Source organism: Achroia grisella, unplaced genomic scaffold (assembly GCF_030625045.1).
Source record: "Achroia grisella isolate CSIRO2021 unplaced genomic scaffold, CSIRO_AGI_Agris_v1 utg905, whole genome shotgun sequence".
Lineage (NCBI taxonomy): Eukaryota > Metazoa > Arthropoda > Insecta > Lepidoptera > Pyralidae > Achroia > Achroia grisella.
This window is the reverse complement of record NW_026713063.1, coordinates 143,486-215,574: the sequence shown is the minus strand read 5'-3', so window position 1 is coordinate 215,574 and position 72,089 is coordinate 143,486. Positions and strand designations below refer to the sequence as shown.

At 32.3% G+C, this 72,089-nt stretch overlaps 5 protein-coding genes across 7 annotated transcripts; 3 read left to right on the top strand and 2 right to left on the bottom strand.

The window, feature by feature from the left end:
- Window positions 1-3,957: 3,957 nt before the first annotated feature.
- LOC131853704 (28S rRNA (cytosine-C(5))-methyltransferase) lies at window positions 3,958-8,024 on the bottom strand. Its single transcript, XM_059204710.1, has 6 exons — window positions 7,777-8,024; window positions 7,406-7,661; window positions 6,007-6,269; window positions 5,771-5,884; window positions 5,204-5,378; window positions 3,958-4,891 (listed from the first exon to the last, which is right to left on the bottom strand). Exons 1-6 carry the CDS (start codon window positions 7,897-7,899, stop codon window positions 4,011-4,013), a joined length of 1,812 nt encoding a protein of 603 aa, XP_059060693.1. The 5' UTR covers window positions 7,900-8,024; the 3' UTR covers window positions 3,958-4,010.
- Window positions 8,025-8,733: 709 nt separating this feature from the next.
- LOC131853695 (phosphatidylinositol 4,5-bisphosphate 3-kinase catalytic subunit delta isoform) lies at window positions 8,734-25,099 on the top strand. Its single transcript, XM_059204699.1, has 18 exons — window positions 8,734-9,292; window positions 9,631-9,859; window positions 10,188-10,414; window positions 15,472-15,724; window positions 16,058-16,224; window positions 17,323-17,547; window positions 17,651-17,856; window positions 18,532-18,723; window positions 19,144-19,353; window positions 19,950-20,093; window positions 20,603-20,727; window positions 21,186-21,330; window positions 21,819-22,007; window positions 22,560-22,702; window positions 23,327-23,496; window positions 23,802-23,981; window positions 24,618-24,737; window positions 24,977-25,099. Exons 1-18 carry the CDS (start codon window positions 9,146-9,148, stop codon window positions 25,097-25,099), a joined length of 3,195 nt encoding a protein of 1,064 aa, XP_059060682.1. The 5' UTR covers window positions 8,734-9,145.
- On the bottom strand, window positions 9,719-15,094 carry LOC131853696 (leucine-rich repeat-containing protein 23-like). 3 transcript variants are annotated; one of them, XM_059204701.1, is made up of 5 exons: window positions 14,776-15,094; window positions 13,869-14,466; window positions 13,248-13,423; window positions 10,932-11,058; window positions 9,719-9,802 (listed from the first exon to the last, which is right to left on the bottom strand). In XM_059204701.1, exons 1-4 carry the CDS (start codon window positions 14,955-14,957, stop codon window positions 10,956-10,958), a joined length of 1,059 nt encoding a protein of 352 aa, XP_059060684.1. In that variant the 5' UTR covers window positions 14,958-15,094; the 3' UTR covers window positions 9,719-9,802; window positions 10,932-10,955. The 3 variants fall into 3 exon arrangements, with proteins under 3 accessions (XP_059060684.1, XP_059060683.1, XP_059060685.1); XM_059204700.1 differs by lacking the exon at window positions 9,719-9,802 and having other exon boundaries at window positions 10,759-11,058; XM_059204702.1 differs by lacking the exon at window positions 9,719-9,802 and having other exon boundaries at window positions 10,759-11,058; window positions 14,025-14,466.
- Window positions 25,100-35,147: 10,048 nt separating the features above from the next.
- Window positions 35,148-47,793, top strand: LOC131853717 (protein white). The gene is made up of 13 exons (XM_059204726.1): window positions 35,148-35,411; window positions 39,360-39,579; window positions 40,101-40,339; window positions 40,783-40,854; window positions 41,260-41,439; window positions 41,824-41,981; window positions 43,450-43,630; window positions 43,891-44,067; window positions 44,720-44,851; window positions 45,346-45,574; window positions 46,485-46,590; window positions 46,695-46,866; window positions 47,411-47,793. Exons 1-13 carry the CDS (start codon window positions 35,328-35,330, stop codon window positions 47,510-47,512), a joined length of 2,052 nt encoding a protein of 683 aa, XP_059060709.1. The 5' UTR covers window positions 35,148-35,327; the 3' UTR covers window positions 47,513-47,793.
- Window positions 47,794-52,101: 4,308 nt separating this feature from the next.
- On the top strand, window positions 52,102-64,343 carry LOC131853718 (protein scarlet-like). Its single transcript, XM_059204727.1, has 14 exons — window positions 52,102-52,302; window positions 52,703-52,895; window positions 54,123-54,171; window positions 55,221-55,270; window positions 55,623-55,759; window positions 56,592-56,762; window positions 57,202-57,440; window positions 58,802-58,997; window positions 59,317-59,451; window positions 59,746-59,973; window positions 60,584-60,719; window positions 61,879-61,984; window positions 62,518-62,618; window positions 64,141-64,343. Exons 1-14 carry the CDS (start codon window positions 52,210-52,212, stop codon window positions 64,314-64,316), a joined length of 2,010 nt encoding a protein of 669 aa, XP_059060710.1. The 5' UTR covers window positions 52,102-52,209; the 3' UTR covers window positions 64,317-64,343.
- The last annotated feature ends 7,746 nt before the right edge of the window (window positions 64,344-72,089 follow it).

The following is a 72,089-nucleotide window of genomic DNA, read 5'->3' as shown; positions in this document are numbered from 1 at the left end:
CGTCCTCCAGTTTCTTGAAGAACGTGCTCTACTCTTGACCATGAATAATCTTATCGCAATGGAAATATTGCCCGACTTAGACCCAGGACAGATTGTCATGGCACCGCAAAATTTGGAGAGCCCATCCCACATAAAGTAGGACAATGCAAAGAAGATACATTGAAAGGTATTTATCAAACAAACAGTATCACAATATCACATATTTATTATTAGTATGAATGGATGTAATTACCTACTCGTTATGTATGCTAAACTAATAAGCTCAAGGCTAATAAAAATCTGTTACCTAGAAAAATACTTTGACTGACCCAGAATCCGTTCGCCATTTACGAGTGTTTGTGTCGAGTTTAAAAAACAACTTAGGTATGTGATATCAAATCTAGTTATTTATGCCTGTAACCTGTAGGCTAACTGTATAGGTAAGTGAAATTATTGAAACCTAACTGGGTTAGGCACTAAAACCTAGCACGAGCGTGCTTAAAGTTAGTTTGAATAAAGATAATTTTTTTTAATAAATATCAAAATATGTTTATTCTTTTAGGTCTATTACAGACTTATGATATGTCAAATATACCGTCAGTTCGGAGTGCTATTGCAATTTGTTCTAATATGAAATTATTATTCAGATAGAGTGATTGTAACTAAATTGTAACCGTCATCTATATGCAGGAACAGTGGGCTAATTATGTAACTTCGTTCGCAACGATTTTCGTATGTAACGTAGTGAAAATGACGTCATCTGTCAATAATGCGATCATATTGACGCCATTTGACGCTGTCAACTAGCATTGCAACGTAAACGCAACTTTACATATCGATAAAAATTATTTCTATCGAATGTCGATTTAGTAACCTCGTTGCAACGTCACGTAATCGCTATTTTGCCGAAATGACAGCGTGGAATTGAAACGGTTTATACATTATGAGAAACAATTTAGAAGGTGTTTCTTTTGGTTACAATCTTTAAAATATCAGCATTAGCAGCATTATTTATCTTGTTTTGGTAATTTTCAGTATTACATATCTTTTTATTATATTAAATATTACGTAGAAAGTCGTGAAAAGGTTTTAAATTTATTAAAATGGGAAAATTGTCACGACTCACAACACGACATCAGTGTTGCCAATTCGATATTTTATTTTCGTCCCAAATCACATAGAATGTTGTATTAACTAGAGTAAATGTTTAATATAAAATTAGGGTTGATTATGATATTAATATAATTAAAAAACTATTTCAATGAATACGGTACTCTGTGAACGGAATACAACGTTTATGATGCTCTGTGATTTGTTTAAAGTAAATAAATTTATTTGTTTAAAGTTTTTACAATTATGTACAAATTTAAAAAGATGTGCCCATATCATTTTAAATTTATATGGATACCTACGTACTTACCTAGGTATCTATAGCAGAAAAGAAAATTTAATTTGTAGGTTAGATTAATATTATTAATGATTATAGTTTGTATAAAATATGCTTTTATATTCAAAATTATTAACCTTATTTTTTCATTAGAATAGAATAGACTTTCTTTATTTTATTTTATTAAATGTCTATTAATAAAATTAAAATAAAAGAACAAGTGAACGCTGCAGTATATTTTGTAATTTTTGAACGCACAACAACCCAATAAATTAAAATGTATCCCTCTAAAGGTATAGGCTATCTAATGTACTGACTTTTTAAATTGGTCGGATTAACAATATTCCGCTGCAACTTCATAGTAGTGTTTTATCGATAGAAATGATTTATGTTGCGGTCATTCGACCTTACTTGATCGCATTTTTTAAATTGAAATGATTTCATATTGCATCACAACTTCAACAGAAACAATTTCATATCGTGTTACATAATTAGCCCACAGGTCTACGGAAATACCAAGTTATCACGTGACATTCGTAATATCTCATCTTAAGTGTTACCGTTCCTGAGGATAAAGATGCGATATTTTATACTGTAATATCACTGCCTTATGTCACTCGTCAACCGAAACTCATCAACCAAATCTTGTCACTGCAATAGGTTAGACTTCTGTCAGAATTTTGTTATTGAACACAACGGTAGGCCTACTAAGCCTACAAAATTATGTTGCCAGTATATAAAGACATAGTACGTGTAGTAGGTACAGAATAAAATTATAATAACTGTGGACAATTCACACAACGCCATCTAGCCCCAAGGTAAGCAGAGCTTGTGTTATGGGTACTTGACTATTGATAGAAATACTTAAATATATTTTTGAAAATTTATACAGAATATACATATAAAAATATAGATAAATAGAAACAATCATGTTCATAAATACAAATGTATGCCACTAGGCACGTCATCTTTATACTTAGTGATCAATTTTGCTGTATCTTTCTTTATGGAATAATAATAATAACTACCCACTTGTAGCACTAATTCAAACTATACCGTTTATAATATTAATGGTATTGCATTCTTAATAGTGGTTTCATATGAATTTTAATCAACTACTTTCTCTCTTGAAACAGTGATATAGCTAATGCAATAAAATCTTTGAATAAAATAAAACACAAAAGAACATAAAACAAGATGACATTTTCTACTTTGTCACCTATTACATCCACTCGCAATAATAAAAATAAGGACACACGACAATTCGTGACAAAGTGGCGTGCGGACGGCTATAAGAACGATCTATCTGTTATCTGAAACTTGTACAGTGGGAATAGAGTTGAAATTGAATTAGCACCTAGTTATTACGTTAGCTCATGTGTTTAGCTGGTTCGTAGAAACAATGGCTAGACGACTTGTAATGGCGTTTATAATATTCGCCCTACTTAATGACAAGGATTTATAGGTAAAAGGGACTGTTTAATTAGGAACAATCGTCTAGACACAGAAAATGGTACTTAACTAAATGCGAAGGGAAGGACATTCTATGTAAGGACTTAAGCGGCCTCATTACTAACAATGTATTATGTCAGGTCGACCAGTTTAATTAAATAATAATAATAAAAATAACATAAGAAATTTTACACAGCACCATATAGTTCCAATATAAGCAGATTATAAGATAATACAGTTATCGGTATTAAAGAATTGGTACAGAGAAAACATCTACATCAATACAAATGATCATACATAGTATGCGAGAAATCGAATCCTCAACCATTGGAAGCTTAGCGCTGTACCAAACCGCTAGACCAACTGGTACATTCGCCACTACCTTCTTATTTATCTTTCACTGGTGCCTTGCTAGCGTATAGCTAGTAATATTGCAGGCACCATTCCACATGCATCCATTAAAAACAGTAAACGTAAACAAAATAGACGAGGGGAATTGTTAGGGACTCCATTGTTTGGAGTGCACTTTACCAGATCAATCTTCACGCGGCGACCTCTAGAAACTGTCATAGTCAATTTTATAATAAATTTGCCGTGATAGGCTAATTGGCCTATCTTTATTCTCTCATTAGCCACCAGTCCCGGCATATTACTAATAAGTACTGTTAAGTCACGAAATAGCATAATTATCTATTTATCTATTTAAAAAAAAGACATGTAAGATGTTTTAATGTAGCTAGAATAGTTATATATCTACACTGAAGAAATATAGGTTCAGTACAGTTACACAGTTATAGTTCAGGTACAGTAGTGTTACTGTAAATGAATAAATAAGTTTTGTATTAATATTATAAACATGAAAGGATTTTCAGTATGTATAAATGAATAAACTCAAATAATATTTATGCCATTTAAAAAATTATTTTGCCTATAGATAATATAATTAGCGAGAATCATAGCCTATTACAAATTAGACTAGTATCTTATAAGAAACGGTTCTAAAGATTAGAATGAAAAGTATACTTTATATAGCTATTTCGTTTTGATATTAAAGTTCATCCAACTTGATTACAAATTTCAATTTTGACTGAGTTAACCAACATGGGACATGGTATAGAAACAAATAAATATTTCTGATTATGAATTTATTAACGCATATCAAGTAGTTAAAGTAGTAAAAAAATAATTAACTTTATTCATCATGATCAACGCGTTTTTTCTTCTTTTTCTTTCGAAATAAATCATCTCCTTCGACTTGAACATTATTAGTTTCACTAAGTTGATGTTCTCGATCTTTCGATTTCTTTTTCTTCATTTTAAGAAGTGGTTGACCATCTGATACAGATTGCTCTTCTGGTTTTACTGCATTATCGTCATTTAATTTACGTTTTTTCTTCTTTTTCAATCGACTTTCATTCCAATTTTCCAGCGTGTTTTCAGCATCATCTGACAAAAGTTTATTTTCACTAAAATCATTATTTTCATTTAAAGATGTCTCTTCATAACTAAATTGTTGTTCTAGATTTTCATTATTCTTTTTCTTCTTTTTCTTTTTAGTCACAATGTCTTGTGTCGTTGTGTCTCCTGCTATTTCTTGAAGTTCATTCTCTTGACTATTCTTTTTCTTCTTTTTCCCTATTTTATTTAACAGATCATCGTCTCCAAATGTCGCGTTATTTTGACCACTATCCGTGGATTCAGATTTCTGCCCTTTTTCCAAATCTTTTTCGTCCCTATCTAATACAGCTAAAAAGAAACCAATGGTCAAATCCGAATCAGGTCTAGCATATAAACATCTATTTCCCATGCTACCATACATTCCAGATCCAATATTGTTCCAATTGCCTTTTAGGAGTTCTTTAACATCCTGAACCCGCCACTTGGCTCGTGAAGTTTTAACCACATTGGTGATAACTCTCTCGTTCTCTTCAGGAAACAATGAACAAGTGCTGTAAACTATTCTTTTAGCTTTTGGGAACGCATTCATAGCATGCTTTAGAAACTTTTCTTGTAATGACGTCAATTTAGACAATCTGGTGGCATCGATATAACTGTGAACGCAAAGTTCCATGCCTGAAATAAAATGAACAAATTAAAAAAAACTGGAAAAACTTATCGTTGCGAAATTTTACGACACTTTTTACACAGTGCCTTTCATTTAAGATTATAATTCAAGTAAGAAATATATATTCAAGTAAGAAATACAATATTGGTATCATACTACAGAATTGTGTAAGGCAATGTAAAGTACAAATTAGTATACTAGTATGTAAAGTGTTATTTTTGTACTAACACAGAGCTATACGACCAGGATTACAGTAATATTATTTTCTTTAGATGTGTAAGAAAAATCAGTAAAAGAAAACATATTTTAGAAATATTTACCAGAGCCAGAACAGCTTGGATCCAGCAGGATATATTCTACATCATCTAGATCCCCTCGTTTTATTTCCAACGAATCTTTGTGCAATGTTTCGACACATGTCGAGGCGGTTTTCTCAACAAAGTCACATAACGTCTTATATCTTTTCTCATTTCTTTCGACTGCATAAATTTTACCCTGAAATATAAACATATCGTTAATTTTATAATGTATTCTGATTTTATCATAATTCTCAGATTTTGCTCATAAATTGTACTAATAAGTTTATTTATTTTGGCGTCTTAATGTGTCGTTATAACATACAAGTAGAATACATGTTGCATTTGAGATGGGAAAATAAATACCGTAATTTTTTATTCTGGTCACATGAACAGACAAACAAAAATTTGTTTTCCTTCTAATCAAATGCGGTTATCCGTAGCTGGCCTAAAGGCCAAGCTATAATCAGCTCACTACTACTACAATCACCGGACGAAAGAGTGAATGCAGAGGGCATTGCAAACTAGCATAAAGGGGTTGGATCTGACAGGTCACGTGATAAAAATCATAGATAAACAAAGCAGTCTAACCTCATTCCTCATATAAGCGGCAAGCTGCGTGGTCTTCATGCCGGGTGCGGCACACATGTCCAGTACCACGCTCCCATTTGGCGGTGCCAACAAATGGACCGCGAGCGTTGTAGCCTATAAACAATATGAAACATTTGATTTTAATGCTGAAAATATATATATAAATTTTTGAATTGGTTATCTATATAATATACTAATGTGACTGTTATCATTACACTACCCTACTTTGAACCAACCTTATCTTGAAGAATAATTTTATTTTCCAAATATAGATCATGCTCATGCAACTTGGTGCCTGATGAAAATACAAATACTGTCTTCACATGGTAGTCTTGAGTGAAGTTGTATTCGGTCAGGCTCTGTATCTGCTTGAGGTAATCATCATAGGAACCGGATGTGCATCTGATGTATCGGTAACCATCGTCTTGAAACGCTCGGATTGCATCCGAGGTTGTTAATAAGTTTGTATTGATACGTACATATCTTGGCCTGCGGACAACTATTTTTTTTATTTAATTCCAGATGACATGAAAACGTAATCAGCAGATAACATATTAGGTGGATGAACAAATTGTTAGATAACTTTGGTCACTAATTGGTTGTGGATTACTTTAATAATAACTGAAGAGTACATACAAATATATGTGAATGAGGGGAATGAGATTGGTGGTAATCCCAAATAGAACTTGGTATATTTGTAGTAAAGGGGTCATTGATTGTAATGTCCAGACCAGGTCCACCTCCATGGTACCCTATGCAGACCATTGTGATTAATTCAATAATAATCCTTAATAAAAACTATATGTGAATATTATATATGTATTCATAAAAAGGTATTTTAGTCGCCAATCTTACCTGACCAAAATAGTGTTAAACAAATAAGATGAGTCAGGTACAGATGTTTTTTGTGCATCTGAGGCTGCCAAAGGATCATTTCACAGAGACAACATAGTAAAAAATTGCTTGCTTGGGTATCTCATTCTCACCAATTTCAATTGTCAAACATCTTAATTTGTAAGCAATTTGTACAAATGATGAGATAAATCAAACCTACATTCACAGTGTAAATATATTGTATTCTGGTACACAGATAGAACTAGAAATAAAACAATACAAATTTCAAATTTTGATTTTATTTCTCTATCTATAACTTACACAGAAGGTTTATATAATTCTAAAGAATTAAGTAATTTCAAAATTAGTCCCAAAAATGGAATGATAAACAAAGAGTTAGTCTTGTTTTAAATTTAGACTGCTTTTTTCTTTTTCTGATGTAGGGAGTGGTGTATAAGAATGTTGGTCGATCTCATTCCCATGTTCATCATACTCTTTTTCATGATAAGCTTTATATGCATACACACAAATTATTAAATTAACAACAGCAACTGCAGCCACAACCGACCAAACAGTCACTATATATGCGTTAACTGGATAATATTCACTTAAAATTTGTCGAACACCAAAAAATGCTGCAAAAGGCAATGTAAACATAGCAACACTGTAGAGAAACAGGTTCGCTAATACAAATACCGCCCGCTGCGTATGCTGAGGTATCAATGGACCCTCATTATTTTCAGCCATTATGGATGATTAAATGTGTAGAATTTATATCTGAAAAAGAAATAACATAATTACCTTCAGTCTTCAAGTCATCTTGGTGATCAGTAGCATATTTTTCAAATTGATCTTTGTAAGATAATATTGTTTGCTCAGGTTTGCTTTTTCCTGGGAGTGCCTTTTTGCCGAATAATAATTCTGCAGTGAGAACTTTCGCCAACCACGGATCTAAACGAGATTCTTTTTCTAGTATGCTACAGCTATTAAATATTTTATCTATGTCGGCTGCATGTTTTATACTTTCTGTTATTAGAGCATAGAGCACGTTGGTCCTCTGTAAATATTACGATTTACTTATACAAAGAAGGCCGCAAAGAAAAATTACACGCAGCAGTAAAAGTATAGTAAAATTGCAACGCATAATTTCCAGGGCATGAAAAACTACTTACAAAATGACGGAGTTTATCGTCGTACAATAAGGTTTTCACGCTGCCGCCTTCAGTAGATACCTTTTTAAAAATATTAGCTGCAACTTTGTAATGTCTGGGTACTTTTACTGAGTGTTCAAACATTATATATATAATATTTCATTTCTCTTTTACATACATATAATTAGAAAAATAATTGAATATGTTTCAAAAAGATTTCAGTCAGAAATATACAAATTAAATCACGAGACAAAATGACACAGACAAAGTAATTCGATTGTCTAATCTGTATTGAGCCTAGGAATAAGGAATCAATGTCTTTGTCAATGTATTGAATATTTTATGTCACATAGAAATATTACGTGATTGGAAGACAAATGCGATACACAGCATAGAAAGGGAATTTAATCCTTTCTGATAAACCTTGAAGTTCATTCTTTACTGTTAGTTCTATTTTTCAAGTTACGGCAAGAAATTCTATTATGAAACTGAAGACCAAAACATTCTATCTCTTCCATATGTTTTTTCAAATGTTCAAAAAATATTACAAAATTTTATATTTTAAGCATGAGAATTAATTGTATATACATATATACGATTAACTGAATTTATTTTATCAGAAACATATTAGTAAAAAAATATATACCTATACCTACATTTAGTACAATTAAAAATAAAAAATATAATGCATGATGCATTGATTATAATGTGGACTTAGTTAATAAATAATAATTAATAAGATTTAAGTACATTTAAGAGTTCAGTCCTAAACAATTGTTAAATTTAAAACTAAATAAATACAGTTATTTATATTTTCTAATTTATTAATTTAAAAATTGATATATTTTCTTAACAATGTTTGTTAAGCACAACAATCGGTACAATTGAAATAATAAATCACAGAGCCCTAGAGATGGTCAAACACAGAGTACGTTCCTGTACTAAAAAACTAGTTTGTGATCTGTGCTGGAAAACCAACTCAAAAGATATCGATATTCCCCAAATTTTTCAAAAATATATAAATTCATCTTATCTAATTTCATATTATATTAAATTCTTGTAATATTTGTATTTAAACTTTCTGTATTTCAACAAATTATGTAAAACATACAAGAAGATACGAGGACATACCAATGTGTTTCGATTGTGTTGTTTGTGTATAACGTTGACAGTTTTCGAATGGCGATTTGTTCCTCGTAAATACCAGGAAATGCTATGATTCAACATTGCGGCGTTTTCAATTACAGCGTATTGTGATTGGCGTACATTGTTTTCAGTTTGATATTGAGGCTTTGTCGTTAATTCAGTATGAACTTGGGTTATCAGTGAAAGGTCATCTTGAAATGTTTTGAGGGTACATTCAAGTGATCCGAGACAGTAAACCGAAAAGATGGTGCCTGCACCTAGCTGCCCGTCCACATGGGACTACTGGACAACATCGCCGTCCGACTTTGTGGAGCTCACATGCCTCCTGCCGAATAGTATTTACATTCCTCTGAGAGTGAGCTGGGATGCCACCCTTCAGGATGTCAAAGAGGTTAGTGATCTAGCCCATCAGATAGTATGAGTCATGCACGTCGGCGACGCATTGTTACCATGGCTTCTGCTAAGTAGGTCAAATTGTCTAGTGAGTTTGCAAGTAGAGATTCAAATTTTAGAAAGTAGGCATTATGTTGTACATTTTTGAAACCAATATATTGTATTAGTGTTCAATGTATCTATGACCTTAGACTAAAAAAATGGACTGTTCTATTACTGTTTGAAGAACATAAATTATCTATCATATGTTAGTTAAAAAAGATATAAGTAGTTGTATAATTTTAAAAATAATTATTACTTATGTCAAAATAAATTATTACTATTTTCATACAATAGGAGTTGTGGGAGAAAGCAGCACATTATCCTCTTTTTGGGGTCTTGCATGAGATGTCAGGATATGTTTTCCAATTTGTCAACTCACTGGCTGTTCTTGAGGAAGTGGATGATGAGAACAAGAGGCTTCGAGACATTAAACCCGTTTGTGGAGTGCTTGTGATAATAAAGAGGTCTGTGAAACCAGGAGAAAATTTGCTGAACACACAAATAAGCAATTTGATTGGAAAAGGTAGTTTTATTATAATTGCTTAAAGATTAAGTTTTAGTTAATTAGTTTTTTAATTATGTGGCTAAACAACAGCAGATTTTATAAAAATGAAGAGGACTTGTTTTGTGCAGAAATGAAGAGGAGCTGTTGTGCTTTCAAATTCCTTACCATATTTTGAAAAGATGCATTTTTCAACCCTTTTTTTAATTTTTTCATTCCATTTTTTCAGTACATCATTATTCGCATATTTGTGGACTTATTTTTATATATTGCTCCAATTATGATTATGGTTTAAATTAAAATTTTATTGGACTATATGTTAATTAAGATTATTGTTATTTTTTAATAGGTTTAAATGAATTCGATAGTCTAAGGAGTATGGAAGTGAATGATTTCCGGACACAAATACGCAATTTAGCTGAAGAGAGTTTTGTTAAACGGATCAAAAGTGATTGGCAAGAAAAACTGAGTTATCAGTGTCCGCCAAGATTGGCAGATCCGGAGTTACCTAAAACACTAAAGAGTCAACTGAATAGGAATAGTTTCATGCTTGTCACGAAATTTGCAAATTCAGAGGTGAGTACTGTATTATCTATTAATTTTTAATGGTTAAATAAAAACATATTTCCTATTATTGTTCTTTATTAATTATAAAATAGCTAGTTTAATTATTTATATTAATTCACTGCCTTTGTGTACTGTTTACAAGGACAATTGGACATATTAATATATATTTATTATATATTTATAATATGCCTACTATCTTGACTTTAGAAATAACATTGCTTCTGCGAGAAATATTATTATAGAAAATTGCGAACTATATTTTATTTAATTTTACAATTATTGAACAAGTTTATTTAAAACAGTATTTTGTAATTTTTTAATATTAAGGCAATATGTAGTTTGAAAGTGGTTAATTCATGTTAAAAGTAAAATATATTTTAATAAACAATATTGATTAAAAGATATGGCTCTAATAGTGAGAGAACTAATATAAACAATGTGCCATAGGACAGTAAATTAGACCATATATTTTAGAGATTATCTTTTATACTTTTTATGTGGCATTATTAAATTTTATCTTATTTACTTAAGGATTTATGAAATTCAATCATCAATCAGCATTAGACTCTTGTTCATTGATCTCTTCATCAATCTCTTCTTCATCTTTGTCTCCTTCTTCTAGCCATTGCATCATCAAGTCTTTAGCTTCGGCTCTAAAAGAACGAATTTATTAATGAGGTTTTAGTTTAAAAACTAAGTTATTATTAACTAATTATTAATAATAAGTTGGAATATGTTTCAAATATTATATACTAGCTTTTGCCTTCTCTCGCATTGAATCCATTAAATAAAAAATATTTGTATTTAAATAAGAAGTGTCCTATATTCATTCTAATACCTCCAAGAACATGTGTACAAAATTTCAGGATGGTTCAGTAGTTTTTCTGTGAAAGCGTAAGAAACATCCCTACTTTCACATTTATAATTTTAGTAAGGATAGTATCATTTTTATTATAGATGTTGCTTTAAAAACTTTTCCTAACATCTAAGTAGGAATGAATATTTTCTTTATTTTCACAGGAGTCTTACTATATAATAACTTATAATAATGAAACAAAAATAGCTTGTGTTGATAATAAGTTTGCATTTGTCAGTATGTCTAATTAGTCTTAATATTTCAATTCTCTATTATGAAATTACGAACTGAAGATGCAGATCTATCTGCTAAGTATAAAACCTCTATTAGTTTTTTTTTTGCCATTATTATGATCAGTTTACAAATTATTGATTCTATATACAAACTTTCCTCCCCTGTTTCACCCTCTTATAGATTATTATTATTACAGAATGCTAATATGTTTACATGCATTGTTATTTCCAGAAGAGTAATATTTTTAATACTGAACAATTAGAATAGTACTTTAATTGCGGTTTACACAATTACTATACACAGTTGTTGTTGTTATTGAATGTTAATGTGACGTCATTACAATGAATAGGCAAAACCTTATTCGAGATTTTGCCATGTTGATATGACTTGTTTTTCGTATAGCCACAATAATAGTAGGTAAATATTTGTGTAGTTTGTTACGATAATTTTATAGGCATGGAACTTACTATTGTCCTTAAATAATTTTCTATTTTACATAGAACAATTGAATACAACATACTATATATATTACAATGTACCTACTTATCACATACTTGTAACATATGTAATATGGTTTAGACTTTAGAACAATAGTGGCAAAATATCCTATTATCTTATTTAGTTTACACTCCATATTAAAAAAAAAAAGACTTCCTAGCAGATAATTTACATGGTAGACAGTGAGTGAGTGATACATTGCGTGTGGTATTTTAATTTTTTTGTTTCGCACATTTAGTCATTTCTGACATGCAACAGACAATTGTCAATTGAAATATCGTTATTAAAATTTCCTTTATTCGTCTTATGCATGACTGCCGTTTTCAAAGACTCTTGACTCATCCCCACTAATAACACACAAGTTATCCAATCATGATGGGGGTAGTCTCAGTCTCCTAGAGTGTGTACATGCTTTATTTTTGCATTGTATGTTTCAGTGTTTCATCCGACATCCTTTCCTCATATACGCTAAGCCGCTTAATTTGTAAGCGATGTTTCTATTTTAGGTATGAGATATGGCAGTAAAATTACAGAGTACAAAGGTACCTAATGCCTCCAATATGACTGCGTGGGATATACCACGAGTGACATATGATGGAAAAATTAAAGAAATGGGTTAAAACATTTAAAGATCCTATAAAAAAATCTTGAAAAAATAACATATTCTCGTTTGTTGTTGCAGTTAGGTGTCTTAATTGTTTCATGTTGTAGTTGAATTGATTCAATAATAATTCTGCATGCGATGTCGCGACAGGCGGCTAGTTTATTAATTAGTAGGATAACATTGTGTTTATTGGTTTTGTAGTAATTTGTAGTATTCTATTATAAGTTCACATGTTTCATAATTCGTTTTGTCGTTGCATGTTTGTCCCTAATCAGTTTATGTGTTGGAAACTCCCGCGTGTTGCATCCTTTACTTGTTTTTCTAATATCATTGCCATGATTCACTATTTGCATTATTAATATACTTTAAGATTATATCCTACATAACATATTGTCATGTACTATATACCGTCATTTATAAATGCTATCAATCGATTACAAAAAGAATTATCAAAATCAGTTTATCAGTTCAACAGTGAATATATCATGTCATTTCAAAGCGTACGATTATAAATCTTCTAATTAAAATCTGCAGAAAGTAAACAGTCTTGGTACACTAAAAAATGCTGTTGATGTGCGTAAGGCTGTCGTTTAAAGTTCACTAAATTAAGAAGTCTGTGCTGTGGGGTGACTATAACATTGCCTATTTACCTCTCCTCTGGTGTAACTACGCCTTTGTTAATCCTTTTGAGCCTGGGTAACGCAGCGAGTACTTCAATTCTCACTTCTGTGTCTTCTTCCTCGTTTCCTAAGTCTGCATTTTCTTCCCCGCTACCTCCCATGTAAGGACAACCTTTCATCACCAGTGTGTCCAAAGCTGTTAACACCTGAAATCATTTCCACATGTGCTCGAGTCCTCGTCTATTAGTCGACACCAAACAACCAATATTTAAATGGTAGCCAATGTATTTTTCATATGTATAGTCAGAGTTTACTATATCGACTTTTTCTTGATCTTGGCGAAATTCTTGGCGAATCTTAAAAATTGGAAATTTTATATTTCGTAAATTTTTTTAACGATCTGTATGAAGAAAGCGGTAACCACTTTATTTTGTAAAAAAAATATTTAGCGTAAAGTTTAGCTTACACAGCTTTTATTCAAATAGATCGGTAATTATTTACAATATCCTTAGACGATTGACACTACCAATGCATTTATAAATGGTATATGATACAGAAAAATAAAGTTGCTAACATACTAGCTGAATACATTACTAAAATTACGGTATATTATGTGCTGAACTAAATAACAATTGTACCTGTTCTACCTACCTTCAACTTCTTAACCTGTTTCAATGATGCAATCTTACAATTTCTCAGATTTATGTATTGCAATTTTGCTAGGCATGCATCAAAACCATTCAGTGACTTAATAGGATTGTATCTAATATGTAATATTCTCAAATTAACTAATCGTTCTATACCAACCAAACTAGTTATTTTATTGCCAGCCAAATATAGACTGTCTAATTTAGGAAAATCTAAATTAGATATGTCTTCAATTGTATTGTACCGAAAATCAAGGCATTTTATATTAGGCATACGATTGTCAAAGGATACTCTTTCTATCTTATTATATCCGACCTCTAATGTGGATAATTCTGGCTGGTAGATGTCGTGAACTGAAGTTATTAAGTTGTAGTTCATAATTATCACTTGGAGATATTTCATCTTCTTCAGTGCAGCCGAGTGTAGGATATTTTTGTCAGCGTGTATCAGTACTAGGAATTGTAAATCGGTAAGTACTTGTAGGGCATCCAGATCCAAATGGTTATCAGAAACATCGACGAATTGCAAGTGTTTGTAATATTTTAATCCCGATATGTCTGTCAAACTCATTCCCGTACATTTTGCTTTTAAATAAGTGTAACTGTAACAATGTATTATGTCAATATATAATGACAGAGACTTAATTTAGAGATACTTTGCTAACTAATAATTTTTGTAACAACTTTACATGATCACGTATAATTGATCCATAATACAGATATTTGTATATTTCATATTACAATTAAAAATACTAGCAATTTCAGAGTATAATATTGAAATATTATTTATTATATCAGGCCTTAAATAATAATGTTGAAATCCAACACCATTGGTTATGTTCGGGTAATGTAGTACATACAATTTATATGTAACTAGGTCTATGTAGATAAATAGATAAATAAGGACTTACCCATCTCCCTCAGCAGTCTTGCCCAGCAGACTAAGTCTTCCACAAACTTCGAACCGGTTCAATTTTCTTACTGGATGTACAACTTTTTCTTCCTCAGCCGCTTCGCTCGCTTGCTCTTCTTCCACGGTCTCTTCTTGCTCTCCCGAATCATCGGGCCGAAGATTGAAATGTGACTTCAACATTCTTTACTAATTATTCCGTACTTCAAACTAAAACTTCTTTGTCTTTCGTAGATTAATACACGTTCAGAATAAGATTTGAGGGCCTTAATTATTTGCTCAACAGTCAAGATTAATCATTTGTGTCAATAGAAATTCAGTGTTTGTTTATTGTCAAAATGGCGTTAGGATTTTTGTATAGGCATTTATAATCATTAATCAATAAGGAGGTTCTTAATTCGACTTTACTTTTATATTACATCTTATACTATGGTCTACGTCAATTCTCATTTAATAATGAAGAATCATATTGCAATTATGAAAGTTTACACTTTAATTTATACTTTGTTTAATATAAAATTTATATATACATAAAAATACGTTTAGTAAAAGACTCATAAAAAACAACCCTAGTGTTTCAGGCGCTCATTGGCTACGGTAACTGTTTACCATCAGATGGGCCGTACGCTTGTTTGCTACCATCGTAGTATAAAAAAGTAACTTTATAGTTTTTATAAAATACTGTATTTTTTTTCAGTTTTCATTTTCACTATGCGTGCCTTTCAACCAAACACCGCAGCAGCACATCGAAATCATACTGAGAAAGCAAGCGAAATCTCTCAACATCCGCGGAGAGCATCCACACAATTACGTATTAAAAGTTTGCGGCCGCGAGGAGTACCTGTTTGGAGATTACCCTCTCATACGGTTTAAATACGTACAAGAGATGTTGTTACGTGAATCCGTGCCTCAAGTCATGACCGTCAGCGTGGACAAGTTGAGATTTTTCAGTAAGTGTGATTTGAAACTATTTTTAGGAAGCGGTCTTATCTTATGAATGCAAATGTTTGTACCGTGCGAGGAATCGAACACGCAATCATCGGTAGTAAAGCGGTGTGCTAAACCCCTAAACCACCGAGGCCGTCAAATGTCAAAAAACAAATCAAATTTATTTGTTTTAAACACACATTATGTTTTGCCTCTTTAGACATGCAAAGTTGAAACTATTTAAAAATTATTTAATTATTCAAAACATTTGTCGTCAGAGTAATTTTAAATTAAATGAAATTTGCATTAAATACATAATTATCGAGGTAATAACAGATAAATGTGATTTTTAACAGATGCCAATCCCGACCAGTACTACATAAGAGAACACAGACGACAGACTGCTGATTCGAACACAATGAAGAGACGGAAGAATGAACTCTCATGGGACATAGATAAGCTTTACTCTTGTACGGTACTGAGTGTTGGAGGGTTGAATGTGGACCCTAATCGTGTTGTTGAGGTAAGTATCTTATTGTGAACTGAAGAAACTAAATAGAAACCTGTTTTTATTATTTTCAAGTACCTCACTTGTTGACCTTAGATCGTTTACAATATTTGCTGTATGTATAGGAACAGTTGTAAAGGGTAAAATGTATATCAACATATAATATTATTAGTATAATGTGTGCATACAAAGTACCAGGGATAGTATTAATGATATTCAAACCGTTTCTTCAGCAAGTAAAGCTAGTGGTATTTTCTCTGTATAAATAACTAGCTACTCACCCTAGCTTTGCACGGGAGTTCATGTATTATACATATAAATCTCTCTATCTATTAAAAAAAGCGCTTGAAAAATCTGTTGCGTATTTTTAAAGATTTAAGCATACATAGAAACGGACAGACAGCGATAGAGACTTTGTTTTATACTATGTAATGATAATATTAATTAAATCTAAAACCGTCATACATGTTGGGCACCTTACCTGTTTTTTAGTATTTATTGTATAATCGAAGAAAGTATTTATCTTTTAAGTTTAGTTTTTTGTTTTCATATCACTTAAAGAAATCTCTTATAAAATTATATAAGATTTATTATTTATTTAAGGGCCGTCTTTTGTTAAGCATTTTTATGCAAAGTATTCGTACTTATTTTTCAGTGCGTCATAACGACATTTATTATTACTAGGGGTCGCTTAGTGGTCGAAATTCGACCATAATTAATTTTACTTATAAGTTTGAACATTATTAAAGTTATTTTATCAAAGACTATACTTCTATAATCACAAGCACTGGCAGTCGCACAGGCAATAAACAAATTATATGTGTATGCGTGTGTATGTCAAATATATTATTAAAAAAATATAAGCACTCACATATAGAAAAAGGTATATATTATAGTGTTTCTTAAGGGTCGGCAACGCGCACGTGACACCACTGGTGTTTCAGGCGTCCATAGGCTACGGTAACCATTTACCATCAGATGGGGCGTATGCCTGTTTGCCACCATAGTAGTATAAAAAAATGTAAATTTTCTTCCTCCTCCGTCCGCGCCATTTTCGTAAAAAGGGCTACAAAGTTTTTGCTTCACATATTAATATATGTATTATTTCATTAGGTCATTTGTCAAGCGGGTGTATTTCACGGTGGTAAACCTCTATGCGAGGCGCAGAAGACCCGAGCGTCTCCGGTGTCCTCCGAGGGAGTCGCGAAGTGGCAACAAGAGCTCAAATTCCCACTCAAAGTGTACAACATACCGAGAATGGCTAGACTGTGCTTCGGCATATATGAAATTGAAATTAACAAAACTAAGAATAAGAAGAAAGGAAAAGATGCAGGCAAGGTGGGTATATGTCATCGAGAGTTCATACTGTATCTTATAGTATAATTACATATGTTGTCTTGTAAATTCCTTTTCGCCCCATTTATTACACTAAATATTTCAGGACTCGATAAATCGATTGGCGTGGGCAAACACAATGATATTTGACTACAAAGATCAGCTGAGGACAGACAAAGTGACATTCTTCATGTCCACGCACGTGGCGGATGAGACGCAGGGCGACGATCAGCTGCTGCATCCCCTAGGGACGGTTTTCTCCAATTCGAATACAGACTCATCGAGCGCAGTACTACAAGTGCAGTTCTCAAAGTATGTTATAGTTATAATAACACTTTGCTTAGCGTGTTTAAGGGCCATTAACCACATGATAGTGTCCTCTCCCCCTCAAATTCACGTATATTTTTTTAGTACCTAAAAAGAATAAGATTATTAAAATATTACTAGCTGTTCCGACAAACGTTGTTTTGCCATATAAATTAATATTCCAATAAATAACAAGGGATGATGGTAAAAGGGTGATGATGAAGTTGTATGTATTTTTCAATGCTAAATCCCCTCCATTTCCTTTTTTTTTTTTGTATGTGATAATGGAATGGTGCATCCGCCTGCGCTAACGGTTTACGCTGGCGGGGCACCAGTGGAGGGTGATAATATGAGCATGAGGTCAGGTCAGCTAGCCCATCGTGACAAATTCATCAGGAATTTAACACGATGGTTTCCAGGGGGAACCGCGTGGAGGTCAACCTGATATGGTACATTGCTAGTAATGGGTTCATTAGTCCACATTACTAACAATCCCATTTCCCCCCTCCATTTCCTTTTAAGCGTTACGTTATTCACGGGTATTCACTTTTTTAATAGATGATAATGAATGGAAGGGAATGCACCATTATATTCATTTGCTGAGTTTTCAATGTCATTTATTTTATATTTAAGTTGAACTATGTGTTTGGTATTATTTTAATTAGATATTGTAATTTTTAGCTACGACTGCCAATATCCGATTGTATTTCCAAAACTAGAAACAGTGAAAGCGTATGCGGAGCATATTGAGAATGGTTCTCCAGAAGTAATGTCGCGGCTTAAGAGAGATTTTGAGAAACTTCGAGCAACTGCCGAAAAAGATCCAATGTATGAAATGCACGAGCAGGACAAGAAGAATATATGGGCATTAAGGTCAGTACTAAGACATGCATTAGTAAATTAATGTAATATTCGTATATTTTCGACTTTAGCATGGCAGACATGCCTTTCCTTTATCTCTCTCGTTTGATATGCGCAGTAAGTTATCCTTTTCATTGATATCTATCAGCCGTTATATGTTCATGTTAATTGTATGTCTATTGGTATATTGTGAATTATTATTAAAATTAGAAATAATATTTGCAAACTGCAATTGAAACTGCAGTTGGGCAGGTGTAACAATTACATATAAAGTTAGCTAAAAATAAAACTAAGATATACACAATATTTACACTCAACCTAACTTAAGAACTAATGCCATATTTGTAGATTTTTTTTTAAATCTTCAAGTATGGCACTTATGCTGCACCTTAAGCTACTTGGTTCCCTGGTATAGATATGTTTTGCGCACAGGAATGACTTCCGATCCCTGGCGCCGTGGTTGCTGCCGCGGCTGCTGTGCTGCGTGGAGTGGGGCGAGCGCGCGGAGGCGGCGACCGTGGCCCGGCTGCTGGACGACTGGCCCATTTCTCTGCCGGTTGAGTCCGCGCTCGAGTTACTCGACTACGCATACGCGGACGCCACCGTGAGGAGCTTCGCTGTTAAATGTCTGCAAAAGATCAGGTAATATTTATTTTTAATGGATGATAATGGTATGGTTCAGTTTACGCTGGTGCCCCACCAGTGGAGGATAATAGGATTAGCATGAGATCAGGTCAATTAGCCCATCTTGGTAACCTGACATGGTATATTGCTAGCAATGAGGTTCTTAGTTCACATAACTAACAATCCCCTTCTCCCCGATGTCACATATTTTACAATTCACTAGTAAACTATAAGTAGATGAACTGAAAAATCACATTAATTTTTTTTATTAATAATGCAAATAACATTATACTTACATGTATTAGATTTTGAAACGTCATTAATTTATAACTATTTTTATTTGTCATTAAACTTTATTTATCCGAAACAATATAAATTGTTTACGATAACCTACAGTCAAAACATAATAGTAACTTAAAAAGTATTTTTGTGTCAGCATGCTTTATGCAATAGGTCTTTAAGTCGTTGTTGTACTAATAATTTTATCTCGACTTCTAAAGACTTGACCACTCACTCAGATAGTATACTATGTATTTGTCCATAATAGGTCTGTCTAGGTACAGGCTAGGCCACAGATAATAATGTGTTTATTAATATATTACAATCATTTCCAGTGATGAAGACCTCTTGTTATATCTGCTGCAACTGGTCCAGGCGTTGAAACACGAGCCCTACCTCATGTGCGATCTGTCTGTGTTCTTGTTAAAACGCGCGTTTAAGAATATGATCATTGGACATTATCTCTTTTGGCATTTAAGGTCAGTTTTAATTATCATTTGTATGGATCATTATTTAAACATCATCCAGAACAAATGTTAAAAAAGGTTATGTTAACAATAGTAATTAAAATTTTAGTAGTATTAATTGGAAATTAAAAAAATAAAAGAGAAGTCGTAGAAAATGTCGAGATTGAAGATGAAAGTTTAAAAGTACACACCCGAAAAATACATCAGTATTTTCTCTTTATAATTAATTATTTTAAATAATCCTGAACGATTCCCGCAGCGCCATCTCTATTAGTCCCAAATTGAATATATCTTGTACTATCGTTAATAAACAACTGACGATTATTTAAAAAAAAACCATCCATTAGCTACTAGCACTACATGCATGTATTATACATATAAACCTTCGTTTTGAATCACTCCCATTTATTGCTGATAATTGCGTTAAAATCCGTTGCGTAATTTAAACAATATAAGTAAACACTATGTAAAGATAAATGTTCAAAACTGCGGATTTTAATTTGCAAATTACTAATGTTCAGGTCGGAGATGCATATGCCGTCGGTGTCGGTGCGATTTGGTCTACTGCTGGAGGCGTATTGTCGGGGTTGCCAAGATCACATTAATATCTTACTTCGCCAGATCGCCTGTCTAGACAAACTTAAATGTACGTACACTGCATGATACTGATATGATATACTGTTTGTGCTCATATAATAAATTGATTGTCTTTTGACTAATATAGATACTTTCTGAATAAACACACTGTTAAGTAACAAATACTATAGTAGAATGGTTACCGAAGTTAAGAAAAATATATAGATGTGACCAAATTAATGAAATTATATTAAAAAAAGTTCTTATATTACGTTTAATGTTACTTATCATTAAAAAATATGCTTATAGCATACAATTGAATAAATTTAGGATATGGCTTTAAATTTCAGTATTTCCACAACTAGTTGTGTAAGACTTTTTAATTGGTTACTAACAACTGTACACTAACATTTCATAAGGGTCGTAATCATAACTTCATAAGGGTATTTGTTTTACTATGGAAAGTTGAGGATTTTTATTTTATATGGACAGTTTATATGCTTACTTATTTGATATATTTTACGCTAGGGGTAAGCCAGAATGTCCGTAAGAAGAAAGAAATATCAAAGGCGAGAGCGGCGTTACAGCAGAATTTGCAGCAACAACATTGCATTGAGACACTTTCGGAGTTTGTGTCTCCACTCAACCCGAGCTACATCTGCAAACGGATACAGTGAGTAAAGTAGCGCATATATCTTGTCTTGTTACTATAAGACGATAATAATTTAGTAAAGTCCGTTTTTATCCGCTAGATATTTTAGATTTCAATAAAAATTATGGATTCTATTTGCCTTACATTGATTCTGTAAAGAGAAGCATTTAAGACATATACTATCTGAGATCCAAATATATGTGAGTTATTGATTTAAACCGGATTCTTTGATTGCCAATAAACCACTATTCTACAGAAATCAGTGAACTACAATGACTAGAGTTTAATAGTTGTGTATCTTCAAAAATTAAAGTAAAATATGTATTAAAGTATATTAAAATGATGTATAAAAGCAAATTAAATTAATGCATACTGGTAATATTCAGCAGCGAAGCCAAGCTTACCGTAGCGTATGTTCTTTCGTCCACACGCTACAGTTTGCCTACTGCCATGTTGGATTTATTTATACCCATCGAAATAAATAACAAATATTTATTCTTTGTAAACAGGCCGGAGAAGTGCCGCGTTATGGACAGCAAGATGCGCCCTCTCATGGTTGACTTCGAAAACGTGGACCCCTTCGGTTCTGACATACGGATCATATTGAAGATCGGTGACGACCTCCGCCAAGATATGTTCACGTTGCAAATGCTCAGGATTATGGACAGACTGTGGAAGAGTCATGGCTATGATTTTAGGCAAGTGTCTGCAATAAACATGTAACAAATATGTTAAGTTGAAATTTAAATTATCTCATAATTTGGTCGATTGTGCCCCCGTTGTTTTTGCAGAAGGAAAGCAAATAAATAGTTAGTAAACTTTTCAGCTACTTTTGCAAATCTCGTTCTGTTTGAGAAGGACACCATTTAGCAGTAATAAAATTAAGATTCCTGATTACAGGGCAGCATATAATAAGAGATTTATAAAATTTATTTTTTCTTTGTATTATATTGTCAGTATGCTTTGCACATTGTAAACCAATGTTGACTATGGTTTTTCCATTAATTAATGATCCATTAAGAAAATTATTATACGGCTACATTTTGCTTCCATAAAATTTGATCAATATTAAAATTTATATACGTATATATTTTTTAAATAACTGTAATATTTAAAAATCATGTACTCATATATTATGTGAGTGTTAAATGTTCTGTTAATAGTTTTATACCTGAGCAAAAGAATCAGAAATTGAAAATATGTAAATTCTAAAAGTTGGAATGATCTTTTATAATTAATATTATTTTTAGATTAAGTCCATACAATTGTATATCAATGGAGAATGAAGTGGGTATGATCGAGGTGGTGGAAGACGCGGAAACAGTTGCCAACATACAGAAACAGCCCGCTATGTTCCCAGCAGCCTCCACAATGTACAAAAGCTCTCTGTTACGTAAGTTTATCTTTTGTACTATCATGAACTTAAAACTATTGTAATGATAATTAATTTTATTCTCTTAAGGACACGTTATTATTGTCTCCCATGTCTCCATAGCTAAATACTATAATTTTACTTCAGATCTCCTCCATATATTGCTATAAGGAATGATGCAAAATAAATCACCATAGTAATTACTATTCTAAAATAATTTCGGATACGATTTTCGAATATGTATGTTTATTAAACGTTTTGTGTTCATAAGAATATAATTTCAATATTTATGAATGCGTATATTTATTAAAAAAAAAATATATTCATAAGAACTAAGGTTTTATTTATTTTTACATATAACAAAAATGTAATTGGTACATACATGTTATGAACAAAATATTTATGGGGTATTTTATCAGGGTAATAGAACCAGAATAAAGAAAACCAGATATTGTTAGAATGTTTGACTTTATTATGGTTTAACCGATTAGTGTGCGGGTTTCACTTACTTTGTGTTACAAATAAACCAATCGGTTTATAAACAAATATGTTATATGAGAACGAAATTTGGACTTGGTTAATTTATTTCTCTATTGATTGATTCACAGCACGTACTTTATGCTTACTTTAATTTGTATTCCATAGAATGGTTGAAGAAACAGACAGAAGACGACTCCGGGCGGCCCAATGAGACGGCGTTCAACAAGGCCGTGGAGGAGTTCACTATGAGCTGCGCCGGATACTGCGTCGCCACGTACGTGCTCGGGATCGCGGATCGACACCCCGACAACATTATGGTCAAGAAGAGCGGACAGGTTGGTCTACTTCAAATATATATTTTATTACTTTTTATTGCATTAAAAATACAAAAGTATATAATAGAATGTATAGACTATGAAGGTATAAAAAGCGATCTTTTCCAGACAACCTTTGGATAGAGGATAATCAATGTCGGTTCTGCCGACAAGAAACAATTTTATGTTTCTTAGATAGCAGTAATATATCACCATATATACACATATTGTAGACATATACATTACACATAATCTATACGTACATTTATTTCCTTCTTCCCAAATATTTTTTGTATTATTTTAATTAATTGATTCTTCCTTGGCAGCTATTCCACATAGACTTCGGACATTTCCTCGGTCACTTCAAACAGAAGTACGGTTTCAAGCGCGAACGCGTGCCGTTTGTTCTCACGCACGATTTCATACACGTGATCAACAAAGGACAACGAGGCTCGGGCGATAACGAACCTATCAATTTCAAGATATTCAAGGAACACTGTGATACGGTTAGTATTTCCTTTTTACGCTAACGGTAACGGTACGATCATATAATCTGACGTTCTACCTGGTGAAATGAGATAACCGTCGCAAATAGAATAGAGGAGAATAGTATATAAAATAGTATATAAAAAAAGAATACAGAATGAAATTGTAAAGCATGGAGCGTTACATTTTAGTCCTGGAATGGTAACGCGTTATTATGTTACATCCCTATTAACATGAGTGTTCATATGGATGTGACATGATAACGTGAAGTCCGTGGTGCTGCTCATGTACATAGGCGACGGTTACCGCTTACCATCAGTCGGGCCGTCAGAATTTTTGCTATTCCAATTAAATTTCAAATAAGTAGCATTGCCCATATAGACTAAGTGAGGTAGTGAGACTCTCTTACTCTGTCGGCTATTGTTCTTCATCTGCCATTTCTCATATATTTCTTCAGCACAGTGAGATGCAAAAGTAGTTAATGGCATCACTCTTTCGACTACGATTTAGTTTAAACATTACTCCTTGCCTTCGGATGGACGTGGGTTCGATTCCTAAAAAATAAAACGTTTTTATAAAAAGTCTTGATATAAATATAAATTAGGGTAGTTCATAAAATAAACTGCAGTAAAATTTAAACATTTATATTACTACAGGCATTTAGAATCCTCCGGAAACACGGCCACCTCATCTTGTCTCTCTTTTCGATGATGATCTCCACCGGACTTCGGGAGTTGAGCTCAGAGAAAGACCTGCAGTACCTTAGAGAGACCCTCGTGAGTAAAGTGTGAATTTTTTCTATGCATAATTACATATAAATTATATGTCTGTATACTTAAAAAGTAGAACATCTCAAATTCACTTCAATTTTAAAGCTACGTAAGACAAGCATTTAATTTCCTTCTGTTTGAAAACTGTATTTAATTTGATCTATTTGCATATTGATAACTAGAGGGCTGTCTAAGTTAGTTACGAGTATGTAATGTAAGTTCTAAAGTACCGATTTATTAACCAGGTAATGGATCTATCCGAAGAGAAAGCCATGGAGCACTTCAGATCAAAGTTCAGCGAAGCGATGAAGAACTCATGGACGACATCTCTCAACTGGGCGTTCCACAATATCGATAAAAACAACTGACAGCGGCCGGTGAGCCGGCGGCTGAAGCGGCAGCCGCCGAAACACGCCCCGCAAACGTTGTAAAACGAACCTTATCGCTTACACCGTTACGTTCATTTCCTAGCACGATTGGGTGAATGAACGACAAGCAGTGATGTTCGACTTCAACAAAATAAGAGGTAAAGTCTGATTAGCTCACTTGTGCTGTCTACAACTGGATTTCGACTTTAGTTGTCGTGCACTGAAGGAGGTATTTGTAAGTGTTCTGTGCATTTCAATTTATAATCGTGCAATATAATATTTATTGTTAGTTCCTAAATACATGAAGGAAAATTAGAGTTATAATATAATTATGTTTAAAATAATAATATGGTATGTACGCGGTGCAAAAATGGAATATAGGTATTTTGAAAGCAGAGTAGAAAATTATAAAAGCTGTATATTTACTTTAAAATACAGGTCTTTTTCATACTGTTTTAATCTTTTATTCTTTCAGTATCATTCATACATTATCGCATTTTCTATTTCATTTTAAACTCTAATATTCCAGATTGATAAAATACAACTGTAGGTTTTAAATAATGTAAAATATATTGTACTTAGTAATTAGTGTTCACTACAGCAATAGCCTTAAGAGCACGACATCATAAAGTTGAAAATTGAATAGTATCGATGTACGCGCTAAGATTAATAATAGAACGAAGAATCCCGCCGCGATAGAGGCTAGTATTGCTTGAATAAGTTATATGAGTGGTCCCGTTCCCTTCAACGTCTCTCTAGTTTTAATTGTTGCACTGCCAGAAAATAAGCTCAACACAGTATATCGCTGCATATACAAAAAGGGTCATTTGAGTTAAGGATAAAACACAACTTAAGCTTTACAAGCCAGCAAAGTACCTATACTACTACGTTGAAGAATATTGCATACAACGTATTTTACGCTCTTTTAAATTTGCCTTATTGAATCATAGTCTGTAAAGATTTATTTTTATTTTGTATATACCGTCTAAAATAGAATTTAAATAAGTGAATTATTTGAGTATTTGAATGTGTATTGCAATATATATTTATTGTAATAACATATAATTTATCAGTATTTATATTAATAGTTGATTTTTGACTTTATATACAACCAATAGGTTTCATGAAAACTTTCTCAATAAAACTGCCATACATATTTTTTTGAGAAAAGATAACTAAGTGTTTGGACTAATATTCTGTACTAACTTTGCTTGTTCTATAGATTATAAAATATATCAACTTGAGCGGGGCGAGGTTGTCAAGACTGATAGTTATGTATGTTGGTAAGGAACAATGCGTTCTTTCGCGGCGGGGTTTAAAGATGTACGCGTTCTGATCTCTATTACGTTTTCTTATGGAATACACGATATAATTTTTAATTTAACATAATTCGCTCATCGCAAAGTAAGAGAATATTAATCTGTTAAAAGAGCGGGACGTATAAATACGTCAAACGTAAACATTAACGTGTACGGGTATGACATATGAATATAAGCTTAAATAAAAAAATAGTTAGCATAAATAAAAAAAAATACGTTCTGTCATGAAAGGGTCCGCGCCCTTTCTATTCTGCGTAATTAAAATGGGAGTTAACAGGTTAAAACCGAAATGGGATCGAAACTTAATTCGGAAAATTGCGGTTGATATTCATGTACATTATCACAGGTTTTTAATCAACATGTTTACAACTAAAATAAGCTCAACACAGTATATCGCTGCATATACAAAGTAGTGCAAAGTAGTAGTGTAAGAATAAAAATACATAAATATCAATAAATTATGACTATACTGTGTGATCTAACCTTTGGAAATACATGTTTTATACAACTTTATTCGGAATTAAATGTTGTTTCCGAGAAAACGTAATATAGATATTAATTTATACATAATGATAGAAATAATACAGGGCCCTTCGTTATGCTACTAGCGATCCGTCGTTATTGTTGTTAAAATTAATTACGGAAATTACGTGGCTAGTATAGCATCCACTTTGATGGTGTGACGTCACGGCATCGTAATGTCACGTGACATGAAATCGTCATTCAAGGGTCCACAGTTGATATACAAGGTGGGCGGCGGCCGATTTGGCTGTGATATAGAAATGTTGCGTATGCGCATATTAGTTGAAGAAATTATAATTTTAATTGTTACGAAATTTATTATTAACATTGTTTCGATTAAATCTTTTTGGTCGTTAATTTTTTTACTGCATAGACGAAATTAAAATATTCTTAAACGATATGATAAATACATGACAAGCTGAATTTATTTTGTTTTTGTAATGAAAATGAAGCGTCTGCAAGGTTAATTTTCAAATTCCATCAATCAGGCAAATGATGGAATTTAAATTTATATTCTATCGTCTATGTTTTGCTTAAAAATGTAAAAAAGTAAGTAGAAAACATTTTCTGTGCATCTTTGAGACAGCGGGTGCCTTACACGTTGTCTTACTCTTTTGAGCAAGTGAATGCTTTTCTTTTGTACTTGTATTAATATAAGTACAACTTTATTATTCAAAGTCAGAGCTGTCAATATTTTAAAATTTCCAGTAGATAATTTCTGCACGTTAGAATGCTCTCTTGTAATGTAATATTAGCACAAGTAATAGAATATATTTGTTTATGTCTATTTCTAAAAATGTTTCGGAGTTTTAGTGAATCTGTGGCGCAGTGAAATAATACTCTTTCGATACTATTTACATTCTTTTTCAGCCTAAATTGAAATTGATATTAAAAAATTAACCACTTTTGTATGCAACAGTTATTCATTAAACATTTGACGCGTTAAGGTTACTTTTTTCAAGATCGATTGATTATTGATTTGTACAAAGAATTTCTAATGTTGCTAATATTACGAAAAAAACTCGGCTATTTATTGCCATAACCGTGGGTATACTGTAAAAATAGAATTCAGTCGTTGCAGATTAAAATCTAATAATGACTTCAAAGCCTTTAGGCCCCAAAGAAAGTGAATGTTTTTTTTATAATGTATATTAAAATGTTAGATTAAGACTTTTGATAGAAGTAAATTTATTTTTGAGCGCGTCATCTATATATTATAGATGGGTTTGTGGTGTGAAGTGATTGTATAGGAAGGGCCGCCGCTCCCATGTTCAGAAATCATGGAACATAACTTAGTTTAATTCCAAAGCGCTATTCTCATAGCTTTCCGTGCTAACTGGCTCAATAAACGGGGTATCTCATACAAGGGCTCATCTGTTATATATATGTCTCTATGTGTTTATACTAGAAATTGGTGAATATTAATTTACACATTAATTTATTTATCCTTTCAACTGTTACCTGTTAAAATGACATTAACGCCCCATCTGAGATCAATTACAGTACTTCTCACAGATGGTGGTTTGGGCCCATGTGTGGAGAATCCAATAATTTTTGAATCTGAGGTTTTAAAAATTATTGGATGGTCCACAGATGAACGGATAATACAATACAAAATTTTCCGGTGACCTAAGAAATTCAATAGGTCTTAGAGCTGTAAGGTCTAAAAGCTATTGAATTTCAGGATACTGAAGGCACGGATATATCTCGCAGCAAACTATGTGAATGGTCACTGACGGTGTTCTGACGCATAGCTTTGTGAATAGCGCTTTATTTTTGTACCCCCTTACTTAACTCATATTAAGAACCACGGTACTCGGTAATAATGGTATATTCACATTGTCTATATCCATGCAAAGAAAATAAGCTTTATACAATATTAGCGACCGAATAGATTTATTTAACGTTTATAAGTAAGGGGGAATTTGAATGATTATGCAATGTATGATTCAGAGGGTGACAATGTAGTTCCACTCATTCAGTTCAGTTGGATAATAGTGCCAGTGTATGTGAATACACCTAAGGTGCATACAGAGGTAGTTAAAGGTACCCTGTAGGAACATAACAAAATAATCACTAAACCCAGTGGCATAAAGGTAGAATTACAGTGTCAGAACCCTTGTGTCGTGTATGAATGAGTTTTATATGAGTTAAGGATAGAATAGTCGAATCATGAGGCGAATAGGCTCAATGCTAGGTTAATTTTAATTGTATAAAGTCGAATGTATTGTTACGTATTTGAGAATGCCTCGAAAAGGATGATATTGTTTTGCTGAAGAAATATAAGAAAAAATGCATTATTGATTGGCTTAACAGATACGGATTCGATTATATCTATCCTTGGATGTACTATTTATTATAGTTTTAGCAGTATTATAACGTCTATTGTCAAAGTGAATATTGTTTAAGTTATTCTTCATGCTACCTCATGGTATCGTGTGAACAATACCAGATTGTTTATCCTTATTTTAATGTATACAGTGTCTGCTTCCTAAATAGTTCTGTACACGTATCGCTAGATGCTGATCGTTTAGAAAAACTTTTGTATGTAACCATCGGTGACGTTCTAGTGAAATATACATACATTGCGTCGATTATTATGAAATATTTGAATGAATATGCCTTATGATATTTTAGCGTTAAGTTGTTGCTACACGACAGTTGTGGGTAGATAGGTAAATTATTACAAACGGGTTTATTGCCGATGCTTCGCAAGGATCGAGTTGTTACCAAGTCGTTGTGAAGCGAACATCGGCGTGCGTTTTGCGCCCGGCTGCGTTATGTTCCGTCGACTTTGGTCGTTTGCTGTCGAGAATAGATAGCTATATATATTATTAATATATATAGCTAGATAGCAATATTCATTTCGTTTATACTTATCCTATGTACAGTCTAGTCAACCATATTGTAATACACAGATAGCAATTTAAAAAACAGTAGGGATTAAAAATAGATACAAATTGTTTTCATATAATTATTAAAGCTATCACATAACATTAGTTAATAATTTGAATTACAGGTTCAATTGTTATGGATATTGTTGAAGCAAGAATTTGATTTTATTTCAAAGTAAGCCCTCGACTTGAAATTAATTAAAACATGTACTAAATATTGATATATCAAGACATGTATGTATGTAAGGTGTACGATTTAAGTATTTTACATATATTTTATATTGGATCCCGGTATTCAATTTATAATACTGACTTTTGTTATGACTGCTTATAATTTATTAAAGACATCAGCTATTGTATAAAGTATTTGGTAGACCAAGTCGACGTTACAGTTGCAGTTCACAACCAGTTTAATACGTTATACATCAATTATATCTATATTATAATGATTAGTCTACTTAATAAATCATTTGTAGTTAAAATCGTTCGCCAATCGTAATGTAGTCACATTTTATGACACCTGTTTCCATTAATCACATGTCTCCAGCAATGATCGATTTATGCCAACTATAAATTAATGGATTTTGGAATATTAACCCGTATACATAAAATATATGCATGCATCAAGTAATTCAAATGTTGTTGTTAAGTCGAGTCGCTTTGAAGAAAACTAAATCCACAATAATAGTTGAGCTGAGTTGAGATTAGGTCACAAATGAAGGTCCCGGTGTAATGTATTAAATAACGTATGCATTAAACAACATAGAAAGATGAGTGACAAGTAATACCTCCTATATGATAGACATATCAGTCATACAATAGAATAAGTCGTACACATTCGCATCGCAAGTAGCGCAGGAGTTGTATAAGGCATAGGACTTTATTAAACCTCTCATAAAGGCTAATTGAGTAATAGAATTACTTAAAGGGCTGTTATAGAACAAATAACTTATGCCAAGGCTTATTCTGCTCATAAATTTAATACAGGCAGGTTATCTCAGTCCTCTAGAACAATAATCGTCGCATGTACCTATATATTCGACGATTGTCACATGCTTTTTGCTATTGCAGGTACATAAAATATGTAATGAGATATATTGGTAATCACATAATATATTTATATGAAAATATAATCACAATAATAACTAAAGCACACGCCCAGGAACGGTCAACGTTATTTTAAGAGATATATTAAATTTTATTCACACTACCACTAGAATATTATACTGTTTTAATAATTTTGTCAATAATATCATGGCAACACGTACTCCAATTTGAAACAAAGTTCTAGAGTAATATTTTGTAATGTAATTGGCCAGTTTACGCGAAGGAGAAATAATTGATTACTCATTCTTCTAATGTCACTGAAATACTGATAGGTAGTATTACAGTATTTTTCATTCTGACTTCAGTTATAAACTCCAAAATGACCAAGGAGGTCATATAAAAATACGTCACTTGCTGATAATATAACAACTTAATGAATTCGTGAGTTATTTACAGTAATTTCTAAACAAGTCCCTAAAGAATTTAACTAATTTTCTTGCCAACTTGTTATTCATCAGTATATGACTTAAAAATATCCATACAGATCTTTATAAAAGTAATAAATATTGATTAAGCTAATAAGACATTGCCAATACGGGATAAAATACTACTACTACTGTGGTTTTGTTTTCACAGATTATGAAAAACTGTAGATATTGTCTGTCCTTTGGTATCTGTTTATTTCATTAATCTGTTTATACTGAATAATCGAATATAATTTATATTTATGTATAGAAAAAAATGCAGTTTGCTATTGCACTTTTGTTAAAACTCGCCATATTGATTACACATACATAGATATATGTATATATGTTTGTCAACGGTGCATAAAATGAAACCATAGTGTTCGTGTAAATTTTTCTTATGTACTTTATTTTTTTCGGACAGGTTTTTTAGTAAACGAATAATTTAATAAATATGCTAGTATTATCTACTTAAACCCCTCTAATATTATATTTTTAATTATCTATTTATGAATTAAAAACGTGCTTATTACAGTATAGTGTTACATAGATATCTCGAGAGTAATACGAACATACCGCACTGTGGTTGTGGTCTCGCTTATTAGATCGAATAATTCAGGTCATCTGCCAATAGATCTCTTATCCGTACAGCGTACTATTAATTTCATGGCTATATTAATTTAAAAATGCAAATTTAAATTCTAAATGTAATAGTTTTTTAAAACATTTGGTAATTTTGATTGTAAATTTTTGTTTCCAAATTGCATACAAAATAATATACTGCAGATATATAAAAAAATCCCTGACTATTCTATCGCACTGTTTTTCTAATTTAATTAAAGAATCTGTCAAATAGTAAAAGGGTTTTGTAATAGGTTTTTGTTTTTAAGATATGAAATATGTTTGTTTAGAAGATATGAACATTTACAGACAATATCTATAGTTGATTTACACTGCCAACATGTAAATAGTAGACTGAACGCCTTTGCATATTAATTAAATACATTATACTTAAAATATTCTGACTGGATTTTTTAAAGCCTAGATTTATGTATAACATTAAACCTTATCCAGTACATATAGCATAAGTAGTTAAATATCAAAATATTATCTATGTTTACATACTTTTATGTCAAAAATCTGTTTATGGATTTTAAAATTTGGGTTTAGAACTAGGAGAATATATATTATGTAGCTTACTCCCCAATATTATGTACACTATATGTTAATGTTATGTATCGTACTGTATATACACAATTAAGAAAATTACTACTAATGTTTACTTTGTAAAAATAACTACATTACATCACACAGTGCTGTAAATAATTATATAATTATACACATTGTATAAACTAAATGTTGACTATGATCATATTATTTATGATCTCCTGATATTTTGACGGTGTTACAATTGTCTTACAATCTTACAACAATCTCACAATTGTCGACTCCATCGGGAGTTCATAAAAATATTATCAAGTTGAATATCCTGTTTATATAATGTGTACAATTGTAAACATGAAATAATACTTATATACTTGAAAATTACTGCCATATACAAATACTATGTGTTAATAATCATAACCGTCAAATATCCAGCTTAAACTTCACTAGTTTAGAAACTCTTGGTACAGTTGAAAATCATTTTGTAGGAACAATGTTGAGAGGTACATGAATAAATAAATGGTCGGTGGATAGGAAATGGTCGTTTGCAATAAATGCAATCATTATATCAGCCATTCATTCATCCGGCAATAACTCGATGTTTTAATATCTTTAACTGTAGCATCTCATTCCAACTGTACGAGGTATGTAGAGATCCTTATAATTTTAACAGAAAATTATGATGAAAATTATCAACATTTGAATTTATGCAATTCTTTATATTACAAATTATCTTTGACGTCTATATAAAAATCAAAATGACTATAATTGTATAAATGATACTCTGATAATTATCTGCTAACTCATGTCTCCAGAATAAAAAATATAACTTTTTAACAGCTTCTCGCTTTACCTCGCCAGGCCACCGCACCACCCTGCCAAGAACATAAAAATGTTCAACAGAGCATTTTGTTTAATTTTTTACTATAAGATCTGATATATACGGGTATATTGTTTCTTGGTGTTCATTTAAATACTGATAATTATAAAATTAAAGAATTTAAATAACCCCCGAAACAAAAAACACTATTAAGTTGTAGCTAATAACCGATATGTTTTGACAAAGAAACAACATCTTTCACACAAATAAAACCCGCATCATAATCAGTCCATTCGTTTAGTGCTACGAAGCCATAGACACATCAAAAATATAACAACCCTGTTTTTTCTTCGGGGGTTACAAATAAGGTAATAATTCCTATATACAAAATGACACAACTCATCGTTATTATTATAGAAAAAAAAGAAATATTCATTAAAGTGATTATGTCTACACCAGACACTTAGTGGAATAATAAGAACGAGCTCATAATATTACTTACTTAAAATGCTTCCTATGTAGTGCTAAATTCTGATAAAATATAATTATAGTGTAATGTTTATGTCAAATTAGGTAGGTACATGCATCCGATCCGGTTTTTGTAAATATTTTATTTATATAGTTGTATACTTAATGAGGTAACGCATTGTTCAGTTTGTAGATCGTGATTTTATTTAGTTATTTTTAATTACAGCGTATAATAATGCATCATTATTATATATAGATACGTTATTTTCTAAAGCGGTTGATTATATTTAACAATACTTAAGATTGTGCAATTGTGTGTCTAATTTAATATGTGATCTTATTTATTTATGTTAAGTGGTCGCAACTAAAATTACGCTACCGAGATTACAGTATGTAATGGAAATGAGAAATAACATAGTAGTAATATTATTAAAAAAGAACCAAGTTTGGAAACTGGCCTTTTGGAAATTTTGATCCAAAAACTGGCAACAGTGGGCTCTATCCGGATTTATTTTTTAAATGTTTTAGTGATTTTTAAAGTGTTACAAGTAATTGAACTAATAAAACCCCGTATGAGGTTTTTTCATATTAAATTTATAATTCAATTTCTTGTAACATTTAGTGTAATTTCTAGAAGCAGGAGCAAGACCTTCTATTTGTATGTTATTTCTCTAAGCGGAAAGGATGTAAAAAGCCGAAACCACTGATAGTATTTAAGAAGTCGTAAAGCAACAAGGATCGCTGTTGAATTAGTACGAAAATCAATGAAAAGTTGTGTAATGTCATAAATACTGTCAGCATGATGTATATTATATAAGCTTATTTATGTATGGGTCGTATCTATATAACAATTTGATTATTTACATAAAATCACACGAGGATTTCAATGAATGCCATTTTATGGAGGCGTCACGAAATAATTAACCAAATAATATTATAATTGAATGAATAATGTAACTACGTTAATAATGTAATTGTGAAATAGTGTAAGGTATAATTAATATAAAACTGATATGTTAGCCATATTGTTAAGAATCATAAATAAAACATCTCAAGTCTTGTATACAATAGTTCCTTTGTCATGTGTCATTATATTCATACTATAGAAGCCAGATTGTAAAAGGTAATTCATTTAAATATTGTTTAATTAATTTACGATATAATTATTTGCTATATCATGATTTTTTAATAAACATTTACGTACAAGTATTTGGTGTTTACAATTCTCTACCCGTGGATTGTACGAATGTGTGTATAGAATTTGTAAGTGAATAATTAAATAACCTGAAAGCAAAGATGACTGAGAAGACGCGTCTATGCTCAATCATTAGTCAATAGTGTGGAGTACGCACACGGAGCAGTGCGTGCAAGCCTACAACATCACTCCGGCACATCGACAATCGTTCGCGCGCTCCCGCTCCCGCTTCCCGCCAAAACGACACTAGTGTGACGTTGAATTTTATATTCTGTGATTCTGTGTTTAATATGTCAGTGAATGCATAAAATTATTTATACTGATAAAGTTAAAACATGACTGTTGCAAGTGAAGAGCAAGAGCCACTTATTTCTTCGTCTGTAGAGAATCAACGCGTGACGTACAATAATTCGCCACAGGTAAAATTGAATGACGAGATATTTATATACCTTAATGTTTCTACAAATAAAAACCATTTTTTCTTTAATACTATAATTATTACATATCTATAGATTGGTATATAGTTATCACAATGGTTATATTAATTTTGAATCCAATCGCAATAACAAATAGAACTTGAATGCAGCAAAATAAAAAAAAATATATGGAATTTATTCACAGTTGATGCTCGATCTGAATATACCAAAAAATATTAAATAATCACTTTATTTTCATTAATTATATATATTATTCCATTATTTTCAGACTTCTTTTAAGTTTTATTACTGATTTATATCTCAATAAAACTTCTTCAGTAGAAAGATGTTTCAGTATTGTACTAGGTTATAGTTATGTGTATTTACTTTTCTAATTAACAGACGAATGTTTGTAAGTCGAGATAAAAAATATTGTCCCTACCTATTTAATGTAGTTTATTAACCTACGCGATAAGATTTGAAACAATGCTTAATCTTGATTTATTGCACTGAAATATGTAAACGATGTCTTTAGGTAATGGAACAGAATATTCTTCAATTTCTGCTCATTTGAATTGATCTCTCATTTCCTTGCACAAGGAATTAACTCTACGGAAAATTTCCAGTAGATGCTCAATACACAGACAGGAAATTGAACCGTATCACCATACAGTTAGATACATACAATCAAGGTGTCTCTGCTGTACCATAAAAATAAATTTCATCATTAAGTCAGTGGCCGTACCAAAAAAACAACTAGTTAGGAGTTTTGCTCCAAGTGCACCGGTTTTAAAAGTATGCGAGATGTTAAAATATATCGAATTCGAAATTCGAACATATTTTAATAGACTAGATATTTTTTATTTATGTTTTAGTGGATAAAATATTTTATAGAGTATTTTATAATTAGTACAACATATTTTGAAGCAAAAAGAAGTTGTTTGCATAGACAATTTTTTACTTTATTGTCACCAACATGTTGACAACATATTGATGCCAACATTTTTTGTACGGGATTGGGAACTTTAATTAATCATTTTTACAGTACATGGATTGCATTTTTGATCCATTCATATAATGTTACAAAGTTTTAGGTTGTTATGTGTCGCTAGATAAGAAGTAGTATATGTACTATTACAATAGACATATAAAAAACGCGTATAGGTATAAATGTACACTGCAATTAGGTACAATGCGTCTATATTTTTATTACGAAATTGGTATTTCCTAATGACCGTCATTTAAAAATTGTAATTTCATCAGCAAATTGTAGAGTCACCACAGGGGTCATAACAGGGTCAAATATAATATATTTATTAGTATCATAATCACTGTCACTATTTTTCTGGAGTCGTTAAGTACATTAATCGAGATATATATATATTATTTAGGTGATAATTTTCTGCAATTTCTACAATCTACTGTCCACCGGTATCAATAATAATAAATCTTGTACTATGACCAGTAATTAGACAAATGATGTATAATGTTAAAAAATTGAAATATTTAGTCAGTCATGTTGTCAATTAATTAATTCTGCGTATCTACACACATCTAATTAATATTAATATTTCTTCCGAACCAAGAGGAAGCACTAAAGCTTAATTAGCATTAGGTTTTAGTTAGCTCAGTTAGCATATTAATTTTAAATTTCACCGTCGAACAATAATTTTCCAGGGTGTCAGATTTCACTGCTATCCCTCGCTTTGCCGGTAACTGTTTTTCCATTAGGTGAACTGACGGTATTTTAACCGACTTCAATAATGAATACTTAATTGGAATGTATTGGTATTTCAAGCGACTTTAATAAATAGAGACTCAATTTAAATGTAAATTTGTGTATATAAATTAATTTTTTTTATAATGACAATATTATATTAATTTTGTTACAATGGAAAGCACTTTTTTCGCGCGCTTTAAGGTGCGCGATAGTTCATATATCATTAACCCCATGGATATATAAAAAGTCCATAATTTATTTACCGATTTCTATTATATTTTATTTATTTCCTATGGCTGTTTATCTCATACGCATGGGACTAGTAATCCCCATTAGGTACTTACTTAATCCACTTCCCCTAAACACTGGTGTTATATCCGTGCTACCGGTGTGTAACCATATAATGCAGTCCAATTCCGGTAACCTGATATTACCTCATTGTGTAATACCGTAAGTGTCCCCCCATAGGTAATATTGTACTTACTGTAATTAACACCCAATTGATGGCTTCCTATATTATATTCACACCGTAGTTCGCACTTTCTATAATAGCATTAAATTATGAGATACTAGTTATAAGTATACATTTATCATTCTATTTCGCCCAATTTACATAATATCTTTTTAAAATATAGCCTGTGGGTTATCCTATAATATATTATTGTAAAGATCATCAAAATCCATGCAGTACTTTTTGCTTGAAAGAGTAACAAACAGCCATCCATTTATACTCAGAAGCTTTCGCGTTTATGATATTAATAAGTAAAATAAGATACACATGTTAGGACAAAAGACTATCTACTCAGTACTTTACAGTCTACTTATGTATCCCAGGTAATGTTATAAATGTCGTATTAAACAACACATATTATCACGACTGTTATTGAAGATCGGGGAATCCGAGGCATTGTCGATTTGCCCGCATTTTGTTAGTTTGGTAATATCACAGATAACATAATATTACATAGTAATATATACATTAATATAGCGTGGCAAGCACCGCGAGACTATCGCTTACCGTACCTATTTAGCAAAGTAAATTTGATGCAGTATTGTTATGTGATTAACTAGAAATTATTTATTTAATTAGAAGTTACATAGGTGGAAATTACTGTAGGTATATTTTGTCTCCCATGGACACTGTCCGTAGTACTGTCCATGTCTATAGACGACCATTGTCGTTTTACATTGAGCGAGTCGGACGTTCCATTCCCATATATCGTCCTATAAAAAAAAACCTAATGGAACTGTAAAGGAATGCCATAGTTTTAAAAGAAGATGTTGACTATCTCTACCTGATACTAGAGATTAATATTACACATTTTGTACTAATACTGTTAAATTTTATTTATTATTATACAATACACTTATTTGGCTTCTAACAGTATTCCCCCATTATCCGATTGATTAATCGCTATAGACGGGGGTTTGCGATATTCAAACAAGAAAATACTTGCATGTAATCAACACTTTTGCAGAGGGGTAAATTTCTGAATTAGGAATTGTGTAGTTTATAGTAAAAGTCGTAGATTCGCATTTCGTTACTTAGGTAAACATAATGTCAGTTTTCAACTGAGTTCAATCTTAGGCTGTCAATTTTTTTTATCACACACACTTGTGATTTCTTTGATTCTGATCTACTCTAAGAAATCATCATTTATATAATAAGTTACTAATTTTTCTCTTCAGATCTAAACTCTAGTAGGTAAAGCACAGTTAAATTAGTATTTTATTGAGAGTACTTTATGTGCAATATGTTTTATCTCTGTATACATTTTGTGTATTTATACATATTACCCAATATCTTCATGTGTTTTAAACCAATTGAATCTTCATAAGTCTAAAACAGGGACATCTCAAATATATAACTAAACTGGAAGCACGAAGTCACTGGCAGAAAATACCAAAAGCCCTAATAACGGGCTACTAGAATTAATACCTACTCTAATAGACACTGAGTATAAACAATATACGTATTATTACTTGCGGCCTTACTGGACACTACAAATTGGTGGGTCCTGCAAACAAATTCTGAAACAGGGCGAGCATAATAGGGTTCCATAGGTTGGTAGGTAATAGGTCTCAACAATGCAAACGCGTCATTATTAAAAATAATTTTAATTAATCCTGTTGAGTTAATCCTACATTTTTTAGCAAGAATTTGAAAAAGTTTATAGGAATATCTTAATTAATGGCAACCTAGATATATAATGCTCTTTGTTATTTCATAGGATGGAAACTCCCGTCCAGGTACTCCATCAGGTGACGGTGAAGTCAGTGTGCCCATGCCACGTAACTATGGAGCAATCGGCGGTGTGGAGAAAGTCACGTACACTTGGTCTGATATCAACGCGTTTGCATCGCAGACCAGGTCCAGGAGGCGATTATGGAATTTTTGGAAAACTTCGCCCAACGGCATGTTCCAACAGAGAAAGCAGTTACTGAAAAGCGGTAACTATGCATAATGTATTATCAGTAGATGTTATTGTTAATAACTTCTATTCAACTGCATATTATTAAAGTGCTATTATTGATCTAGTTGCAAAAATCAGTAAATATTATTTCCTGAAGACTAGTAATAGTGTAATTTTTCGGTCAATGTAAAATTGTGGACAACTTTCAAATGCGTTTAGTGTCATGAGTATATATTTCAATGATGCTGAAGCATACATCTGCTTCAACATGAGTGAGTGAGAGGTATTGAGGGTTTTGAAGGAAAAATACGGATATTGTATATGCGACTATTACGACATCCATATATAAATAGAAATAGATTCTTACAAAAAAATATATGTCAAAAAATTTTTTATAAAATTTTAAAATGAATATTAAAATCCATCAAGGAGTTCGCTACATTAATCTATAATACAGCACTATAGTATATAGGCGACCGTCACCGTTTACCATAACGGTTGACCATTAGCTTTTGCAATTCTGGCTATATAAAAAATCTAACTCTATACTTTTTTTAGTAAATGGTGCAGCATATCCAGGTGAGTTACTAGCCATCATGGGATCATCTGGAGCTGGCAAGACCACTCTTCTCAATACTCTGACCTTCCGTACACCAAGCGGTGTCGTTTCTAGTGGTACCAGGGCTCTAAATGGACAGCCAGCTACACCTGAAGCGCTGACAGCGCTATCTGCATATGTTCAGCAACAGGATTTGTTTATTGGCACTTTAACTGTTCGGGAGCATCTCATCTTTCAGGTAAAGTTATATATTGTTAACACTGGCGCTAATTGATAATTAGTAGATCAAATACGGTGACTGAAACAAGAGAATCAGTTCTGTTACGATACAATATAAAAAAATTATGTAATTTTAGAATGATTTCTTTTAGATGATTTTTAATTGTGACTTCGATATCCATAATTTTATATTTAATAAAACCTTAATCGTATTTATGTATATAGGCATGTGCTCAGGAGTGAAATGATATAGGGTATTCTTGGCGACAAAATTGTATCTTCATGTTTTCTAAAACAATATCTTTATAGCTAGGCACTAACTAGGTAATTAAATTAATTTAAACTAGAAAGTATAGTGTGAATTGTCCTGAGATGTCCTATAATAATTACCAATTGTATATACCACAAAAATGAAACAGGTAATCTGATTAAACATAAAACATGTTGTGTTTGTACATACAGGCTTTAGTACGCATGGACAGACATATACCATACGCACAACGCATGCGCAGAGTGCAAGAAGTTATTTCAGAGGTAATAATACTTTTCTTTATTCTAATCGCTAGAACCATTTTTTGGAAACTGTATGAAGTTGTATTGTGTAATAAAAGTGCCGAATTTTTAAAAGCTACAGTTCAAAATAAAACTAATCAGACAACATGCATTTTTCTAAAATAAAAGTCGCCTAAGTTACTCCTTATTACATCAGCTACCTGCCAATAAAAGTCCCGTCAAAATCGATCCAGCCATTTCAGAGATTAGCCGCAACAAACAGACAGACAGACAGACAAAAAATGTAGAAAAATGTTATTTTGGTGTATATACCGTATTTATATTCATATGTATGTATTAAAAACGGTTATTTCAATAATACAAACAAACACTCCAATTTATTTTTTTGTATAGATATCAGTATTCTCTCAGAAAATATTTTTACAGCTAGCACTATCGAAATGCCAGAATACGGTTATTGGTATACCAGGACGCTTGAAAGGCATATCAGGAGGGGAGATGAAGAGGTTGTCATTCGCAAGCGAAGTCCTCACAGACCCACCGCTAATGTTTTGCGATGAGCCTACCTCAGGATTGGACTCCTTTATGGCACAGAATGTTATACAGGTTTGTATGTTATATTTATAATATCATAAGAACATATACATATATACACATACATAACAAATATATTTATAGAGATAATAAATATTTGTTTGATCGTAATACTATACTATCAAAGAAATATTTACTGCACATTAATACAAATAAGCAACTTAAAATAAATATCCTAAGAAAACATGTACAATATCGGTCTTATCCTAAAAGAAGGATTTATTTCTTAGGTTTCAGGAAGTTATACACGAGAGTACAACGGATGCAAAAATTGTACCTATTTGTTAATTCAAACGGAATCACAGAATCTCTGTTCATATAGTTAGAAACCCATAAAATATCTTTGCATATTCATATCTATCTCTGTTGATGTGTATTTGTTGTTATTTTGGTCAGGTATTAAAAGGTCTGGGGCAGAAGGGAAAGACGGTGGTGTGCACCATACACCAGCCATCATCTGAGTTGTACGCCATGTTCGATAAATTGCTAATCATGGCCGACGGTAGAGTCGCTTTCCTCGGTTCTCCTGATCAAGCCACAGAATTCTTCAGGGAGTAAGTACCTTTAGAATTAAAAATATATATGTTATTAAAATGGCAACCAAGCCGATGTCTCCCCAGATGGTAAGCGTGTGTATTTCAACGAGCTGCGTGGATGGATCGTTGAAATCATTAAAAACAATCAAATTGTGAATTAAATCGTAATTATATTATTTTATAATAATTTTAATACAATCAGCGGTGTAATAAAAAAAGAAAAAAACAAAACATAATCGTAATTTCGAGAACACATAGTTCTCTGTTTGAAAATTATAAAATAAATTACAAAAAAGGTTTTATAATTATTATTGTTGGAGTTTCGAATAGTAAATTGTCTAGAACATGAGCAGCAAAATTAGATTATTACCACATGTGGTACCACCCATGCGTTGCCATTTCGGAGGAATAAAATGCCTTTATACCCTGTAAGTTCATTATGTAATTTCAACCTAATCTCCCTTCACCCAAAACACATTCAATGCCGTTGTGTAGGTGGACAGTGGACGTTGAATAGGTCAAGATAAGAATGTTTACTTTCCCTATTATACCAAATTTCTTAGTCGAAATTCGAGCATAATTAATTTAATTTCTACATAAGTTTGAATACTATTAAGGTTCTTTTGTCAAAGACTATAAATACTTTTATACGTGTATGTGTCAAATACATAGTAGACTGTCTAATGTTTTTTTTGTTATTTTAACATATTTTTTATGCATAATTTATATCGTCATTCTGCATTCCTTCTATTATAAATAATATGTGTGTTAAATCTCATACTCCTACGTACGCGCAATTTTCGTAAAAAGCTGTACCAAGTATTTGCTTCACGTATTAATATATATATTCATATAACATATATATCTAAGTAGTAGATACGTCTATCTCATGTATTTCTGTTACCCCGTTAACTTAGTTTAATTACTGTCTTGCAGTACTCCATTCCGATACCACCGAACCAAAGAAGAATAAATATTTTTTTCGAATATTTTACTTAGTTAATGTCAAAAGCAGTATTTCCTTTATTTCTTTACCCAGTACTTAACCTTTTATGTGAAAGTAGGACAAATGACATGGAACTGATTCCGAATATGCACAAGGGCGTTCAGCATGAGTAGAGATGGAAACAGGTTTGATTTATTCATTACTGTATCTGGTATTTGCTTTACTTTATTCATATATTAGTATATATAATAGTATATTTAACTGTAGGGATCTATTTAAACCTGAATGTCATAAAGAAAGAATCAAAAACAAAGTAATAAAATGAAGTTTTGGTATTAGCGTAGACGCTCTACGAAAAACTATATGTGACTGATAATGGACTAAAAGTACTTTAGATTAAAAAAAGAATCAACAAAATAAATAGAAAAGAATGAACCTGGAATTAAATAAATAAGATAAATATATTGTCTAAGTATGTTAGTAGTAGTTGAATATGTTTATTGACAATGTAAAACCATTCTTCTGTATTTGTAACATTAGGCTCGGAGCTGCGTGCCCAGCAAATTACAATCCCGCCGATCATTTCATACAACTCCTGGCGGGGGTGCCGGGTCAGGAAGAGGCTACTCGCCACACCATAGACACTGTGTGTACAGCCTTCGCCAAGTCAGATGTTGGTTGTAAATTGGCAGCGGAGGCTGAAAATTCGTTGTTCCGCGAGGTAAAACTGATATAAATATTTAGATATAGTTTTTCGTAAATACATACATAATATACATAGATAACATACAGACCGAGAGAAAGAAATATACTCATTAATATAAATGTTTGTACCGTACGAGGAACCGAACCTGCGACCATGGTAAGTAAAGCGGTATTCTAAACCACTAGGCCACCGAGGCCGTTGAATGTGGTAGTTAATTAAAAGATTTAAAGAATAATAATTTAATTAAAAGATTGTGTAATTTTTTTCCAATGCAGAGTAAGATATCTGGTGGATGGACAGAAGCGGCATGGGCTAGTGCCGCCGCCTTACGTTCGCATCGCTCCCCATACAAGGCGTCTTGGTGCGCTCAGTTCAGAGCGGTGCTATGGCGCTCATGGCTATCTGTGACCAAGGAGCCCATGTTGATCAAAGTTCGCTTCTTGCAAACTGTGGTGAGTGGTATTACATAAATAGTAAGAACTAAAAATGAGCAGTTGCACCTGAAAGTCAAAAGTCAATATCAAGTATTGTTGGAAATAGAGTTTTACGTAATAAACAAAGTATTAATACATATTAAAATGACTGGTTTCTACATCGACACTAGAAAAAATTGCAGAGATACAAAAGTGACATATTGTATAAAAAATTACAAAAGATTCATTTCTTGATTTGCACATTTCGTTAATGAATTAATTGTATTAGACCATGCAATAAATAATACAAATAAATATTACTAACTATATTAGTTAGTAATATTTATTTGTATTTATATATATTATTAAACGAAGGACCGAAAAATGGCTATGTGGTTAATTTATATGCGGTCGAAGTGGGAACGAGGGGTATATCAGAGAAATCTCTTTACAATCTTCTAAAAATCTTGACATTTAGTCAGTTCTATACTAGAATGTGTATCTAAAGTAGCACTAGTATGTTTTAACCAAATTTGGCTGGGCAGGGATAGAAACACAAGCGGTTAAGGTCAATGTTTCTCTCCCTGCCCACGCACACGAAGTCCCGCGAAGAGGAGCTAAGAAGATCGTGTCATATTATATAAAAAAATGAATCATTGGACCATATTTGATAACATAAATTTCGTACTAGATGGTGTCAATATTAATTGGCGTTATCTACTTCGGACAACACCTGGACCAAGATGGCGTCATGAACATCAACGGAGCCATATTTATTTTCCTCACAAATATGACCTTCCAAAATATTTTCGCAGTCATAAATGTGAGTTGAGACACTTATTTAAAGTTACATATTATTTTTTAAGCAGGCAAGTAACCGTTTTCCATCAAATGGGCCGTATACTTCACTGCCACCATTGTAAATAAAAAAGCTGTATATAGTTTTAAAACTTACTTAATTTCCTAGTGATACCTGACTTCCTTTTAATATCTTAGGATTTTCCCATTTTTATGAAATTAAAATAAAGCTCTATGTTAATTTCAGAAAAATGGGAAAATTCTAGCTAAAAATTAATCAAAAATTGCTTTAGTATTATTTAAGTCTATTTGAGGTTTTGGCCTCCTATAATTGCCTTAGTATGCAATAAATATAACACACAGTGACACGCTGCCGCATCAGCAGAGTGTAGGCCCTTTCAGCTTATAACGCAATATTAGTTTTTAAATTACTTTATATTTTTCGCATTATACTATATTATATAAGCTAAATATAAGCAAAATCATGATTTTTATTATTATTACTTTCTCTTCACGCAGGTATTCTGTTCAGAACTGCCTATTTTCATTCGTGAACACCACAATGGGATGTATCGAGCTGATGTCTACTTTTTATCCAAGACCTTAGCGGAGGCCCCCGTTTTTGCCACAATACCTCTCGTTTTCACCACAATAGCATATTACATGATCGGATTGAACCCTGCACCGGAGAGATTCTTCATAGCCTCAGGGTTGGCGGCGCTCATAACCAATGTTGCTACATCTTTTGGTGAGTGATATTTATCTTTATTTTTAACTAATAATTTAATAATAATAAGGCAGGTGTTACATATGAATGTGGATGTGGATGAATGAATATATCTTTTAGAAGGCCGACAAAGAGATGGATGGTATGTGTGAAAGATTGTATGGCAAAATAGGAAGCAAATAACGAGATAACTGCGAAGAAAAATACATATTACACCACCCGCAAATAAATGGGATAACGATGAACCCTGAATAATTCAATTCACACGACGCCATCTAGTACCAAATTAAGCAGATCTTGTGATGTGGCTATAATACAATTAATAGAAAGACTATTAATAGATATACTTATATATTTTTTATTTTTAAGATGATATGCATCTTATTTTAATCATATGTATAGATTTCGATCCTAAGAAATGTTATTCTTACGATATAAATACTATATTTCCGATTAATAGTTAGTGCTTGTTTATCTCAGTTCATATATTTCGAGCAAGTATAAAGTTTAACAAAATAAAATATAATCAGTAGGTAACCCGTTTAGTTCATCAGTTGCTTTTACCTTTATTAAGCTTAACACTGGTTGTAATGATTGAGTAAACATTTCACTCTCTTATATTGATACCTTGACTTGTTAATTATTAATAGTATAAATTATATGTATAATTTTATAGTTTAGATGTTTGTTACTTAATCACGCTTACACGGTTGGACAGACTCGAATAAAATTTAATTAGGAATTAAGAAAAATTTGCCTACCGACCCACCCCGTTCATTTATCATCCCCTTGCCTCTTGCCATTGTTGAAAATGCTTGTGATTACCTTATCTCTAATAAAAACCGATTCATTATTAATTAATCGGTATTAATTTAATTAATTAATTAATTTAATTATTCAATATTAAAGAATCTTATATTTCTATATACAGGATACCTGATATCGTGTGCTAGCAGCAGTGTGAGCATGGCCGCATCAGTGGGACCCCCCATCATCATACCATTCATGCTCTTTGGTGGATTTTTCCTTAACTCTGGGTAGGTAACCATACATCTAATAAAATTAACAAGCTGTGTCTATACAATAAAAAGTACCCATTTTATATTTCATGCGACATCCAATCATATTTTATTATTTATAGCTCCGTCCCACCGTATCTTGGCTGGATATCATACCTCTCCTGGTTTCGATACGGCAACGAGGCACTGCTGGTGAACCAGTGGTCTGGGATCGACTCCATCGCGTGCACAAGGGAGAACTTCACATGCCCTGCTTCCGGGCAGGTCGTACTTGAGACCTTGAGTTTCTCTGAGGTATATATTAGTTTTCTTAGTATCTTTGGAAATTTCTGTTCCGCTAGTTCTAAAATATTAAATTTAAAAAATCTACTTTTAATTAAATAACAATAATAATATCTCAGGACAACTCACAGAGCTATCTAGCGGGGGTTCGATTCTTCGCACTGTACGAACATTTGTATTCATGAGTATGTTTGTTTATATTGGTCAGGGTGTTTCCTATGTATATTTTTTTCGTTTATTTGTTTTTTTTTATAAATTCTTAGGCTCCCACTGATATTTGATACAGGAGAAGTTTTTAACAGAAGTTTTCACTGTAGGATATATATATTATATTACACATATTTTCATAATTACATATATATTATACATAAAATATTATATTAAAGTATATAGATTAATAGATTTAACAAATAAGTATTTAGTATTTATATAAGTTATTCTTAATACATGTTTTGCTTAGGACATGATGGCACTGTGTGAATTGTCCAGGATTGTTATTATTATTCTTGTTGCATAAAATGTATTGTTATTTTCTTATTCGTAATTTCTTTCGCAGGACGACTTCCAGATGGATATAATCAGCATGGTACTTCTGTTCGTTGGCTTCCGATTGCTCGCCTATTTCGCTCTGCTACTGCGTACGCGACGGGCTAAATAAATATCACTATATTTTATTATTATATATCAGTAGAATTGAGTAAAGTTTACTGTTAACCTAAACTCACATTATCAGATTTAATCCGGACGGTCAGTGTCGACGACAACGTTCGATTGGCATATTTCCAAAAAGGGCGGAGCGTAACATCCAATACGTACATCGAACTGCATTGTCGACAAGTGCCGTCCGACTTTTATCGGTAATGTGTAGGACTCTTAGGAATTTCAATTACGAGTATTAATTTATACAGTACCTAATAATTATTTTATATCTGTTCTACATTATAGGAAAAATAATTAAGAAAGCATGTGACAAAGGAGTAAGGAGTAATATGACAAAAAACTTTATTTGCAATATTTTTTTAATTACACTTACATGTGTATACATTTTGGACGTTAATCATGTTATTGTATAGACAACAATATGTGTTTTTGAAATAAATTATTTAAGTAATAACTGATTTTTTTTCTTTTTTACCTTTCATAAAAATATTAAGACAAGTCGAAATAGAACAGAACATAAATATAGTCATATATACTTATTATATTATTGAAGAAGATGTTTTAAAAATATATCACTTGTTTATTCTTAACTCGTTAGTATTAATAAGACCTACAGTACTACTACTACTGTACCTAGACATACTATCCTAGACATAGCGTCTATAACATTGCTGCTTTTTTAAAAGTATGTTTCAAAATTAATAATAATTTTAATATGTACTTTTAGTAACTAGCTGAAATTTACAAACATAGTACATTTATTTTACATCGAGATAGATATAATCCAGTTAATAATTAGTTGATAACGGAAACGCGTCAAACCAGTTTGATGAGAAAGCAAATCGTTGACTCCTATATGATGTCTGATTGTAAATTAATTCAGATCTGCTCATTAACTTATTATTGACCTCAATATAATGAAATATTTGATGTGGTAAGTGTCTCTATTTTTTTATTTACAAATTTATTGACATCAAAAGTATAGGCTGTGTATATTATATATACGCTACGATTATAAAAATACATACAATCCTCCAGCGAAGTAAGAAAACTTTCACTGTATGAAATCGTAGCCTTCGCATAATATACTATAATCGCAAATGTATTAATATACATTTACGATTATAGTTCGAGTATATTATATAATATATTCGTCAATAAAAAATTCTGAATAACATAAAATTATAAAAATGTATAGAATAGAATAGAATAGAAAATCATTTATTCAAATAAACTTACATTGAAGCACTTTTGAATAGTCATAACATTTTTTTTTAATCTACCGCTCATTCGGAATGCTGTCTCATCACATGAAGAACGAGCAAGAAACTTGTGTGTTGCTCTTTTAAATAATTTATTCTTACTTACAATTTAAGTTTAAGTGTGTGAATACAAACCACCGATTAGCACTAATCAATGAAATAATAAAATAGAAAAAACATTCAATATACAACAACTGGTTAAACAATTAATAAGAGAAAATAAGTCATAGGTATATATATATATATAGGTAGCCAGTAGTATACAATATTACCTTATCTGATTGCAAAGCACCGATGCTATCCTCGTGATCTGTTTTCACATCAAATATTCAGCCGATTAGTGCCGAAAAGGCAACAAAGACACAGACATATTTTTGCTGACACTGAAATACTGTCCAAAAGCTTAAATAAATAGCAAATAAGTTCTAAAGTTAAAGTTAGTATTTATTTAATTTAAATACTACATTGAACTTTATCGATGTACGTCTACACTCACCTTAATGGCTCGAGGAGTACATGATATATGTACTCCTAGATTACATTATTATTTATATATCGTTGGGATCATGTCCAGATTTGTTACATTTTCCCATATACATTCAAGTTTGTACATACTTATGTAAGTGCTGCGCCTATTCGTCTGTAACATTCTTCACAACCAATCGTCTGAGAGCATCTTATAGCACATAACAAACGCCTCAGATGTACTAGTGAGTTAGCCCATAATTTTGATGAAAGATGTGTAGATCATAAGGAAGAACATGGACTATCTTTTGACGGCCTCAGTGGTCTGGCGGATTAGCACACCACTATTGTAAGTAATGTGGACTCTTGACCCCATTGTTATCAATGTACTATGTCAGCTTGACCTCCACGCGGTTCCCCCTGGAAACCATCATGATAAATTACAGGTGAATTTGTCACGATGGACTAACTGACCTGACGTCATGCTCATATTAACCTCTGGTGCCCCGCCAGCGTAAACCGTTAGCGCCGGCGGGTGTATCATTTCAATATCACATACCAAAAAAAAAGCACACCAGTTTTCTTCCGACGGTCGCGGGAGATATTCTATTCATGAGGATGATTGTTTGTTCCGATCTGGATGTATATTATATATTTACAAAATAAATATCTATGTATTTATATCAGTTGTCGAGTACACATAATACAAGTTCTGCTTAGTTTGGGTCTAGATGGCGCTGTGTGAATTGTCCTGAGACAATATAATATATATATATATATATCTAAAAAAATCATAATCAAGTGACGGATGAAACTAGTAGTTCATAAGGAAAAGGAAGGGTAGTCATATTACACTAAATTGAAAAATTTACAGCTATATCTTTCTCTTTCGTTCCCGTATCAACCGTTATTGGCGTAAGCAAGTTCTATCGAACCATATATAGCGGAAACGTCGGCCGTGAATTGCTCTGTGACCCGCTGCGTATCATATGACGAGTGGTAGTTTTGTAGGGGTACCACACTGCGAAATGTATAAGAAATTAGAAAAACAATGTAGATAGCTTTTTCCGCGTCTCCGACTACTTTTTAAGAAAGAATTTACGTCTACCATCGCAATATAATCCATTTTCATGTTAAATTTCATTACTATCCGTTAAGTCGTTTATTTGTATAGTAAGCCAACATACAAATAGACGGTCTTACATAGTTTTGCAGTATACAATTATATTTTGAATAAGGATAGTACATCCAATTATATATCCAACAGGTATTGAGTATCAGCTCTTTTATTGAGATAAAAGACAGCCTATGTACATTTTCGGGATGCAATCCATCTTTATGTCGACAGTCACAAAAAGCCAATAAACAGATGGACAAGTTTAGCATTTAATATTATTATAAATTTAAAGACGTATATAAATTTAATTTTATTGATAACCCTAAACAGACAAGAAAACCGAAGCCTCACAATATAGCTGTCACATCGGTTATGTTTACACCAATCGGCGACGGTTAAGCTATTTACAGACGGTCAGAGATTAGGCGGGCTCTGTGCTCTGAAACGTCACTGGTAACTAAGGATTAGCTATGTTGTATGAATGAAATATAGGTACAAATACAGATATAATATACACACTAAGTAGGCGTAACTAGATTGCATAGTAACAAAAATAGCCACCAGCATTCCATCACAATTTGAAACAAATGATTCGTAATTGTAAATATTCTAAGAATTACAGAGGAAGAAAATAATTAAAGGAGTACGTAGATTAAATTATTTTTATTAATTACTTTAATCAATACTGATATTGTAAATATGTCTATTTGTCTCTTTTTACCTTTCCATGATGAAAAGAGTGGACATGGATGCCCGCGACGGTCTGTAAAGTTGAAAAATGAATTTTCAGCCAGCCAGACAGACGCATGCATCTTCCGATATAGGATAAAATAATGAATGTTTGGAAAGATCGGAAGTAATCATTTCTCCATAGATACCTTGTACTCGCCTGCGCTAAGGGTAGGTATATATCAGCTAGCGGGGTCCTACAAATGGAGTCAGCTTATCGTAGATAATTCACTGTGAATAGACTATAGCAGTTCCCATAGGTACCAGAGGTTGAATGACGGGATACACTGCTTGTTAACAATGCCTCAATGTTTTGAGGCCGTTATTCACCATTATTAGAATTCCCTCCTTAATGGTATCTGTTTCAACTAAATAACGATAATATGTCGTTTTAAAAAAAATATCTAAAACTGGCCATAAATCAATTTATGCAATATACATGGTTCATGGAACTCTAACTAGAGTAATAGGTTTGTTTATGTTATTATAATTTTCGGGGCCAGATACATTATTAATTTATGTAAAATGGATGAATATATTTACATATATTAATACAGTTATTATGATGTTGAATATAGCCAATCGTCAAAAGTATTTATTACAGTTTCGTTGTTAAGTAAAAGATTTTTATCTCACAAAACCAAACTATAAAATCTTTTCCTAAGTTTCCTAAGTTATCCCATCCTGAAAGAGAAAAATACTTTTGAATTAGGAATGTATCCTTATTGTAATGGATTGAAACCTATCAATTCGTACGTATGGTAATTATGAACGGGTATCTCTAATTGATTTTCATTCATGTGTCATGAACTCTATAGATTTAGATGAGTTATACCTAACTCTAAGATCTACTCATCGTATCATAGTAAACATTTAATAAGGAAACTAGTTTTCCTTTCAAAGATACATTGATAAATTCACCATTATCTCGTTCTAACCTCTAACTCTGTCCCTTGCTAACACATGTGAAACGTCAGAATAATCCAGCCACATTTGTAGACAGTCGCGCGCGCTCTTTGCCGTAATCGTAGACAACGTTCGATTAGTAAAATGCATAATGTAAATGAAATTTTTAAGAGAAAACTAAATTTCTTTTCGTAATTTATTTCAGTGCTCGGGAAAATGAACAAAGACATTAGTGAGAAAGCAGTGTTAAAGCGAAGTATCAGAAAAAATCCTTTTAATCTTTCATCCATAGCTGGGAAAGAGTCTTATGTAGGTTTCAGGAAGTAATATTTATTTTATTTTTGATTAAATAATATTTTCTTAGTAGTTCATTAATTCAATAATTCATTATTTTGCCTAAATCACACAAATTAATAGCTACAATTAATTATTATACGAATAATTTAATTTAATGTTTAAGAAGAGAACATTGTACATTTTATTTTTTTGTACTGACTTCGTGTTAATTCGATAACAAAAATTGGTTCAATGAAAAAATAATTTCAATAATAGTAAAATATTACATGTTATAATCCGGTGTCTGTTTATCCGGTTCTATCAGCGTCAATGTTAAGGGCAAAAGTGGTAGTACACGCCGCCATTAACTTTTGCTGTAATAAATACCTACTTAATTCCAGATAAATTTTTAATTCCAAATATTTTCACCCAGGAACTAACATTAGCATCTGAAATAATATACACAGAGAAGAGATCAAGACCCACTAAGTATGATCCTCTATATCCAGAAGTTGAGGAGGTACTTGGTACCAGCCATGCACCTCGGCCTTGCACCCTCGTATGGAGGGATCTCAGTGTACATATCAAACAAAAAGATGGACGACTGAAGAGACTCGTGAATAATGGTAAGCTATCTCTAGTATAGTTTCTTCTCTGTTGATGGCAGATATTTAAATTAAGAATTCGCATCAATGTACCTATTTATATATTATATTTTTTTTTTTCTCATGGGTTAGCACTATGGTGCATTTGCCAACATCAAAGTATATATTATATTGGCTAGCGATAGATATTATGTCAAGTTTTGAATTTCGAATATGTCGATAAATTAATATAAATACGGTGCATTTTATTGTTATAGTACCATCTATACAAATTACAGGGAAATTTCGGAACTGAATTCCATGCGCAACCATGATGTTCTATAATTCAACATCACTTAAAAAAAGTATATATTACGTTAATCTAGTTAAAACTTGTGTTATGGGTACTACATAACTGATACAAATACATTGATTTTTTTTCACAAATATATAAAACAAACAATCATACTCATGAATACAAATGTTTGTGCCGTGCGAAAAATCGAACCCGCGACCATCGGAAGTAAGGCAATGTGCTAAACCGCTAGACCACCGATGCCGTCATTATATATGTAATGTATATGTAGTAAATACTTATTAAAAAACGTATTATTTTGGGCAACTATATTCACTTATAATCTCAATTCACTGGTAAACTGTCTATACTAATATTATATATTTAAAAAGGTAAAGATTGTGAGTTCGGATGTTCGGATGTTCCATTATGAATTTAATAACCCGATTTTGAAAATTCTTTGTGTTTTATTTGTTTGATGATTTGATTTATGCTTTTCCTAATTGAATGAAAATTATTTATGCTTGAATAAATAAACAATGTTAATGTTGAAAAGTAAAAAAATAGGAAAAAGTGACGTGCCTATACTAAGGTGTGAGGTAAGCTAAAACATTTTTGAAGCAGCCATAGTCAGTCATTCTAAGTAAATTATCTTATATATAAAATTCTCTTGTCACAATATTAGTTACCCTACTCCACCGAAAGGGTTGACCGAGTTTTATGAAATTTTATATGCATATTCACTAGGTCTGAGAATCAGCTACTGTTTATTTTTCATACCCTTATGTGATAAAGGTACACTCGTAACATTTTTTTCTTATTGTTTTAATGTGGCGTTAAAAAATACATACAATCCTTGATACTAATTTTCACCCTTCTATCACCAATGCCTATTTTTAATAGCGTTTTTAATTTATATGCCAAAACAACGTTTGCCGGATCAACTAGTATAATATGCATTGTTTTCTTATTAGTGAGCGGTATCGCCAAGCCTGGCACCTTAGTAGCTTTAATGGGACCAAGGTAAGTGTTTTATTCCACTTATTTCTTTGTTTAATACCTACTTTGTGCAATTTCTTTTATGTTGCATATGAATTAATTAAAAATCTCTATAAAAAATATCCATAAGTACCAGTCGTATTTCATGGAGAAAAAAATAGACAATTTATACAATACAATAGTAAAAAAGTAAATTACCTACTAAATATTTTATTTGCTAATATACCATATCTATAATGATATATTGTACATATCCTCATCTCATATTTCGAGCTTTATGGTTCTGAAGGCTTATCTAGAATGTTGTTTTACATAAATAACTTGCCAGTGCCGGATTAAGCTAATAAGCGAAGTTTTCATGGTTTTATAAAAATAAAAGCACAAAGATAAATCTTTTACTCTATATACAATACGATCATTTATTTCTTATTACTTATCCATTCATTTGGGACGAATAAGACACATTGACACATGACATGCATTTCATCCACATAGTAGGTTTTTCTTTTCCATTCATCTCTGTTCGCCGTCATCATATACCTATGTATATAAAAAATAATTATAGCTTAAGAAATTCTTCTTTGTTTAAAAAAATAAATAAAAAAGTATTTAAAGATTTATAAACTTCCCCCTTATTCTTTATTGATTGTATTACGTTCAGAGAATTGTGAGTGCGTGGGCCCCCTGATTGTGCGGGGTCCGTAGCTTTTGCTACCCTATTTTACTTCAAGCTAATCCGGCACTGCACAAAATGTCGCTTATCGCCTATGTCTAAGTGGTTACGACAGTTACCATTTACGACTAGGTAGTATAATGTTTCGTGGTTTACCATACACCATTGTAGAAAGCATGATTTCCCACGCCAATACCTAATATAATGTCACTTTACATAAGTTATATACATTTGATGGAAGTGTACATAGAAACTCTACTCACGATATATCTAAAAATATTTTGGCAACTTCTAACAAAAATATTCGGAATCTGCCTTCTCTGTTAGGGGTCAAGCGTGAAGATAGATAGATATTACATATTTCTAAAATTTATTTTTAATATTTTGTAATATTTTTTAGTGGTGCTGGTAAAACAACTCTAATGTCTACATTAGCACATAGAAGTCCAGGTAATATATGTATATATCAGCTAAGTTTAGTTAAATTAGTTAAGATTTTATCAACGCTACAATCATACAACTAAAGAAAATAACTCCGCGTTATAGTGAAGAAACTTATAATCTATTATTTCGTCATACAGTGATCTTCTTCAAGATCACACTGTGAGTATAATAAATCTTTAGACTACATATAGTCTAAAGATTAATTATACTCACAGTATACGAAAAGTATCATAATACTTTTCGTATCTCAAGGAAGCTCAAAGTATATGGTTACTATTTTTTTTAATAAACCAAAATTTTGTTGTCATTTTTATATAGTAATGTACTATATAATTAATATTGGTAATTATGCCGACAGTGGACATTGTGGTAGAAGGCGATATTGCAATGAACGGTATGCCAGTGGGCGAGTTCATGCACCAGGAGAGCGGATATCTACACCAAGATGATTTATTCGTCGATAACTTGACAGTCATCGAACATCTAACAATAATGGTAAATATTATTTTACACTTAGAATTTGATAATGTTTATGCGAACGGAGAAGGAAATTCGGTTTATTTCAGCACCATATATTGTCCTTCGTACCGAATAATGATAATCATGCAAATAGGATACTTTCAAATGTCGGACTTGTCTATTGCCACAGTGGTAAATATGATTAAATTGACCGCATTGCATCAGTATCGATATAATTAATAGACGCTTTCTACGAAAAATTGATTTTAAACAGACTAGTTTAAAATCCATTATTTCATGAAGCCATTTTAAATTATAATCTAATTTCTCACTGTTAGTCGCGGTTCTCTCTTTATTGCAACTCTATATACTCAAATTCCTAATTATATGATTTTATTTCGTCTTACACCTATACATTTGAGCTTCATATCGCTAATTGTCTCTTCCCTTATGACATCCTAGTGAAAGAAGTGGTAACATTTTTTTAATTTAAGTAATTAATCCATACTAATATTTGAAACGCAAGCATGTTTCTATCTATATATTTCTTGTTACCTTTTCTCGAATAAAAGGCCGAACGCAGCAAATTTAACGTAAACATATGCTTTATCACAAGGACAAATATAACGTATCGTCCTCACTCCATTATTGTCTAAAAAAGAGCAGACGAGTTCGTGGCTAATCGCTGCAACTATTCCAATGAACATTGCTATGTTTATGAGAAATAAAACTGACGGCGAAGGGGTGACTAGCACATTCATCTCTTCGCAGTTAGTTTTATTTTTTGCAATCTGTCGAAATAGATTTTTTGACTACTAACTTATAAAGTATATAAATTATTATGATGAAATTTATTGTTCCCAATTAGGCCCGGTTGCGTATGGATCGCCGCATTTCTTCGGTAATGAGAAAAAGAAGAGTCAACCAGCTTCTGAGACAATTATCCCTTTACGGTACTAGATTTACAAGAATAGGAGGACTGGATGGACGCAAAACTCTATCAGGTGGTGAGAGGAAGCGATTAGCATTCGCTACCGAGGTACGTACTTACTTCATAGTTCTTAGTATTTCAGTACCAAAATCTTAGTTATATACGAGTAAATCAATCCTAAATCACTTGGACTTGTGGATATTATTGTGGATGTTATTAATTTTAAATTTATATCACGAAGTAATCGTACCCATGATTGGTAGCTCTGTTTAAATATTGATAAATAGCTTTATTCCTGTATTAGTGTTATAATTAAATTAGAAGTATATATCTTGGATGTAAGAAGTTTATATAGGTACTTCTTAATTTTTGTTATTACTTTCGTATTGTTTTAATTTATTAATCCATACTAATATTAATACCATATATTTAGTCGTGTAAAGGTAAATAAACAGACATAGTTTCGCATTTAGTGCGAAAGTACTTCTGTTAATAAGTAGGTATTTTAGCTAAGAGAGTTGATTCCACTTGTGCATCTTTATTGCAGCTTTTGACTGATCCTGGACTACTCTTTTGTGATGAGCCTACCACGGGATTGGATTCGTCATCAGCTCAAAAACTAATGTCCCTACTTAGAGCCAGTGCCGCGCAGGGCAAAACAATCATTTGCACCATACACCAGCCATCATCGGAACTAATGGCTCTGTTTGACAAATTAGTGTTGCTAGCTGAGGGAAGAGTGGCGTTTGCTGGTGACTTTTCTGGAGCTCTACATTTCTTTGAAAGGTATATATTATATATATTTAATAATTATGTCGTATTACCTACAGAGGTAGATCTTGTACAAAGACTTCAGCCAAAGGAGAGCCTACCGTCTCTCTGATAAAATTTTGGTTTATATCGGTGTTTCGTTCTCCGGATATTCAGTCGAAAATATAAATTAAAGGTCAGATTTGAACTTACGATCTCTTGCGCGTAATTCAGGGTAGTATACTCCTAGGCCACGAAGCACTCAATATTTGTTTGCAATTCCAGTAACATTAAAAAATAAGGGAAAAATAATAACGATATATACAGATTATGTGGAATATTCTTATATGAAAATATTCCATTAATAATTATACAATAGCTGTCCGATGCAATTGAGTCTCGAGAGATGGACTAACAAGCAACAACATTGACCCCAATAAAACTTCCTGACGCTCTGAGCCCTAAGGATTGTATAAGTACATTGCGACTGAATATTAACGAACCTATCTTTAATATTCTTTCATTAGAACTTATAAATATAAATATATATTCTCATACCAATAGAATAAAGTATACGAGTATACGAGAACGAAGAAATAGTTATATTAGGATCAGTATTTTCTTTGACATATTACTTGACTTTTATAATCGTAGTCGTAAATTTATTATAAAACTAAATATTAAGTATATTATTTTATTAATTAAAATAAACTTATAATTTTGTTGCAAAAAATAACTGACTCACTTAAGATAAAATTAGTATGAATCTGGTAAAATTACTAGTCCTGCAGAATCTGCGAAAAGTTTAAGGGGTTTAGGTAATGCTCTAAAAATACTATCAATTATGAGGATTTTTTGATACTTTAAAATGATGATGCTTTAAAATTACAATAAAAATAATATAGGCTGCATCACAACGGCGCTTGTCCATAATAATGTACTAAAAATGAAAAATTAAGATGAAGTCAGGTCAGGAAGTCAATTAAGAGAAATTCACAAACAAATAATAACGATAGTTTAAAAAAGCGCTGTGTAGAATTTGACTTGATGGGGTAAACATACAGGGATTCAGCACTAGGTCGACTAGTTTTTATTGCCATCAATACTTCCCTTGCGGGGGGAAGTGTTTAGTAATAGGGACTAAAACCCCTTACTATGTATTCAGCACCACGCGCTTCCCTCTGGAAACCAACTGATTTCATTATAACGCACTAACTGACCTGACCTCATTCTCATCTTATTATTCTCCACTTGTGCCCCACCAGCGTATGCCGTTAGCGCAGGTAGATGTACCATCTATAACTTCCCTTGCATTTGGGTCATGTTTGTTCAGTCGTACCTTAACCCTTAAGATCTTTTGGGCTCAATAATTAGTGATTAATTATATTTATTCACAGTCTTGGTTACCACTGCCCGATAACGTACAATCCTACTGACTACTTCATAAAGGTGCTAGCCTTGACTCCCGGTTCTGAGGCGGCATCTCGTCAAGCCATCAAGAGTATTTGCGATCAATTTGCAGTTAGCGATGCAGCTAAAGAATTGGATATGGAAATACATCTTGAATTTCATCTTATGGACCAAGATAATGAGGTAACTTGTACTCTTAGTGGTATAAAAAAGATTAGATTTGTAGTACAAACATATTTTCTTATTATGAATATGATTGTTTTTGTTCAACTAATAAATGCATGAATAGTTAAAATACTTTAGGATTTATTTCCGATATATAATATATATGTAGTTTTGATTTCAGTAATAAGTCTTAACTTGTAATCGTCTAAAACGAATTCTTCATATAATTCTGAAAAACATCACAAACAGATAAATTTTTCAAATAACCAATATTATTGCGTTTGTATCGTCATGTATCGAATTTGTACCTTTATAATGTAAATTATATAAATTCCAGGACCCGATTTCAAGTTCATGGGATACATTCAAGCCACCTTTCTTTTTCATCAAAATCATGTGGTTAGTGTACCGATACTCGCTGATTATCATCAGAGATCCACGCGTCCAGTCGATACGTATATTGCAAAAATTGGTAAGATATGTTTATTTAAAAAAACATTATATAACATGTGAATTCGTACATTTAAATTAATAAGAAAATGAATTTTATTATATGTAAGTTATATACATTATTTTTAAAAATTCACAGTTGAACTTTTGACAGTTCTTTACAAATCCAAATTCTTACCTGATCCTATGTTATTTTCTAAATAAGATACTAGAATATATAGAGAATATACTAGAAAATATTACCGGAATTGATATTTTGGAAAAACTGATAATATTCCGCAATGTTTAGTGTGTAAACTCCTCGTTATATTTTCAGGCTATAGCCTTAACAGCTGGATTATGCTTCATCGGCACAGCTCACCTTACTCAATCCGGTATCCAGGATGTCCAAGGAGCACTATTTATCATAATAGCCGAGAATACGTTCAGTCCAATGTACTCAGTACTGCACATGTTTCCAGAAGAGTTTCCATTGTTCAACAGGGAACTGAAGGCGGGACTGTACTCTACGCCTATGTACTATATAGCAAGAATGATTGCTTTGGTATGTTTCAAATTTCAATAGCCTATAATTATTAGCAACGGTGTTTTTATAAATATTTCCTGAAGAATAAGTCCATCTTTGCATATAAATATACTGGTCCAATTTAGTCATTCTTTCACCTTTAGAAAGCTGCTACACTACCTTTGAGTAACATAAGATATATTTATTATTATTAGAAAAAAATAGAGATCTCTATTAAATCTTAATACCCCAAGATGTACAAAAAAATTGCCATGAAATGTCTCTCAAATACCTTTCTCGCATGCGCTGCCGAAATGTCCACTCGTGCGAAGTTCTATTATACCAATTTACTCATACACATGACTTTAAATAAATCAGTAACCCTGTACCGTTCCTCTGGGAATAACGCTCTGGCGTTATATTCTCCCAAAACTATGTAGAGTTTGTGCCATAGATACTAAACAAATAATAGATATACTTTAAAACATTTTTTAAACTTGTAACAATACATAAAAAAGCACTGAATACACAGATATACTCTAAATATAAATACTTGCATAATGCCAGAATCGAACCCACAACGATTTCGAATATCAAAATACCGCTGTACCACCAAGTTCGTCTAATTAATATATTTGTTTTATTCCAGTTTCCTGGACTAGTGGTAGAGCCGACTTTGTTCACGTTGGTGGTCTACTTTATAGCTGGCTTACGGAATACCTTGTATGCATTCAGCTTCACCGTCTTCCTGGCCATATTAGTGCTCAACGTTGCTATTGCTTGTGGTAAGATTATTTTTTATAACTAGTAACTCTCCCTGTATTCGACCGATTACTGATAGCTTTTTTTTATTATATTTAATTTTCTTCTGTTGTGCTTAATTTCTCATAGTATATGTATATTATAAGATTTTTATACTTCATCCTCGATTTGTTACTAATAACTTTGTTGGGTTTATGTAAATTAATATACTATATATAGTAAATAGAGAGTATATAGTAAATAGAGCAATGAGCATTATATATAATGCTCATTGCTCATGTTATTTTGCTATGGTGCACAGTGCACCTATCTGTGCAAGTGTAAGTATGGTGCAAGTAGATGAAAGGGATTGTTAGTAATGTGGACTAACGATTCCATTGCCAGCATGCTAGTAATGTGCCATTTTAGTTTGACTTCTACGCAGTATCACCTAGAAACCATCGTGATAAATTCCTAGTGACTTTGTCACGATGAGTTAACTGATCTGACCTCATGCTCATCCTATTACCCGCCACTGGTGCCCCGCCAGCGTAAACCGTTAGCGTAGGCAGGTGCACCATTGCATTATCATACATAAAGACTATGGTGGAAGTACATTTAAGATCAATAACAATATTCTTATTGTATATGCTTATGTACATACATGTATAATTGAATGACGAGCGTGCATGGCAATAGTTTTCATTTTCGGGATTTTCATTTAATGTTAGACATAGACATTAAATGAAAATCCCGATAAAAAAATACATTGTAAATAAACTGGATTTAAAAAAGTAATTCAATTGAGTTTCTTGCCAGTTCTTCTCAATTGGATCTATATACCGAACTGGACGGTAGGGAAAAAAAATTATAATGTAAAAACTTGACGTTCATAAGCGGCTAAAATGTCCTACATGAATAAAAGATTTTTGAATTTGAATTTGAATTTGAATTCAATAATGATATTAGAATAGATTGATTTACTTTTAACCTAATTTATATATTTATTCTAAAACGAATATCTACATTAATATTATGAAATGAAAGACTTGATTTCGTTTTTTGTTTGTAATGTAGGTATGTACAACCAAGTAGGTAATCTCGAAAATTATACAACTAATTTTGAAAACTCTTTTTACATAAGTACCTATTAATATGTCGTAGATTTATGGATGTCACAATTTATTGTTTTTTTTGTTTCAGGTTCATTTTTCTCGTGCGCCTTTGGTTCGATGCCAGTAGCAATCGCATATCTTGTTCCCTTCGACTATGCTCTCATGATGACATCTGGACTCTTTGTTAGACTGAGGTAATTTTTTTCTCCAGGAGAATTCACACAGCGTCCATCTACCCCCAAACTAAGCAATGCTTGTGTTATAGAAGCACACATATTATTATATATATATATATACATTGATAACACATTATATAGAATGAAAACACCCAGACCAATAATAGCAATTTTAGTCATGAATACAATTGTTTGCATCGTGCAAGGAATCCAACCCACGACCATTATGGAAATAAAGCGCTATGCTAAGCCAAAAACTTAACAATAATTATTCATTGATGGAAGATCATTGGATTTCAGGTTACACGAATTGGGTATAGTAAAGTTGGCTGTATAATTTACATATATCTTTATATCTAATAATATTTCTGACTGACTGTACTATGGGGGAAGGAAACACCGATAACAAATCAAGAATTAATTCCAGAGGCGGCGGTAGATTCAAATATACCGGCGACGACAATGGTGCTACTATGGTGTAACTACCATAATAATGATAGTAGCCGTTACGTTATGTAATTATAAGTTTCATACTCCTTTGTGGTTTGCAGTTCAATACCTAAATACGTGTCCTGGATTCGCCACTTATCATGGTTGATGTACTCCAACGAAGCTATGAGCATAATACAATGGGATGGTGTTAGAAATATTAGTGAGTATTTCATTATCATACTTGGAAATCATGTACGGGAAACTACTAAAAATTAGAAGCTTTAACACTCGACTTTTTTAATTAGATTTATTTACCAAGGTGTTCCTTTACAAAGTGGTTGCGTTGGTAACTCTATCTCATCTATTTTAGGCACTAAGCACCTTTCTTTGTAAGATGTGTCCCTTTTAAAGGATGAGATAAGGAAGTAAAATTTCAGAGTAAAGGGGGTATGAGATCGTTGTCTTCCGGAATGGTAACGTGCGGCGTCATATAAATACATAATTTTCCTGCTGTTCATGTACATAAGCATGGGCTACGACTTACCGGGTTACTACTTACGAGCTTGTCTGCCATTCCAAATAGACAAAAGATATAAAGGTAATTACGTAATACGCTTATCAAAAAACGTGGAAACATGTATAAAAAAATTAATTATGTATTTTCTTAAATGCCATTCGACAGGTTACTAGACTGTTAGGAAGCGCCATCTTATTTCCCGCTTTTGACTCTCGCGATGTTTATCTGAATAACAAAATTATTCAACACTTCTTTACAATGTTATCTCATGATTCGAAACATCTGTTTTAAACAAAGAGCCACATGGCGCTTGGGTATTCCCAAAGAAATAAAAAAAGGTCTGACAGGTAACGATTCAAAGAAGTGGGCGTTTGGTTATTTCAATTACTTGTTGAGTTTCACAGAATTTGAGAATAGTTTTGTTCCATTAATAACATTGCATTCAAGTCGTAGTATCCAGCAATAGATTAGAAGTGAATCCCTTTTCAAATTGGTAGGCACAAACACACTATTTAACATCATTCAATTTTTTAAACTAATTTACAGTCATACATTTAGATTGTGTTTATATGTACTATCTGGGTTTTATACTAATTTCCTCCCGACTGAAGTTATTTATTTATAGATACATCTGTTGCCAGTAGATTTCTTTTAAAATTTCATTGGACAAAAAATGGGGGAACGGAGATGACAATTCAAACCTGCTGAAGGACTTATCGGGTGGCTGAAGGCCAATTCTTATCTGACGGATAACACTTCAGTTGATTTTTGTTACCATGTAACGGATTGATTGGATATTTATGGAGCCACTTAATTTTACATGAAATTTTCAATAATCATTATTGTATTGTATGTACCTACTCTTTTTCTTATATTTTCACTGTCTACCTAAAGGTTGCCTGTAAGAGATTGCTTAGCGATAAGGCCGCCTTTTGTACTCGTCATTGTTATACATATTTTTATAGTAATTAATATTTTCTGTAACTGGTGCAAAAAAGTGTAAAAATAAAAAAAAAATTAAAAATAATTTTAGTGATAACTATTAAATAAATATTATCGTATAAACCCAACGACGATCCAGATGAGAAACCTCTGGAGGTAGATGATTAGGTGAGCCGACCCAAATTAAGATGAGACAAGGACGGAAGAGTAGTATATAATATATCCTACGATCGATCTAACACATGTTTTTAATTCTACTTAAAAAATAATGTAATTTTTCCAGCGTGTGCTGGTAATACGGACGGTGCACCCTGCCTCAGTACCGGGGACGATGTTCTGGACCGTTACGATTTCTCCTCGGAACATCTGTGGCACGATGTCATCGCGCTCGTCGTGCTATACCTGGTCTTCCATCTATTGGCTGTGGTGGCACTACGCCATAGAACTCGGAAAAAATAATAAATACTATACACATGCTAATGTTTATATGGTGTCTATAAAGTATTATGCTTGTAAATATAATAATTCAATAAACATATCTATTGCAGTATTTCCAGTTGTAAACTTTTATTTAATTACAACATAGTTAACGCCTACGTGGTTGTCTGTATGTTAATAGCAAAGATAAGAGTCATGTTTACTAAATGATGATTTTGTAAATGTCTTTTGCAAATTACTCAGTTACTATACTACACTATTTATTTAATAAAAATTATGAAGTTTATTGGTATTGGTAATGTGCTACAATATTTATTAGAGACGCGAGTACTCAATGCGGAGTCGTAAAGCGGACTGTTATGTTTATTACACTTAATTTAAATTATGTTTAGGTTTAATAATGGAAGGGTCTCAAGTGTTGACCGAAATATTACAAGTGTAGACACAATCTATGTTTAAGTATTTAATAACAAAAATATTTTATATAAATTAATGTGAAAACAATGATAAAAAGTTTTTACTGCCACCTTTCACAATTAGCTACAAATAACTTGCTAGTATTACAGCGCCCCTCCTTGCACAATCTTAGTAATTCAAGCAACATACGTAAGATGGCGCTAGTATCAACCATGTTTTTTACCTGTTTAACCGCGGCATTCAGCCGGCGCAAGCGTAGTTCGTTCAAATCAAATTCATCCGCCATATTCGTCGTGTCAGACGGAGTGCAGTGCACGGCTGTGACATGTATAATCGTAAACTGCATAAAACTTATGATAACGGCTTGTCAATGGTGCTAGTTTTATCCAGAAAACATGGCAAATGTGGGATCTAACGAAGCGATCGTCATAGCGGATCATTTGTTGAATAAACGTGCAATGAACTGTGTATTCGTGTGTTTATGTTATCAGCATTAGACACTAATCGTTATTCGTGTATTGTTTTTATAAATTCCCATGCTATCGGTGGAGTGTTGGTGATTACTATGCAACATAACATAACCATGACCTTCGCATATCGTGACCGTGCTTCTGGTGCTTTTTGAGGTTAAAATGCAGCTTGGATTATGAGCGACTGCGCCGAGCCATCAGGTTAGTAAGACATCCAGTTACTTTATCGGCACTGATAGTATACAATGTTTAATTGTCTGTTCTATATAGCGTCTTTGTAATTTACTTTTAAGTATCTAAACATATCGTAATTATAACAAATTGTTCTGTTTTTATGTAAATACCTATACTTATTTGAAACAAACATTACTTTATATTATGATCAAAATTTAAATAATGTTTCAAATCGTACTAGTATGAGATACTTACTTTATAACTAAAAACAATGGTAAATTACTATAACAGTATACCTGGAAATGGCGGTAAAATGTAACTGACATCTGTGAAAAGGATGTTTGTGTTATTGTTTATAAATAGAACGTTTATAGAAATTTGAATAATTGAATATGCTGTAGTGTTCGTTATTAACATCTGGATAAATATAAAAGGAAAAGTACGTGAAGCAAGTAACGTTATAGGTTAGCTTGAGCCAGTGGCCCGCCGTTGGCCGGCCGTCGAGTCTCGCAGCGCGCAGGCTTCGCGCAACCCCGCGTGGTTAGGGCTACAACCATGACCAAAATTATTGATGCTGAACGAAATATTCAACAATGTGCTTATGTTTTTGGAGAAAGTCGACTGGGTACCTATCATCTTATTTTTTTTAGCCTGCTCTTTAGAATCCTGTGTTTTTGTATTTCTTTCATGGTTATATTTATAATAGTAATGTTATAGAGGTGATGGTAGAGCGCGAGGTCTCTTTGGATGATATTCAGATAGAGTAAAGTGGGGAACAATACAACTAAAACTGACCTTGCGTCATATAATTAGTAATATTTTGTAATAATCATATACATAATATGATTATTACGAAATTACATCTACTGGTATCTGGCTTTTCCTATTTCGTCAACATACGATCCCTATTTCTCTTTCTTTCAGTGTTAAAAAAATTATAAGTTTGCAACCAACAGGGAAATAAATGTTACTGATTGCAAAATGAATCATAGTAATCAATTGAGGTTTCTCGAAGATATCGGATAACAAACGTACACTTATAATATTGTCGATTCGAGATCGAGAATTAAAAATATAAATAATAACATTCAACGAATCAGCTGTTCTCGTGATGCAAAAACTGTCTTTAACGGGTTTTACCTGGTTTTAACCCCTTCCGGTTAGAACCCTCCAAACTTGTATAAATCCTGGGGACCCCGGACGGATGACAGCCCTACGCGTGGCGCGCTAAGGTCGAGGGAATGCACCACAAGTATTACAAAGGGACCAAACTTGTACAAGGACGCGTCTTTGATTTTGTACCAGTCTTTTTTCTATAAACACATTCAATCTGGTCATTGTCAGATTTATGAGAACAAAGTTGAATTAAATACTAAATACAAATACATATAATCTTTATTGTGGATCATAGGGGTCAGGTAAAGTAATTACAAAAAATATATTGAATACTTCTACTTATATTGATAAAAATATATGCGCATTTAGTGAAATAATTAAAAACAAGAACTGTTCAAAATATGACTAATGATTATAATTTGAGTTGTTATTATTATAATAACACTTATTCACTAAGATGTGAAGGCTCTTAAAAAAACGTAGGTTTTCTAAGCACCTTGCTTTTGTTAAAGAATCAGTTTCTTGGCACAAAGTTAATAAATACTATAAAAATAAGTAGGTACATAATGTAGGTTTTATACTATGATCAGGAGACAACTATTTAAATTGTAGCTTAGAGTACTAATGACTAGTTATAACCCCCGGCACTGGTCTCGTAGAATACAGCCGTGTTATTAGCTGTTATTTAGCTTTCTATAAGTGAAAGAAGTCGAAAAATTGGCCAAACGTTGTTGAGTTTATTTATTACAAAGTAACATGTAAACAAAATGGAACGCGCGACTTGTAAGACGTACCAACTCCGTGTGCAATTATTATAGAGTTCACTGTATGTATTAATTAAAAAGCAAATGCCTGTTATTCCCATAATATCTTATTATTAATAATATTATAAACGTGAAAGTTTGTGAGTATTGGGGATAGGCGTTTGGTATTCTTTCACACAAAAACTACAAAACGAATTTTGATAAAACTTTACTGTATATATAGCTTATACATCAGCATAACATAGGCTATAAATTTAATGCGTGTGAAACTGCGGCCACAGCTAGTGTAGTCATAAGTAACAGATGTTTTTTAAATCTGGTAAATTTTAAATTTTCTAATATCTCAAACTAAAGTAAAGTAGGATTGTAATGTAATACTAGTGATATCGCTTCGAGCAACATCTGTTGCGAAAGGTTGCAATGAATTGTAAATTAATTGCAATCTTTAAATCAACTACTAGTTTATATTGTTGATCCAAGATTGCGAATACGACGAAACGAGCGCGAAACTGCTAGTTAACGAAGTAACCAGATATATAATAAGTAGTATGAGTCTAAATAGTAGATATAGTTAGACGGCCACGGTGGTCTAATCGTTTAGTTCTGCGGGTTCGATTTCCCGCACATTGCAAACATTCATAAATATGATTGTTTGTATCGATCTGGGTGTTTTCTATGTATATTTTTTATAAAGGTAATAGTCCCTCCGATCGACCTTGTTCTGTCTTGTCTAATTCAGACTTAGATAGAAATTCTGATGGCCTGAGCCGAGGTTCAAAACCGTTCTATATCTAAATCTGCCCCCTGTATTCCCTCTTTATAATACAGGTACAGATTTAATAAAACAATAAAATCTAAACCTCTATACTATTATAAAAAGGTAAAGTTTGTAAAGTTGTAGTCTCTGGATCTATAGAATCGAATTGAAAGATTCTTTTAGGGTTGCATAGTCCTTTTATCGAAAAAAATTATTGGCTACATGATAGTACATCACACTAAGACCAATAGACATCTTATAATTGGGCGAACATATAAAAAATGAAAACACTACTATTTAATGTGTAAATAGATACAAAACACTTATACGTACTATAATACATTAGTACTATGTTGCAATTACTTTTCTTTAACCTTCAAACAGACGGGTTTATTTCAAAGTGTAAACTGAGTACGAGAAGGTGCTAATAGAGCAAAATTTTTAAAAGGCATGTTGACAATTAAACAAGCTACAAAGGGATTCTAAGAACACTTACAAACTTCTATTTTTCTATCATAGAAACAAATAAAAAATTATTCATCTGTTTGTGATCTGTGTAGTATAAATATTAGAATTTTCAATTTATTATTTGCATAACTTTAGTAATATGACGGTGGTCTTATAAGCTTGTATTATACATATAAATCTTCCGGTAGAAATTATCCAAAATTTATAATAGTAAAAATCGCATCAAAATCCATTGTGAGAAATATAATTATGAATACGGCGACATAATTTTATAAATTGAGAAAATAGCATATGAAAAATTAACATAACGTTTCAATAACTGAAATAGGTTTACTACACGTTTGACATATTTATGACTAAAGGGGATAGTTGCCATGCGTTATCAGTTTGATAAACCCACTTTAGATTACGTAATGTGCAGTGAAGGTATATATATGGAGTAACGTTGTTTAGACCAAAAAGCTTTTATATAAACACAGGCTGTTTATTGATTAGGGTTTACAGCTAGAGTATAAAATGGATGTGATTATCAAATCAAATCAATAATATTTTTATCGGTATCATTGCACGCTTGATAAGAAACTGTAGTAAGGGGAAGATATTTTTAGTAATGGGTAAGAGTCTCATTGCTACTCATGTTGTAACTAGTTACTATTTTACGTACGATGTTCCATGTCAACGGGATTCCCTACGGAAATTATCGTGATTAATTCTTGGTTAATGCACCACGATGAACTAACTGACCTGAATGCATGCTCATCTTATTCATCACTGTTGCCCACCTAGCGTATACTGTTTCTTTTAATGCACGATAATGGTATAGTTCACCCGACTGCGCTAACGGATTATTACGCTGGTGAGGCACCAGTGGAAGATGTTATGGAAGATGGAGATGAGTTCAGGTAAGTTAATCCATCGTGACAAATTCACCAGGAATTATCACGATAGTTTCCAGGGGAACCGCGTGGAGGACAACCAGACAAGGTACATTTTTAGCAATGGGGTAAACAGTCCACAGTTGGAGTCAACAGTTTACCGTTAGCGCAGGCAATGCACCATAATAAGCAGAAAAACATCTTAAAAAGTTTGTGAAGTTGTCTTTAATAGTGCAGATTTAAAGGTAATTTCTCAAAATGTTTTTTTAGTTAATGCCCTATGCAAATCATATACTTTCGCAAATATGTCAATCGATTTTCACTCCAACTTCTGTGGTGAGACAACCGAGTGCCTTGAGCTTATATCTGGCATTGGCACTTTATGCTATCTGTCCACCCCGGAAGAACCATGGAGTGATTGGGATAAAGACACGCTAAAAATATTCAGTAGTTATGCTACTTACGGAATTTTATTAGTATAGCTAACATTGCTTCCGTCATACCATTCCATTCTATTGTTTGTAATGATGATTTAAATGAATTGATTGTTTTTAATGAATGACTAAAATGTATAGTTACTTCTAATATAGTTTGTTCCTTTATCAAGGTACAGCAAAATCTATCTATGTCAACTAAGAAATTTAGAACATATATTTATTTTATAGTATATAGCTATATTATAATTTGAGCATCTGCCAATAATTAAACTAACCAAATAAAGTGACAATAATTAAATGTCACTTTGTTTGAAGTACTTATTGGTAGTAGTTTTGAGAATTTACTAGAAGTTTTTAATCTAGTAAGTATTATGTATAAAAAGTTTCAAATTCTTTCAAGTTTTTTATAGCTTTCACTGAGAGCCAAGATATACTTACATTTCTTTTTGTAAATACATGCATAATATACATAGAAAACATCCAGAGCAATACAAACAGAAGAATCGAACTCGCAACAATCGGCAATAAGCATTGTGCTAAACCGCTAGACCCTGAGACCGTCAGTTGTTACACTATCCAAAAATACAGTCGAATTCAATTGACTGTTCTACTACAGTACTGAGTTAATACTCAGATGACTGATGACTCCAAAAACTATAATTAGTTTTTGGAGTCATCAGTTCTATGATCAAACAAGACGATGGTTCATATAAATTGTCGTGTAAATTGATAATCGTTTTGATGCCTTTGAATGTTTTAAAATACTAGAAAGAGGAACGGACAAAGAAAGTGTACGACGAAAATTACGTAAATTTGTATAAAAGTTTATGTCACCTTTGTGATTGTTTATTCCATAATTTTCCATGATACTCAGTTCGTAGCTATATCGTACATATACTTATGTGAATATGTGTACGATATAGGTTCAAGATAAAAATACTTTACTTAGGTACATACTTACCTAAGATTTTTCCCTTCAAATGCGATCGACTTCTACTAATTGCCTGAGTCATGCACCATAGGCAGTCCCGCAAAGGTCGTTCGCTAGCTAGTTTTAAGATAAGCTTGCGTGTCGCGAGCCATCGAGGTGAACTGCTTGATACCTACTACTAACCAGTAGGTACTAGGTAAGTAGTTAAACCTTTAGGAATAATGAGAATTGTATGTCAATCAGGGGTCACGTGTATTCAATGTTTTGAAAGTACATGTACCTTGCTATTGCAATTTTAAGTATACTATTCTAAAGACGAAGAACTTCATTATTTGTTTGTTATGAATGAATTAAAAAAATATGTGTAGAATTTGAACTGTTCTTTCGTATAATAGAAAGCATTCTCATCGATTAACATGGGTTGTGCTTCATGCGGGTAATGTAACAAGAGACAGCTAGTTTAATACTGTGATTTGAAAATATTAAAGAATCAAAATTAGGTTTCTATCTACCATATATTAGTGAAGTAGCGAGTATTGGACCTCATAACATTTCATCGTGATCCACTTTGATATACTGCTGCTACTATAAAATAAATCGCCTTTGACTGTTTTATAACATTACAAATTACAGCTGCCATTATTTGTGGATAAAGTACAATTAAACGCTTGCTTTATCTCAAATTGGCCTGGGTTCCTAAATCAACTAGGTAGTATCATTAAAATTAATGTTCAAAAACCTCGCACGCCCTGTGACCTTTTGTTCCATCATGAAATAAATTTCGACATCTGTCTTGTTAGCTTCTACCCGATTCCCGATAACTACCTCACTGAATGATGACTCTGCTTGCCTTTCGAATGCATAAATACACTTTCTCGCTCTTTACTTCACTGTGTGGTTGAAGTAGAATTTGCATTTTTGATTAATTGAGACCGTTTGAAGAATGCAACATCGGTACTTGAAAAATGGTCTTAGGGAGAATGAGGTATCTTTTAGACAGTACGTATTTTATATATTACCCCCTCGTCCCTCTAAAAATTCTAGGATAATTTTCCCACGGAAACACTATCTGTACTTACCAAGTCTAGAGAGACGCTGACCGGTAGAAATTTCATCATCGTCAAGATCGTTTTATGGATCTAGTAGGTTGTTAGGTCCATAGGACAATTATACCTGTCTATACGCAGGCAATAATTTATACGTAGAGAGTAAGATGTCTGTATCACCATATTCCATGACGCGAATCGGCAGTGGTTTTACCCGCCATGACGAGTAGAATGAAAGACATGCATGTTTAGAATTGACTTTAACTAAAACTAGTCAGGAAAGGTCCCATGTTTTTGCAGACTTTTAAACCAATTAAAGAGCTAGTTCATCACAGAGAC

Bases quoted from the DNA above. Each gene is read 5' to 3' on its own strand.
- LOC131853704 (XM_059204710.1), bottom strand. From the start codon at position 7,899: ATGTTTGAACACTCAGTAAAAGTACCCAGACATTACAAAGTTGCAGCT. The intron at 7,662-7,776 runs GTAAGTAGTTTT...TAATATTTACAG, and splicing joins ACGATAAACTCCGTCATTTT to AGGACCAACGTGCTCTATGC. The intron at 4,892-5,203 runs GTAAATATTTCT...ATTTTATTTCAG, and splicing joins TCCAAGCTGTTCTGGCTCTG to GCATGGAACTTTGCGTTCAC.
- LOC131853696 (XM_059204701.1), bottom strand. From the start codon at position 14,957: ATGTTGAAGTCACATTTCAATCTTCGGCCCGATGATTCGGGAGAGCAA. The intron at 14,467-14,775 runs GTAAGTCCTTAT...ACATTGTTACAG, and splicing joins AAGACTGCTGAGGGAGATGG to TTACACTTATTTAAAAGCAA. The intron at 13,424-13,868 runs GTAGGTAGAACA...AAATGATTTCAG, and splicing joins AACAGGTTAAGAAGTTGAAG to GTGTTAACAGCTTTGGACAC.
- LOC131853718 (XM_059204727.1), top strand. From the start codon at position 52,210: ATGAACAAAGACATTAGTGAGAAAGCAGTGTTAAAGCGAAGTATCAGA. The intron at 55,271-55,622 runs GTAATATATGTA...TTATGCCGACAG, and splicing joins ATTAGCACATAGAAGTCCAG to TGGACATTGTGGTAGAAGGC. The intron at 57,441-58,801 runs GTATATATTATA...ATTTATTCACAG, and splicing joins GCTCTACATTTCTTTGAAAG to TCTTGGTTACCACTGCCCGA.
- LOC131853695 (XM_059204699.1), top strand. From the start codon at position 9,146: ATGGTGCCTGCACCTAGCTGCCCGTCCACATGGGACTACTGGACAACA. The intron at 17,548-17,650 runs GTGGGTATATGT...TAAATATTTCAG, and splicing joins AAGGAAAAGATGCAGGCAAG to GACTCGATAAATCGATTGGC. The intron at 19,354-19,949 runs GTAATATTTATT...AATCATTTCCAG, and splicing joins AAATGTCTGCAAAAGATCAG to TGATGAAGACCTCTTGTTAT.
- LOC131853717 (XM_059204726.1), top strand. From the start codon at position 35,328: ATGACTGTTGCAAGTGAAGAGCAAGAGCCACTTATTTCTTCGTCTGTA. The intron at 40,340-40,782 runs GTAAAGTTATAT...TTGTACATACAG, and splicing joins GGGAGCATCTCATCTTTCAG to GCTTTAGTACGCATGGACAG. The intron at 46,867-47,410 runs GTATATATTAGT...TTTCTTTCGCAG, and splicing joins AGACCTTGAGTTTCTCTGAG to GACGACTTCCAGATGGATAT.